Below are 71822 nucleotides of genomic sequence, written 5' to 3'. Positions count from 1 at the left end.
GATTTTCATAATGTGGCTATGTCCACATACGTACTGTGAAGAAAATATTCCCTGGAGGTAATAATAAATGTTATTATTTATTTCCATGTTTATAATTATGTTTATGTTATGTGCTATAATTGCAATGGTTCTCGAGTTTGTATATCCAAGAGGCTCGGAGAGAAACCCATATGCATGTGTGGAATAATAAATGGTAAAATAGATTATAAGTCTCGCCTCTAATACTAGATCAAGTGTTACATGATGGTTCTGTTTTCCTGATCATGGGCTTACGTTAGTATGTCAGCAACTTTGAGGACACAATATTAGAAGAACACTTGTGTTGACGATACCAAATGATTGTTGTACTATGAGATCCTTTCAACCCAAATGACATTGTAACATTAACGTTTGCATAATTCCTTACATCATGAGAGTATCAAGTTCCTGCATAGCAGCTGATGCGCTTTGGGGTTCGTCAAACATCAACCGTAACATGGTGATCATAACAACAACGTATGGGTTCATTGGAGAGATATGACAAGGGACTAGATAGTTCAAGACTGGGATTTGCTCCTCTAACAATGGAGATATATTATTAGGGCCCTCTCTCTATATAATGGTGTCCATCATCGTCAAGCCAGACACAGTCTGATTTGTTCACAGAGATGATGGCACAGGAACGAGAAAAAGAGAACAATACTGACAATGAGGGAACTGGCATGGTGGACAAGTTTCTGATTCAAGAAGATGTCGATATTTTGTAACATATCATGAAGCAAAAGCAATAGCACATGGTAACTACAGGTTCACTCGAATATCACGCGTGTGGGTATAGGGGTCAGTATGGATGTCCACAGTTCCGCTATTAATCATTGATTGGAAGGAGTTCCGATCATGTCTATACTTCACCGAACTTGTAGGGTCACATGCTTAAGGGCCATCGATCTGCTGAGTACTAGGTGGTTACGAGCTTGGGAGAAAGTCACTAGAAAAGTTTTGGAGACATTGAAAATGTTTCAGAGAGAGAACTGAGAATGTTTCTGAATAATCAGAAGAGTTTCAGAGAAAATACAAAAACCAGGAAGCCAAAAAAGTTCCTGAATGCATCCGAAAGTATTAGGAGAGTTCTGAAAAGATTTAGAGACGTCACAAAATGTTCTTGAAGGTGAAAAGAGGTCGCCACTTGGCATGGAGGGAGGCTTTGGGGAAGCCACCACCCCCTTGCAAGTGGCGACCATGGATGAGGGGCCTTGTGGGCAGCCCTGCCCCCTTTGCATGTCGCAATGGGGGGAGGGGGTTTGGGAGCAGCCCCCTTTGCATATGGCAATTTTGGAAAGGGGGGATTTTGGGGCAACCATTGGTTGAGAGGGCCGCCTTAGGGGCTGCCTCCTTCCATGCCCCCTCCACTTCTCCATCTATAAATATAGGATGAGGGCAACCATCTAAAGCACACCATATTAGGCACCACATTCGGCATGCAATGATCTGCCTCTCTCTCTCTCTCGTTTCTCCATGAAATAGTTTTTTTCTCCATAAGGATGCTCCACCCCTCCCTAGTCTCCGACAATGATTAGTTCTGGACGGCAAAGCGCTGCTGGATTGTTGACACCCTATGTGTGCAACTCGGTAGAGAGATCGTGCTTTCGATCTTTGTTCGAGGGAGAAAAATCTCGCGAAAGGGAGGTTATAAATCCTAGTTGCAGGAATCTACACCAACTCTTCTTCCGCTGCACTTTCGAGTTGGTAACTATCAGATCTAATCTTGTATGCATTTTCATAGTGGTCCTGGTCTTGTACGTAAGTTGGGTTTTTTCACTGTGTTACCCTACAGATTGTCTGCATTGCATGAGCACCCGCTCGGCGTGGATCATAGTTGCTCTTTTTTACTTTTGCTTTTTTTTGTTTTCCTCCATCTAGGCATATATCTTGTCTTGAAATACTTTCTTTTTTGCTTTGTGATACTTTGTATATGTACATTAGTGTTGGTTGTCTGCATCCTAGTCATGCAAAGGTCGGGTGTGTACGTATTGTGTTTTGTATCCTCTAGATGTTAGTCAATAAAAAGTGCCTGCTATGGAGAAAATGAACAAATGTTCATCACCCAAGAGGAAAACAGGAAACCAATAAAAATCTTGTCACGGAGAAGAAGGGCAACAAATAGTATTTGGCACAACACCAACACAACCCTAAACCACCCTATTAATTAGACATGTACTCCAAAAAAACAGGTGTTCGGCATTTTTAAAATTAGGGATTTCTATTTTCGTTCCCTGGTTCCTTAGTGCTACTCATTTCTGTCTCGTCACCTTAACATGACTCACTTTTCCCCTCCCGCCTGGCCTCTCAAATGCCCAAACGGAGTGTTTCCGTTGGGTCAAACTTATTGACTGTTACCTGGGTGGGTTTCTGACGAGTGGGCCTTGGATGAGATCCCGGTGAGTGGGCCCACCTGGACACCTTGCCACTCTTCAGTGTTGGTTTTAAGTAATTGGGTCGGCCTACTCTGTGCGGGTTTTAAGTGCGAATAGTGTCGAATACCTTTTTTGGATTTACAATCAACTTTAAAAATCATAAAATATTAATTTTAAATCCATTTCAGTTGATTCAAGTCCCTAAATTCATCTTATATTTAGTCCTATTTATAGCAAAGGTGTTGAATCTTTCGAATATCCATTTCTGACCCAGGCACATCTGCACCTTGTTAAGAAAAAAATCACAAAACAAATACAAAACAAATTCAATTTTTTGAATAGTAGATAATTTTATGCATGCAGTGTGCTCCAAATTTCAGATCATTTGTACATATGAGTAGCTCGCAGCAAAAAAGAAACATTAGGTCAAAGCGGTTGATAACCCACAAGTATAGGGGATCGTTTGTAGCCTTCTTCGATAAATAATAGTGGCGAACCCAACGAGGAGCTAAAGGTAGAACAAATATTCCCTCAAGTTCTAGCGACCACCGATACAACTCTACGCACACTTGATGTTTGCTTTACCTACAACAAGTATGAAACTATTTTGCAAGAATAAAACTACAAGTACTTTGCGAGAATAAAACTATGAATAAATTGCAAGGTAATAAAAGTAGATAGATTTTGTCAACAAGAAAGTCATTTGTCCAAGACAAATGATCACAAGTATCGGTAATCATTCTTGCAATTCTATATGAGGGAGAGGCATGAGCTAACATACTTTCTCTACTTGGATCATATGCACTTATGATTGGACCCCTAGCAAGCATCCGCAACTACTAAAGATCATTAAGGTCGTGAAACCCAACCATAGCATTAAGTATCAAGTCCTCTTTATGCCATTGATGACCCACAAGTATAGGGGATCTATCGTAGTCCTTTCGATAAGTAAGAGTGTCGAACCCAACGAGGAGCAGAAGGAAATGATAAACGGTTTTCAGCAAGGTATTCTCTGCAAGTACTGAAATAAGTGGTAACAGATAGTTTTGTGATGAGATAATTTGTAACGAGCAACAAGTAACAAAAGTAAATAAAGTGCAGCAAGGTGGCCCAATCCTTTTTGTAGCAAAGGACAAGCCTGGACAAACTCTTATATAAGGAAAAGCGCTCCTGAGGACACATGGGAATATCGTCAAGCTAGTTTTCATCACGCTCATATGATTCGCGTTCGGTACTTTGATAATTTGATATGTGGGTGGACCGGTGCTTGGGTGATGTTCTTACTTGAACAAGCATCCCACTTATGATTAACCTCTATTGCAAGCATCCGCAACTACAACAAAAGTATTAAGGTAAACCTAACCATAGCATGAAACATATGGATCCAAATCAGCCCCTTACGAAGCAACGCATAAACTAGGGTTTAAGCTTCTGTCACTCTAGCAACCCATCATCTACTTATTACTTCCCAATGCCTTCCTCTAGGCCCAAATAATGGTGAAGTGTTATGTAGTCGACGTTCACATAACACCACTAGAGGCTAGACAACATACATCTCATCAAAATATCGAACGAATACCAAATTCACATGACTACTGATAACAAGACTTCTCCCTTGTCCTTAGGAACAAACGTAACTACTCACAAAGCATATTCATGTTCATAATCAGAGGGGTAATAATATGCATAAAGGATCCGAACATATGATATTCCACCAATTAAACCAACTAGCATCAACTACAAGGAGTAATTAACACTACTAGCAACCTACTAGCACCAATCCCGGACTTGGAGACAAGAATTGGATACAAGAGATGAACTAGGGTTTTGAGATGGGTGCTGATGAAGATGTTTATGGAGATTGCCCTCTCCCGATGAGAGGAGCGTTGGTGATGACGATGGCGATGATTTCCCCCTCTGGGAGGAAAGTTTCCCCGGCAGAACAGCTCTGCCGGAGCTCTAGATTGGATCCGCCAAGGTTCCGCCTCGTGGCGGCGGAGTTTCGTCCCGAAAGGTTGCTTCTTATTTATTTTTCTCGATGAAAGACTTCATATAGGAGAAGAAGGTCATCGGAGAGCCACCAGGGGGCCCACGAGGTAGGGGCGTGCCCCCCACCCTCGTGAGCAGGGTGTGGGCCCCCTGGTCTTCATCTTTGGCGAGAATTTTTCATTATTTATTATAAGGTGTTCCGTGGAGTTTCAGGACTTTTGGAGTTGTGCAGAATAGGTCTCTAATATTTGCTCCTTTTCCAGCCCAGAATTCCAGTTGCCGGCATTCTCCCTCCTTATGTAAACCTTGTAAAATAAGAGAGAATAGCCATAAGTATTGTGACATAATGTGAAATAACAGCCCATAATGCAATAAATATCGATATAAAAGCATGATGCAAAATGGACGTATCAACTCCCCCAAGCTTAGACCTCGCTTGTCCTCAAGAGAAAGCCGATAACAATAAATATGTCCCCATGTTTAGAGGTTGAGGCGTCGATAAAAATAAAATACGGACATGACGGCATCATGATCATTCTTAGAATAGCAACTTATATAATTCTTGTCATATGATCTCTAATGCTAGAGTAATAATTCAATCACAATATCAAGTATGAATCATAAACTTCATTGGGAACTAACAAACTACAATCTCGGTCATTGGAGCAATTGCAATTTATCATAACATAGGAAAGAGTCAATGTATAAGAGCTTTTCAGCAAGTCCACATACTCAACTATCATATAATCTTTCACAATTGCTGACACTCACGCAATACTTATGGGTATTGTAACACCCACGATGCGGCTATATCTCCCACGTGTCGGGGCATGACTTAGAGGCATAACCGCATTGTTGGCAATGTCGCAAGAGGGGTAATCTTTACACATCCCATGTACTGAATAAGGAAAGAGGTACATAGTTGGCTTACAATCGCCACTTCAAACAATACATAAATATAGCATTACAATCATCCAGATACAAACAAGGTCCGACTACGGAACCAAAATAAAGACAACCCCAAATGCATAATGTCCCCGATCGCCCCAACTGGGCTCCACTACTGATCGTCTAGAAAGGAAACGTAGTATCGTCATGAGTCCTCATTGAACTCCCACTTGAGCTCAGTCGCATCTCCTGGAACGGTATCATCGGTCCCTACATCTGGTTTTGGAAGTAATCTGTGAGTCACGGGGACTCAGAAATCTCACACCCTCGCGATCAAGACTATTTAAGCTTATAGGTAGGGTAAAAGGTATGAGGTGGAGCTGCAGCAAGCACTAGCTTATATGGTGGCTAACATACGCAAATGAGAGCGAGAAGAGAAGGCAAAGCACGTTCGAGAAACTATGATCAAGAAGTGATCCTAGAACAATCTACAATCAAGCATAACACGAGACCGTGTTAACTTCCCGGACTCCGCCGAAAAGACACCATCACGGCTACACACGCTGTTGATTCATTTTAATTAAGTTAAGTTTCAAGTTTTCTACAACCGGACATTAACAAATTCCCATCTGCCCATAACCGCGGGCACGGCTTTCAAAAGTTCAAATCCCTGCAGGGGTGTCCCAACTTAGCCCATCACAAGCTCTCACAGTCAATGAAGGATAATCCTTCTCCCAGGACGGCCCGATCAGACTCGGAATCCCGGTTACAAGACATCTCGACAATGGTAAAACTAAACCAGCAAACCCACCCGAATGTGCCAACAAATCCCGATAGGAGCTACACATATCTCGTTCTCAGGGCACACCGGATTGTCCAAGGTTCCGGTAGGCTAGCCCAGAGTTGCCCCTGGTGGCCACAGGCAGCTGACAGGTTGGACCAACACTCAGAGGAGCACTGGCCCAGGGGTTTAAAATAAAGATGACCCTTGAGTCCATGGAACCCAAGGGAAAAGAGGCTAGGAGGCAAATGGTAAAACCAATGTTGGGCCTTGCTGGAGGAGTTTTATTCAAGGCGAACTGTCAAGGGGTTCCCATTATAACCCAACCGTGTAAGGAACGCAAAATCAAGGAACATAACACTAGTATGACGGAAACTAGGGTGGCAAGAGTGGAACAAAACACCAGGCATAAGGCCGAGCCTTCCACCCTTTACCAAGTGTATAGATGCATTAAAGTAGACAAGATATAATAGTTATATCCCAACAATAAACATGTTCCAACAAGGAACAAACTCCAAACTTTACCTGCAACTAGCAACACTATAAGAGGGGCTGAGCAAAGCGGTAACATAGCCAAACAACGGTTTGCTAGGACAAGGTGGGTTAGAGGTAAGGCATGATAAAGCATGTGGTAGGTATCTTAGCATAGGCATAGCAAAAGAGCGAGCATCTAGCAAGCAAAGATAGAAGTGATTTCGAGGATATGGTCATCTTGCCTGCAAAGTTCTCCGAGTTGACGTAAGCTTGATCCTCGTAAATGTTCTCAACGGGTTCCTCGATCACGTACTCGTCTCCTGGCTCTACCCAAAGCAAGAACACAAGCAAAGGGAGACACAATCAACCACGGTGCAATGCGCAAGCAACATGATGCAAAACATGGCATGATATGCGAGATGTGATATGCAATGCATATGCATGCTTCGGAAAGGAAAGATTGAACCTGGCCTCAACTTGGAAAACCAATAGTACCAATGGAAATATGAGTTGATTTCGATCGAAATCGATATAAAGATCACCGGAATCGGATGCACGGTTTGCAAATGACAAGCAAAACAATAATGGCACAAAGCTGCGATTAACAGCACGAGGCCATCTAAATGCATCAAGAACAACAAGCTACTGCACTCTAACATGACAACAAAGTGCATGGCAGTGATCCACTCAAGATGCTTGACAAAATATGAACACTGAGCTACGGCTAATTCACTCAATATCAGGTTCAAACAAGCATGGCAAAAGTGCAAAAGTTATCAGGTTACAGACTTAGTGAAAATAACAACAAGGCAGGAATTAACATCAGGAAGCAATGTTTAGAGCAAGATAACAACATGCTACAAGAACATATCATGGCAAAGCAAGACATGGCATGAAGCTACTCAAAGCATATAACAAAAGTCCCTTACTGATCATAAGCCAAAAGGGATCAGAAAATACAATGGCAACCATGTAAACATAGCAAGTTTCGTTAACAGATTCAGACTTAGCAGAAAACTGGAACATGGCAAAACAGAATTACGTAGGCATGTTTGCAAGCTCGATGCACTCACCACAAGGCATTGCATGACAAACTAAGCATACACCCAGCAAGTAGACATGATAAATAAGCTAACCGCGACAAGAACAACCTCATAGCATGGAAGGATAAACTATAACACCCTCGGCAAAATTGCTTAACATGTAAACAATCTGCCAGGAACATTTTATAGCAAAAGTAGAGCAAGATTGAGTCATGCTAGGGTACTCCATAATTGCAAGAAAAAACATGGATGGATAGAGCATAATAATATCTCAAAATAACCCTTACTGAACATGCTCAAAAGAGGCATGGATCACTCTCTAGCAACAAGATTACATGGCATAAAAATGTTATCAGGGAAAAGACTTAGAAGAATTCTAAGTCCCTGAAATCAGCAACATCACGAGAGCTACTTTGCATGCTTGTGCTAGTCACCACAATGATCACAAAAATACATGGCATACACCCCTGTAAAGATGGCATGGCATACTTCAAAACACATGTAGGGCTCAAGATTATAGGAGGCACACATTAAACATGGCAAAAATGACAAATGTCCAATATCTGTTAAGAAACTGAAACTAACATTACATAGCACTCTTGCAACAGCATTTAGGGCATCAAGATGAGCTCAAATGAACATGGTGCAATGGAATGAAATGAAGTACACATTGAGACGAACAATTTGATATGCTACACGCCCAAAACGGAGCCACGGGTGCAAAGTTATGATGCGATGAAGAAGGGCATATGTTATGAAGAAAAAGGACTTAGAGAAGAAAACAACCCCTCCGCGGAAAAAGTCAACTCCGGTGAGTCGAGGCTGGATCCGTCGTCTCCGACGATGGCGAGGCCCGAATGCAGCAGGGAAGGCCGAGGAGCGGCCGGACTCCGGCGGGGTGGCCGGATCTGGCTCCGGGAGGCGCGGTGGAGGCGGAAGCAGCTGGATCTGAGGGCGGCGGCGGCGCGGTAGGACGGCGGCGACCGGAGCTAGGCGGCGGCGTCCTTTGGGTCGGCGGCGACCAGCGCGGCGGCGAGGCGACGCCAGCAAAGGCGGCGGGACGACGCGCGGGCAACGGGGAGCGCGGGGTGCGGGCGGAGCACGCCGGGGCGGCGATGGGCCGGCGGGCTCACCGGGCCGCGGAGGCGGGTGGCGGCGGAGGTGCCACGTGTCAGTGCAGGAGTGGGCGCGCGGTGGCGGCGGACATGTCCGTCGGTGGGTTTTCGTCCGGCGGCGGAGAGGGAGCGGGGCTAGGGTTCATCCGCGAGATTTTGGAGGGGGGTCTATATTTATAGGTAGAGGGAGCTAGGAGGCTCCAAATTGAGCACGGTTTGCGGCCACGCGATCGTGATCGAACGACCAAGATGATGGAGGGGGTTTTGGTGGGTTTTAGGTCACTTTGGAGGGGTGTTGGGCTGCAACACACATGAGGCCTTTTCGGCTCCTCGGTTAACCGTTGGAGTATCAAACAAAGTCCAAATGGCACGAAACTTGACATGCGGTCTACCGGTAGTAAACCAAGGCCACTTGACAAGTCTCGGTCCAATCCGAGAACGTTTAGCACCCGCTCACGAAAAGAGGTAAAAGGGGACACCGGAGGACCTAGGAGCGCCGGAATGCAAAACGGACAACGGGGAAAATGCTCGGATGCATGAGACGAACACGTATGCAAATGCGATGCACATGATGACATGATATGAGATGCATGACAAGGACAAAAACAACACGAATACAAAACCCAACAACGAGGAAATATCATAACTTAGTGCCGGAAATGGCAAGAGTTGGAATACAAATATGGCAGGTTACATATGGGGCGTTACAGGTATGGAGTTTTAATCGGACACAGATAAAGATAGGGGCTTATAGTCTTGCCTCCCAACGTTTTACCTCGAGGGTAATGTCAACAGTAATAGTTCATGTAAACTCACATCCAATTAGCCATATATACCAGGATCTTTCCAACATATTGTGCTTGCCAAAGGATAAAGTGTAAAAAGGAAGGGTGAAAATCACCATGACTCTTGCATAAAGTAGAAGATAATGATAAAAGATAGGCCCTTCGCAGAGGGAAGCAGAGGTTGCCATGCTCTTTCATGGTTGTATGTACAAAATCTTAATGCGAAAGAACGTCACTTTATATTGCCCCTTGTGATATGAACCTTTATTATGCAGTCTGTCGCTTTTATTACTTCCACATCACAAGATCGTATAAAGCTTATTTCTCCCACACCAATCAATCATACATATTTAGAGAGCAATTTTTATTGCTTTGCACCGATGACAACTTACTTGAAGGATCTTATTCAATCCATAGGTAGATATGGTGGACTCTCATGGCAAAACTGGTTTAAGGGTATTTGGAAGCACAAGTAGTATCTCTACTTGGTGCTGAGAATTTGGCTAGCATGAGGGGGAAAGGCAAGCTCAACATGTTGGAGGATCCAAGACGATATAATTTATCTCAGATGTAAGAAAACATAACCCATTATGTTGTCTTCCTTGTCCAATGTCAACTCTTTAACATGTCATATTTTAATGAATGCTCACAATCATAAAAGATGTCCAAGATAGTATATTTATATGTGAAGACCTCTCTTTCTTTATTACTTCCTTTTAATTGCAACGATGACCAAAACTGTGTTTGTCAACCCTCAACAACTTTTATTCATCATACTCTTTCTATGTGAGCTCATTACTCTCCATAAGACTCACATGATCTCTTGGTTTCTTTTTATTTCTTTCTCTTTTCTTTTATTCACTTAGGATCGTGGCAAAATAATCAAGCCCTTGACTCAACACTAATCTTTATTATATAGCTCACGGACTCGATTACACAGAAGGATAATAAAGAAAAACTCACAACTAGATCATGCTAAGGAAAAACGGTAAAGATAAAGGTCATGGTGATACTAGATCAAAATACTAAGGAAAAACGGTAAAGAAAAACTCTACTAGATCAAAATACTACTAATAGGATCGTACTAAGGAAAAACGGTAAAGATAAAGGTCATGGTGATACGATACCGGGGCACTCCCCCAAGCTTGGCAGTTGCCAAGTGGAGTGCCCATACCCATGTGATTATGTCTCCTTTGTTGGTGAAGAAGGTGGGGCTTTTGATGACGGATAGTTGCACATCGAGTGTAGGAGGTCTTCTAACTTGCGGATAATGCCCTTGAGTGCGATAATATGCTCCTTCAACAAAATATTTTCACGTGTGAGATACTTATTTTGTATACGAGCTAACTCAATCATCTTGAAAGCTTCGATTTCTGTAGGGGTAAGAAAATTTTGATCCAGTTGAAGGGTGTCTTCTGTTGCTGGAACTTGGTCCTCCATGGTCTTCTTGATCCCTTCATCCTTGTTGATCTCCATAGGTTCTTCTCTCTTCAGCTCTATCTTCATTAGCCAAGCATCGTTGCCCTCATGGTTGGAGGAGGAGGGAGACGACATAGTGCTTGGCCTTGACAACCCTGATAGGAAACAACTCGAAACAAAGACAGGAGATTTTTGCGTGATACGGGAGTCAAAACCTTCGGGAGAATATATAGTGAATTTTTACTGACCAAAATACGTATTGTGCAAGAAAACGGAGTCCGGAAGGCATGCGAGGTGCTCATGAGGTAGGGGCGCGCCTAGGGGGTAGGGCGCGCCCTCCACCCTCGTGGGGCCCTTGTGTCCTTCCCGGACTGCTACTTAATTTTCTATTTTTCTAAATATTCCAAAACAAAGAAATATTGCCTTCAAAATTGTTTTGGAGTCGGTTTACTTACTGTACCACATACCTATTCCTTTTCGGAGTCTGAAATGTTCTGGAAAGTGTCCCTTATGTATTCCTCCGGGGTTACGGTTTCAATAATATTGGTTTCAACATTTATGGGATTACCTGAGATATAATGCTTGATTCTTTGATCGTTTACCACCTTCGGATTTGTGCCCTCGAAGTTGTTGATTTTTATGGCACCGGAATGATAGACCTCCTCGATAACATAGGGGCCTTCCCATTTAGAGAGAAGTTTCCCTGCAAAAAATCTTAAACGAGAGTTGTATAGCAATACATAATCACCTACATTAAACTCACGCTTTTGTATCCTTTTGTCATGCCATCTTTTAACCTTTTCTTTAAACAACTTGGCATTTTCATAAGCTTGGGTTCTCCATTCATCGAGTGAGCTAATATCAAATAACCTCTTTTCACCGGCAAGTTTAAAATCATAGTTGAGCTCTTTAATAGCCCAATAAGCCTTGTGTTCTAGTTCGAGAGGTAAGTGACATGCTTTTCCATAGACCATTTTATACGGAGACATACCCATAGGATTTTTATATGCAGTTCTATAGGCCCATAATGCATCATTAAGTTTCTTGGACCAATTCTTTCTAGACCTATTGACAGTCTTTTGCAAAATTAATTTGAGTTCTCTATTACTCAATTCTACTTGACCACTAGACTGTGGGTGATACGGAGATGCAATTCTATGATTGACGTCATATTTAGCAAGCATTTTTCGGAAAGCACCATGAATAAAATGTGAACCACCATCAGTCATTAAATACCTAGGGACTCCAAACCTCGGAAAAATAACTTCTTTAAGCATTTTAATAGAAGTGTTATGATCAGCACTACTAGTTGGGATAGCTTCTACCCACTTAGTAACGTAAACAGCAACTAAAATATGTGTATATCCATTAGAGGCAGGAAAAGGTCCCATATAATCAAAGACCCAAACATCAAACGGTTCAATAACAAGTGAATAATTCATAGGCATTTCTTGACATCTACTAATATTACCAATTCTTTGACATTCATCACAAGATAGGACAAACTTACGGGCATCCTTGAAGAGAGTAGGCCAATAAAAACCGGATTGCAATACCTTATGTGCAGTTCTATCTCCCGCGTGGTGTCCTCCATAAGTTTCGGAATGGCACTTGCGTAGGATCTGTTCCTGTTCATGCTCAGGTACACACCGTCTAATAACACCATCTACTCCTTCTTTATAAAGATGTGGGTCATCCCAAAAGTAATGTCTCAAATCATAGAAGAACTTTTTCTTTTGTTGGTATGTGAAGCTAGGTGGTATAAATTTAGCAACTATGTAATTAGCATAATCAGCATACGAAGGGGTACTACGAGAAGTACTTATGACATTTAATTGTTCATCAAGAAAGCTATTATCAATAGGTGGTGGGTCATCAAGAACATTCTCTAACCTAGATAAGTTGTCTGCAATGGGGTTCTCAGCTCCTTTTCTATCGACAATATGCAAATCAAATTCTTGTAGCAAGAGAACCCATCTAATAAGTCTAGGTTTAGCATCTTTCTTCTCCATAAGATATTTAATAGCGGCATGATCAGTGTGGATAGTTACTTTAGAATCAATAATATAAGGTCTGAACTTATCACAAGCAAATACAACTGCTAAAAGTTCTTTTTCAGTAGTAGCATAATTTCTTTGAGCATTGTCTAGAGTCTTACTAGCATAATGGATAACATTTAATTTCTTATCAATTCTTTGCCCTAGAACAGCACCTACAGCATAATCACTAGCATCACACATAATTTCAAAGGGTAAATTCCAATCAGGTGGCTGAACAATAGGTGCAGAGACTAATGCTTTCTTAAGTATTTCAAATGCTTCTACACAATCATCATCAAAGACAAATGATATATCTTTTTGTAATAAATTGGTCAGAGGCCGAGAAATTTTTGAGAAGTCCTTAATGAACCTTCTATAAAATCCGGCGTGACCAAGGAAACTTCTTATACCTTTGATGTCCTTGGAACATGGCATCTTTTCAATAGCATCAACCTTGGCTTTATCAACTTCAATACCTCTTTCAGAAACTTTATGCCCCGAGACCCCTGTTCAAGAATTCATCCGATTAACCAGTTAACTTGCCGATTAATCCCTACTCGTAGGGTCACCGAGTAGCCGATAAACTCAAAAATCGTCCGATTAATTGATTAAATGGCCGATTAACTTGCCAATTAGTCGATTAATCCCCTACTCACCATCCAACCGAGCAGCTACTAGTTAACGATTTCCTCAACAATGCCAAGACAATACCTTCATTAACCATAAAGTGGCACTTTTCCCAATTCAAGACAAGATTAGTTTCTTCACATCTCTGCAAACTCGATCAAGATTGCTCAAGCAATCATGAAAAGAAGATCCATAGACGGAAAAGTCGTCCATGAAAACTTCACAAATCTTTTCACAAAAGTCAGAGAATATAGCCAGCATGCATCTTTGAAAGGTAGCGGGTGCATTACATAAACCAAAAGGCATACGTCTATAAGCAAAAGTACCAAAAGGGCATGTAAAAGTAGTCTTTGATTGATCTTTAGCCGACACAGGTATTTGAGAGAAACCAGAATAACCATCTAGAAAGCAGTAATGTGTATGTTTGCATAATCTTTCTAGCATTTGATCAATAAAAGTTAAGGGGTAATGATCTTTCTTAGTAGCCTTATTTAATTTGCGGAAATCAATTACCATCCTATAACATGTAATAATTCTTTGTGGAATCAATTCATCTTTATCATTAGGAACAACAGTAATACCTCCCTTCTTAGGGACACAATGAACAGGACTTACCCACTGACTATCAGCAACGGGATAAATTATACCTGCCTCTAGAAGCTTTAGTATTTCTTTTCTTACCACTTCTTTCATTTTAGGATTCAGACATCGTTGAGGATCACGAACTGGTTTGGCATCTGCTTCCAAATTTATTTTATGTTGACATAGAGTGGGACTAATGCCCTTAAGATCATCAAGAGTATATCCAATAGCAACACGGTGCTTCTTCAGAGTTTTCAATAATCTTTCTTCTCCATGCTCTGAAAGGTTAGGACTAATAATAACAGGATATATCTTCTTTTCATCAAGATAAGCATATTTAAGATTATCAGGCAATGGTTTAAGCTCAAACACGGGATCACCCTTAGGTGGAGGAGGATCCCCTAGGATTTCAACAGGTAAATTGTGTTTCGGCATAGGTTCCTGTTTAAAGAATGCTTCATCTATTTCCCTTCTTTCATTCTTAAACATATCATTCTCATGGTCTAGCAGATATTGTTCTAAAGGATCACTAGGAGGTACGGCAATAGAAGCAAGACCAATAATTTCATCCTTACTAGACAATTCTTCTTCATGGTGTTGTTTACTAAATTTAGAGAAATTAAATTCATGAGTCATATCATCCAAGCTAATAGTAACAACATTCTTTTCGCAGTCTATCTTAGCATTAACAGTGTTCAAGAAGGGTCTACCAAATATAATGGGACAAAAGCTATCTTGTGGGGAACCAAGAACAAGAAAATCAGTAGGATATTTAGTTTTCCCACACAAGACTTCAACATCTCTAACAATTCCCATTGGTGAAATAGTATCTCTATTAGGAAGTTTAATAGTGACATCAATATCTTCTAACTCAATAGGTGCAATATCATGCATAATTTCGTTGTATAAGTCAATAGGTATTGCACTAGCACTAGCACCCATACCACATAAGCCATGATAACAATGATCTCCTATTTTAACAGAAATAACAGGCATGCCTATCACAGGTCTAGGTTTATCTGTATCACGGGGTTTAGCAATTCTAGCAGTTTCATCATAGAAATAAATAACATGCCCATCTATATTATCAGACAAGAGATCTTTAACAATAGCAATATTAGGTTCAACTTTAACTTGCTCAGGAGGTGTGTATGTTTTAATATTGCTTTTACGAACCACAGTTGAAGCTTTAGCATGATCCTTTATCCTAACAGGGAAAGGTGGTTTCTCAACATAAGAAGTAGGAACAATAGGATCATTATAAGTGATAGTCTTTTCTTCAACTTTAATAGGTGCAGCTACTTTTACTTCTATGGGAGGATGATATTTAAACCATTCTCCTTAGGGAGATCAACATAAGTAGCAAAAGATTCACAGAAAGAAGCTACTATCTCAGAATCAAGTCCATATTTAGTGCTAAACTTACGGAAAATATCGGTATCCATAAAAGATTTAACACAATCAAACTTAGGTGTCATACCTGACTCCTTACCATTGTCGAGGTCCCAATCTTTAGAGTTGCGTTTAATTATATCCAATAAATCCCATTTTAATTCAATAGTCTTCATCCTAAAAGAGTCAGCACAAGAAGTATCAAGCATGGTGCGATTGTTATCAGAAAGCCGAGCATAAAAATTTTGAATAATTGTTTCTCTTGGAAGCTCATGATTGGGGCATGAATATAACATTGATTTAAGCCTCCCCCAAGCTTGAGCGATGCTTTCTCCTTCGCGAGGCCAAAAATTATATATATAATTGCGATCACGATGAACAAGATGCATAGGGTAATACTTTTGATGAAATTCCAATTTTAATCTTCTATAATTCCATGATCTCGTATCATCACATAGCCTATACTATACCAATGCGTCTCCCTTTAAAGATAAAGGGAAGACCTTCTTCTTAGCAACATCATCGGGTATACCTGCAAGCTTAAATAATCCACAAACCTCATCCACATATATTAGGTGTTCATCAGGATGCTTTGTTCCATCTCGTGTAAAAGGATTAGCTAGCAATTTTTCTATTATACTCGAAGGATACTCATAAGGAATTTCATTTTCATATTCATTTTCAATAGGTTCAGTAGGTTGAGGAGCAACTCTTTGCTCTACTGGTCGGGGTGAAGATACCCCAAACAAGCCCCTCAGAGGATTACTTTCCATAGTAACAAGTGACAGTAAATTTCAGCACACTATATAAATTTTTCCTTACCAAATTCCACCTACCAAAGGCGCTTCACTCCCCGGTAACGGCGCCAGAAAAGAGTCTTGATGACCCACAAGTATAGGGGATCTATCATAGTCCTTTCGATAAGTAAGAGTGTCGAACCCAACGAGGAGCAGAAGGAAATGATAAACGGTTTTCAGCAAGGTATTCTCTGCAAGTACTGAAATAAGTGGTAACAGATAGTTTTGTGATGAGATAATTTGTAACGAGCAACAAGTAACAAAAGTAAATAAAGTGCAGCAAGGTGGCCCAATCCTTTTTGTAGCAAAGGACATGCATGGACAAACTCTTATATAAGGAAAAGCGCTCCCGAGGACACATGGGAATATCGTCAAGCTTGTTTTCATCACGCTCATATGATTCGTGTTCGGTGCTTTGATAATTTGATATCTGGGTGGACTGGTGCTTGGGTGTTGTTCTTACTTGAACAAGCATCCCACTTATGATTAACCTCTATTGCAAGCATCCGCAACTACAACAAAAGTATTAAGGTAAACCTAACCATAGCATGAAACATATGGATCCAAATCAGCCCCTTACGAAGCAACGCATAAACTAGGGTTTAAGCTTCTGTGACTCTAGCAACCCATCATCTACTTATTACTTCCCAATGCCTTCCTCTAGGCCCAAATAATGGTGAAGTGTTATGTAGTCGACGTTCACATAACACCACTAGAGGCTAGACAACATACATCTCATCAAAATATCGAACGAATACCAAATTCACATGACTACTAATAGCAAGACTTCTCCCTTGTCCTCAGGAACAAACGTAACTACTTACAAAGCATATTCATGTTCATAATCAGAGGGGTAATAATATGCATAAAGGATCTGAACATATGATCTTCCACCAATTAAACCAACTAGCATCAACTAGGAGTAATTAACACTACTAGCACCAATCCCAGACTTGGAGACAAGAATTGGATACAAGAGATGAACTAGGGTTTTGAGATGAGATGGTGCTGATGAAGATGTTGATGGAGATTGCCCTCTCCCGATGAGAGGAGCGTTGGTGATGACGATGGCGATGATTTCCCCCTCCGGGAGGGAAGTTTCCCCGGCAGAACGGCTCTGCTGGAGCTCTAGATTGGATCCGCCAAGGTTCCGCCTCGTGGCGACGGAGTTTCATCCCGAAAGGTTGCTTCTTATTATTTTTTTCTCGGCGAAAGACTTCATATAGGAGAAGAAGGTCATTGGAGAGCCACCAGGGGGCCCACGAGGTAGGGGGCGCGCCCTAAGGGGGGGCACCCCCCACCCTTGTGAGCAGGGTGTGGGCCCCCTGGTCTTCATCTTTGGCGAGGATTTTTCATTATTTATTATAAGGTGTTCCGTGGAGTTTCAGGACTTGTGGAGTTGTGCAGAATAGGTCTCTAATATTTGCTCCTTTTTCAGCCCAGAATTCCAGCTGCCGGCATTCTCCCTCCTTATGTAAACCTTGTAAAATAAGAGAGAATAGCCATAAGTATTGTGACATAATGTGAAATAATAGTCCATAATGCAATAAATATTGATATAAAAGCATGATGCAAAATGGGCGTATCAGCCATACGCAACAACCCACCTACTCGGGTTTAAGCTTCTGTCACTCCCACAACCCACCATAAGCGGATCATGAACGTATTGCAACACCCTACAGCGGGGGGCCCTCATGTTTGCGCGAGACGGAGGGCACCGTAGGACAGCACCATAAATAAAATATACAATCATACCAACCAAGATCACGATTAACCAACAGGACAAAACGGATCTACTCAAACATCATAGGATAGCCACATATCATTGGGAAATAATATACGGAGTTGAGCACCATGTTTAAGTATAGATTACAGCGGAGAGAAGAGGTGTTACACTGCTACACAGAGGGGGATAAAGTTGGTGTTGACGGTAGCAAGATTGTTGATGTAGATCGCTGTCACGATCCTAGCCCCGGTGGTACTCCGACGCCACCGGGAGAGAGGGGGAGAGAGCCCCCCCTCCTTATTCTTCTTCCTTGGCCTCCCCCCTAGATGGGAGGAGAGTTACCCCTCTGGTCCATGGCCTCCATGGCGGTGGAGGCGCGGGAGCCCCTCCGAGATTGGATCTCCCTCTCTGTTTCGCGTTCCCAGATCTAGCCGAAAACCGTTTCTTATATTACCGAAGATCCGTAACTCCGATTGCGCTGAGATTTTAACACGATTTCCAGATATAAGCTTCCTTGCGCCCGAAATAGAGCTCCAACCGGCATTCGAGAAGGGCACAACCCACCACCACGCGCTAGGGGCCTGGGGCGCACCCTGGTGTCTTGTGGTCACTATGGGCCTCCGTTTGCGTTGATTCCGCCTCCCAAAATTAACAAATATTCCAAAATAATTCTCCGTAAAATTTTATTACATTTGGACTTTGTTTGATATGGATATTCTGCAAAACAAAAAACATGCAAAAAAAATAGGAACTGGCACTGGGCACTGGATCAATATGTTAGTCCAAATAAATCATATAAAATGTTGCCAAAAGTGTATAAAAGTTGTATAATATTGGCATGAAACAATCAAAAATTATAGATACGACAGAGACATATCAGCAGTACACGGACAGTAAACTTTTTTACACAACCCAAATTTGTCTTTTTTGCCGAGAGCTACTCAAATGTCCAAATTATATGAAATTGGGAGCGAACATCACGCACCAAATTATCTACCATTCAAAAAAAAATTGGATGTTTTGAATTTTTCAAGTATTTGTATTGAGTTTTCTCTTCAGCGTGGATGATCCTGGGGCACCGAATCGCTGCTCTCTGAATCTCAACTATTTTGTGGTTACTACATACAATCCTACTTGAGTATCTAAAAATGAGTTTTGCCAATTGTTTGGACCAAACTATAACACACTTGTAGTACAATTTTGGATTGTTTTCTTTAAATGTCATGAAATTCATATAATCAGTGGAATATGGCAAAAAATTCAAAAATTCAAAATCTTTTGGCAATATGGACTACTTTGTGTGAAAATTAGATAAGTGAACTTTTGCATATTATTTGTGCTACTTGTTTCACACACAAAAAACCTCTTTATTGGACTTCAAACATAAAAAAATGTTTTTACAACAAAGAGTTAGAAACTCTCATGTGTAATCTTGTTTGGCATGCTAAGCCCCATGTTTGTGCTAAATATGGTCACCCTACCATAAACTATGGCATGGCTATGGTCATAAACTTGGTCATTTGGCTTGAAAGCCATGAACCTTCATAGATGGTAGTCCATTTTGCGAACATTTTTTATAACTCATTGTATTCCTAGTTTAGCATTTTTCTTGAAAAGTAGTACACATAAAAGGACTCCATGCAAAAGGATTGCATTTCTTATATCTTTTTTCATTTTCTTTCAGTTTTTGGAAAATGGGGTCAACATTGTCAGCGTGGCTATTCATATAAAGGGGTTGAATCTTTCGACTTTTTGTGACTTTTTTGTAGTTAAATTTTGAATTACTATTGGTAAATGTCCAGAAATTCATTAAGTCAATGAAATATAGCAAAAAAAACTCAAAATCTCAAAATCTTTCGGCAGTAGGCCTCCAATATGGTCCATTTCATGTGAAAATTGCAAAAGTTCAATTTTCCTTCTTGTTTGTAGTACTTGCTTCAGAAAAAAAACATTTTTGGCACTTGAAAAATGATTTATTTACTTTTATAACAAAATTTTGGAATATCCCTTTGGCAATCATGTTTGGCATGGTAAGCCCCATGTTTGTGAAAAATATCTACAAGGAAATATGACATGGATATAGCCATGAACTTGATCATTTGGCTTGAAAGTCATGAACCTTTAAAGATGATAGTCCATTTCGTGAACACTTTTTTTAAATAATCATTGTAGTTTATCATTTTTCCTGAAAATTAGTACATATAAAAAGACTCCATGGAAAAGGATTGCATTTTTGAATCTTTTTTCATTTTCTTTCACTTTTTTGAAAATGGGGTAACTTTTTTTGTGAATACTGCATATAATCCTACCTAAGTACCTTAAAATGTTTTTTTTCACTTTTTGTAACCAAACTATAACACACTTGTAGTTCAATTTTGAATTGCTTTTGGTAAATGTCCAAAAATCCATTTAATCAATGGAATATAGTAAAAAAAGGCTCAAAACTCAAAATCTTTCGATATTAGGCCTCCAACATGGTCAATTTCTTGTGAAAAATGCAAAAGTTCAATTTTCAATCTTATTTGTGGTACTTGCTTCACAAAAAAACCATTTTTGGCACTTGAAAAATGATTTATTTACTTTTATAATAAAATTTTGGAATCTCCCTTTGGCAATCTTGTTTGGCATGGTAAGCCCTATGTTTGTGCCAAATATCGTCACCTTATATGGAAATATGACATGGTTATAGCCATGAACTTGGTCATTTGGCTTGAAAGCCATGAACCTTCAAAGATGGTAGTCTATTTTGTGAACGGATTTTTTTTAATAATCATTGTATTCCTAGTTTATCATTTTCCTAGAAATTGATACACATAAAAGCATTCCATGTAAAATGATTGCAATTTTTGACTTTTTTCATTTTCTTTCACTTTTTGCAAAATGGGATCAACATTGTCAACATAGCTCTTCATAGAAAGGGGTTGAATCTTTCAACTTTTTTGTGAACACTGCATATAATCCTACCTAAGTACCTTAAAATGATTTTTCCCCACCTTTTGTAACTAAACTATAACACACTTGTAGTTCAATTTTGAATTACTTTTGGTAAATGTCCAGAAATTCTTAATCAATAGAATATAGCAAAAAAGCTCAAAATCTCAAAATCTTTCAGTAGTAGACCTCCAATATGGTCCATTTCATGTGAAAATTGCAAAAGTTCAACTTTCAATCGTATTTGTGGTACTTGCTTCTCAAAAAACAATTTTGGCACTTGAAAATGATTTATTTACTTTTATAACAAAATTTTGGAATCTCTCTTTAGCACGGTAAGACCTAAGTTTGTGCCAAATATCATCGCCTTATATGGAAATATGACATGGATATGATCCATTCCATGTGAAAATTGCAAAAGTTCAATTTTCAATCTTATTTTTAAATTGTGCGGCCAGAGTCGGGGATGAAACGATCGATTCGGTTGTTACACTACATCAAAGCACATACGACTCACCGGGATGGAAGAGGATGCTGAGGCGGTTTCAAAGGTGCTCTCAATTCATCGGTGTGGTCGGAGACAAGCGCGCGACTCTGATCAAGCCGGTGCTAGGATTCCACCGGGAGGAGAGAGAAGAGAGGGAGAGTGAGCATGCGAGCGAGGGCCAGAGAGAGAAGAGCGAGGAGGGCGTCCTTGATGCGGGAGTCTGCGGGCTGCCTCCAGCCACGTAGCCACCTCCGTCGTGCCTAGTGTCCGTCGGCATGGCTAGAGAGTTGGGGAGCTTTTTTCTTCCTATTTCCCTTTGCTCTATTGGTCCCACATGTGAGGGAGAGAGGAGGAGGAGGAGGAGGAGGAGGAGGTGACTCAGTGCCCAAGCTCAGCTGCACCCGCAATGAGCAGAAAAAATCACAAAAGATAGTAGAAAATTCAAAAAATCTGATTTTTTGCATGGAAGATAATTTGGTGCGTGAGGTGTGCTCCAAATTTCAGATCATTTGGATATGTGAGTAGCGCTCGACAAAAAAGACAAATTTGGAGTTTGTGAAAAAGTTTACTGTTCATGTATTGTTCTGACCCAGTTTGTCTTTGTGGTTGAGAGCAACTCATGTGTTCAAATGACCTGAAATTTGGAGCGCACCTCACATACCAAATTGTCTTCCATGCAAAAAATCAGATTTTTATTTTATTTTTTTTAGAATTTGTTTTGAAATTTCTCTTCATCAGGTGTAGATGAGTCTGGGCTCAAAAATGGATATTTGGATAGAGTAGTGGGTTTGTTTTTTTAGCAAGGGCATGTTGACATGTCAACATTTTAAGCAGCCCCATGCGTTAGCATTTTTAATGATTCCACTCGTCATGAACTCATCCATCTAACGGTCAACAGGCTTGACCCAACGGAAATGCTCTGTTTAGGCATCTGTGAGGTTCAAGTGGAGGGTGAAGGGAAAAGGTGAGGAAAACTAAGACGGTTGGGTAAAAGTGCGTACAACTAAGAAACCAGGGGCACAAAAACAGAAATTCCTTACAATAATCTATCTATATTAATATATAAAAAATCCAAAGGGGCAGATTCAATTAATCTCGGCCATCAAATCATGTCAATCCAACAATCTAGACTGTTTTAATGTCGAGCGCTCAACACGTTTAGCGTGCAATTAATTTCATACCAAATATAGTGTTAATCACATAATAACACACAAATAATATCCTACTTAATATCCGCATGCATTTAATATACTTCTAAATTAACGTGCATTGTACGTACACATTGACTAGTACCAATATAAAAGACCCAAATGAGCAGATCCTACTAATCTCGGCCATTAAGCTAGATCAGTCCAACGTCGTAAACTGCTCCAATGGCGAGCCCTTAACCTGTTTACCGTGTAATTAATTAATATCATATCAAATATAGGACTAATCATATATTTAACATGCAAAAAATGTCTTGTCTAATATCCGTATGCAATTAATATGCTGCCTAATATTAACGTGCATTACACGTGCGTATTTACTAGTCACAAAAAGAAACATAAAACGAGCATGATTAACATCTCTTCAATTCAACGAAAAAGTTTTCTTTTATCAAAAAAGCATCTCTCAAATTGTCAATGATAGGGAATGTAAAAGGAGAGCCTATCATTGTATTGATAGTCTTCATATTTGATTTGTTGTTGAAAGGATTGAATTGTTAATAATGTTGTAATATATTAGCAACGAGTGTAAGCAAACCTCGGTAGCAGCTAGCAGAAAATCAGCACAATCAGATGTTGCCTCACACAATGTGGAATGCGCGCTAGACACGTGGGATTTATTCCGTATTTTGCACTGTCGGGTGTAGAGGCAGTAAGGGCATATCCAACGCCATCCATCAAAACGGACACTGTAAACGTTCGCAAACAGTGCTAGCGGAGCCCACCGTCCAACCCGCTGCACCAAATAAACGTGAACACGTCATTTTCATTAATACTTAGGATTTTTTTACATCGCAAAAGTTAACCGACCCAAGTCTACTCTTTGCCGACCGTGGGCACGTCTGTCTTCCACGTCCTACTCTTCGCCGAGTCTGCCGCCTAACCGTGGACGTCCCATGTGGATGTGAGGTTGACAATCGACGTGGACGATCCAACCTCGTAGTCATTTTAGCCCGATGTGAACAACGCAGAGGTCCCGACATTGGCAGCATTCATGTCTGCCACCGCTTGTGCAGCCTCCGCGCCCGCCTTTGCCGTGACTTCCACCAAGGTGGCGTCGCGGTAAAAGGGTCTTCCACCACCCATGGTTGGTCCCGGCCATTGGTCACAAAGGTCGAAGAAGGAAGAAGGGAAAAGGTGGTGCATTGATGGAGTTCGGACGAAGGGAGATGGGGCTCTGTGGTGGTGCAGGTTTTTGCCATGGCCGGCGCTTGTTAAGTAGTGGGCGCCCGTGTTGGCAGCGCAATGGCTTCTCGTTCGCCACGCTAGCTTGAATGCGGTAGGAAGTCATCCCGTCGCCTCGTCCGGTCAAGTTCTCTTTGAACCGGCATTAACGCGGCATGGAAAGCGAGCGCACGCGGTGCAAGGGGCAGGCCGGAGCAGACGCCTCGACAGGTGCACCAGTGTGAATGTTGTGTCGTTCGGCTGGCATGGGCCAGTGACCGGTCGCGTCCATTCTGGATCGGCATAAATGTGGCGTGGGGAGCAAAGTAATGGTTGGATCGGAACAAGAGAGGGGGGGTTGTGTCGGTCGAGGGTATCAGACACCTAGGTGGCGGAGGTCCGAACACCCACAAAACTCCTTCGGCTTTGCTTCCGGTTTGCAGGAATTCGGACGTCCGGACACCCACAAAACTTCTTTGGCTTTGCTTCTGGTTTGTAAGAATTCGAACATCCGGACCGGTCTGCATTTTGATAGATGGCGTTGGACATGCCCTAATTCGGTAAAAAAAAATTGTGTAGCGTCAGAAATATACAATGCACATAAATGCCTGCAAAAATCTGTGATGCTAACTACAGCACAATCATACTCCCTCCTTTCCGGTTTAAAAGGCTCATTTGAAAAAATTCTGATTTCCATTATAGGAGTATTAGGCTCACTTTAAGTACAGTTGAGTTAAAGTGTTTTGAGTCTCATGCCACATTTAATTCATAGAGATAAAAGAGAGGGAATTAGTGGTCATGCATGCATCTTATTCTACATAAACCATGCAAGTTCAATGAGAGGAAGGGTGCTATACTTATTGTTTTGGGAATCGAATATGTGAGAAATATTTCACTGGGCAGTTTTATATCCACAAACTTGTGCCATCCACTCGCAATCTATCTTGGTTGATAAGATTTCATATTTGAGCAGAAAAGAGACATTTTGATATATAAATCTTACAGTAACCGTACACAGCTATACAGTGACGTGTTAATTGCAATTCAGCGTTCGTCTGTCATCAGTATTTACAGTACATCACAAGTGAGAGAAAACCAGTTATATATTCCCTTCATATCTGCCTCGAGCCGTAGCCTGTAACTGCACTTGGATCATCTGCCTCCCTTCACAATTCTAAACTGGTCCCGGATCTCCATCGTGCCTGAGCTTACAAACTGAAGAAAACAGAGCATCAGGTGTTGTTTTTTGTCGAGGAAACTGAGCCTCAATTGTAAACTTCGTATGTAAAACTTCCCAAGAGAAGAAAGAAAGGAAGGTGAAGCTTACCTGAACCAATACACTGGTCCTTGTGGCGTGCACCCTGGCATAACCGAACTCTGAAATCCTCGACACGCTCCAGCTCTGCGGCTGAAATATGGACGACATCAACAAGAGGTTGTCAGAGGACCATACATATCAGGTACTAATGCAAGATTATGAATTTCCAATCATTTCCGACGTCCTACAATCCACTGTTAAAATTTCGTTGTTTGAGCTCTTACAAACAGAGAGAAGTCGTCCAAGCTGAACCCTCCTGCTCCAACGATGGCATGGACTGGCGCAGTGTAGTTGCTATTATCGTAGGTGTCGATCCCATTTGCATCCTTCCTCGGCATGCCTCTGCACTTGCCATTGTACACCGCGCAGGTCCTCTCGTAGTTGTGCACATGGCCGAAGAAAACCAAATCCACCTGTTACCAAAATATGTCAAGCAAACAGCTTCTTGCATACTGAATATGATGCGTTGCAGTGTGATCTTCTTCTACCCTGTTCCTGAGCAAGAGTGGCTCCACAGAGGCAACAAAGTTCGGGTCCACGCTGGGAATTATGGGAATTATACCCACATTCGATGAGTACATTGGTCTATGCCTGCATTGGTCATCAAAATGCAAGGTGTTTACTTGCAGACACGACAGCAAGACAAGAACAAGTCACTTGGTTCAGAAAAGAAAAGGACAACTTTTTTGGTTTCGATTTTAAGAACTCACCCGATGAAGATCACCCATGGAGTCCTGGATCGATCGACCGACGACAAATCCTTCTCCATCCAGTTATACTATTCACACAAGGCGTCGACGTTGCATAGAAACGTCAGCATGCAAACAGCTGCAAAGTCTGAAATAGGAACGCACGACTGCTGTCTGCTGGTAAAAAGAACGTACTTGCTCCGACTTGTGTGACCAGGAATGCTCCGTGGACATGACGATGAAGTGGACGCTGCCTTGCTCGATGGAATACCACGGCTTGTCCTTGCCGGCAGCGGGCATGGGGAAGTAGGTCTCGTACGCGACGCCGCATTCTCCGCCGGAGTCCGGTGTCTCGTACACAGACCCAGACCCTGCATAATCCCTGGAAAAGAGAAACACGCCATTTCCTTCATCAGCTCATGGTACTGAGGATGTTGCTATCCGGCGGCCATTGCTAGCTCGAGGCTGATTGGCGGTGATGAGCGCGAGGTTGGCGTTCTGGGTTCAGAAATCAGTCACCTCTCGTGGTTGCCGATGGCGGTCATGTAGGAGACCTGAGAAGCGAGCGGCCTGATGAGGTGGAGGAAGAAGTCCCACTCCACCAGAAACCCCGTGGCGTAGCTGATGTCTCCGATGTGGAAGATGGAGTCGACCTTCCCGGTCTGCATCTCTTTGGCGACTGCTTTGGTCACAGCGATCGATCCCGGCTGCAGATCGACGTTGTGACGACGAGACGGGCATTAGCATCGGAAAGGACGATGCATCATCTCACATAGAAACGTAGTATATCCGTTCCTAAATATAAGACGTTTTCGATTTTGGTACCTGAATATAGTGTTCCACCGACGGGTCTAGTGGAGCCTTCCCCATGTCGCCATAGACCACAAAGGACGTCTCGTCCGACCCTGCAGCTGGAGGGGTTCTAAACTTGACAGTGTCACTCCAACCCACAGAATCACTGCACACACAAAATATATATTACCAATCGACTCCCGATTATCCATGAAGCATCTTAATCAGCACTGCACTGCTTTGCCTTCGATTTTACTGGATAGGAAAACAAAATAGCCCCAGACAAGCACGGTATTGTAGTAATGGTAAGAACTTCACCTTCCATAGCGATAGGCATAGGACTGAGAAGGCTGGAGGCCGGTCATGACGGCCGAATGGATGTAGCCGGGGTCGTGCCACCCGAAATCCTTGGCCGGGCTCGGCAACAGGGGCGCACCTGCACGCATACAGGCAGGGCCGAGTGGCAACTGAAGGTCAACTCTTCCTTGTACAATGTACAGTATAATCATTTCTTTTTCTTTTGAGATGTACGGAGTACAATGTACTACGTATAATCTTGGTATGATCGACAAGCATTCGACCACTCACTGCACATGTCCTTCTGCGTGAAGGTCGTGGCGACGGAGGCAGCCGCCCTGCCCCCTGCGTACTGAACCTGCTGCGGCCTCCCGTCGCCGCTCACCCACGTGATCTTCATCTGGTAGCACAAACCAGGACCATGGAAAAAATCACTGCAGATGAATAAATGCTCGGCGTCGAGGTGGGTGCTCGATCACCTACGTACGTACCGAGGTGGCGGAGGAGTCGGTGCTGGAGAGGTGGCCGTTGAGCGGCTTGGCCGGGTTGGCGAAGCGGAGGACGCCGGAGCGCTTGAGGAGGCACGGCGTCTGGAACCCGCCGGCGAAGAAGACGAACTCCACGTCCGTGCGGAAGTTGACGACGTGGAACGTCAGCGTGGCGCCGCACGTCCGGACCTGGCAGCCGCCCGACGCGTCCCGCTTCTGGCACGCCGCCTTCTTGCACCCGAGGTAGCCCGGGTCGCTCTTCACCCGCTGGGCCTGCATCCAGGTTCGTCGTGACAAGTGTGTTCTAAACGCTCTTATATATCTTTACTTTTTTTTTGAGGTAATCTTATATATCTTTACTGAGGAAGTACTTATTATCTACCACAGCCCTCTAAGCAGGGCTTGACAATTGCTCGTGGGCCAACATTCGCTTTCATTTTTCTTCAAAAAAAAGGAAAGAAAAAACGAAGGTCCGAGAGAATAACTCTTGTTCATATCTTTACGCTAGCGGCGCCCCATGCATATATGATCCGGTTTTTCTCTTTCCAAAAGGAGGTTCACGTCATGCTCTCATCCATGCAACAGCACACGCCGTGCGTTCATGTGCGCCCATACGGATATAGCCGGCGTAGCACGCTTGAGAGCTCGGCATGCTTCAAGGATGGCCACTTCCGGCGAGGCTAACGTACGCACATGACTGGACCGTGTAACGAATCATAGCACTGCCTTTGTGTAAACACAACAACCTCTTAACGGAGGGCGGGAAATTAACTTGAGCAATGGTGTACAGGATCGGAGTTGTTCACGTGACGACATGCCGTGCTAGTACGAAATATATCGAGTGCATGTACGTACGTACTGATGGCTACCGCTAAAACATGAAAGCGTACGCGAGAGGATCGATCGTCTCTGTGGCAACTACTACTAGATTCTACTGTGGCGAAGCGGTAGCTAACGGTCAGCTGGCAAGTAGTGCAGGCGAAAGGCAAAAGGTTCTCACCTTCACAGGGTAGTGGCACAGGAGAGGGAGCTTCGCCGTGTCGCCGGTCTCGAAATAGTTCACGCCGCTCAGTGGACACCCGGAAACGCTGCGCCCGCGGCATGCACAGAGACTATTGTTAGTAAATGATTCACATGCAGGTCCATCATCAAAAGGCAAAACGATCGTGAACACTACGTACGTACGTCCTTGAAAACGAATCAAATCACATTTTTTTTCCAAGCTTAGATATGCAGGAGGATAAACCAAAACATCACATCAGTTGATGTAAGTTTGAAAGAAAAAACAGCAGAGGAATGTTCCTCTCTTCTCTAGAGTTGTGCGTGCGTACCTGGAGTTTGAAGGCGTGATCATGGCGACCCAGTGCGAGCCGCGGGGCCTGAAGACGCCGCCGACGGTGACGTTGACGAACGCCTCGTCGGGCAGCGGGCCGGCGGTGGTGACATTGATGGACAGGTACGGGCTCGGGTTCAGGCACGACTCCAGCGGCCTCCGGTTGACCGTCCTGAACTCGGACTTCCCCGCGAAGCTCTCGTGCAGCATCTCCGGCGGCGGGAGCTGCGCCGAGCACGAGCCGGCCGCCGCACAGAGGCCGAGAAGCACAAGGAGGAAACCAGCACGCCCGCAAGGAGCGAAACCCATCGCCCGGAACCGCTCCGGCGCGCGCCCCCTCCCCGCGTACGTACAGTGAGTGAGTGATACGCTCTACGCGGCGCGCAAAGTGCACGGACGGAGCCTGCAGCTTATACTGGCGACGTACAATGGCGGTGGGGAATGGAGGAGGACACACCAACACGAGCGCTGTGGGGACGAGAACGAAGAGGGCGGGGGCATTGGGATATCAGCGCAGCAGCGTCGTCCCCGAAAGCGACCGGGGCGGGAGGAGGAGGAAGCTATAGCGGCACGCCTGCGCGCACGCACGCCGCGGCGGGGAGGGAACGGGCGGGGGCAGCCAAGCCGAGCGCTTTCGATTGTTTGTCCGCGATCGCCAGGCTTCCGATCGAGACCCGACCGCTGTCGCTTGGGCCGAATGGCCACCGTTATGGCGACGTCTGGCTGACAGCGAGAGCTGTGGAGCGCAGCGGACACGGGACTTTCAGGAAGCACGGTATATGCTCCTGGAGCGCGCGGGACGGTACAAATTGCCCTGATGATCTCCAAGATACTTCGGCCTTCTGGTGAGAGCATCTCTAGCAGCAGATCTCGTAAAAAGCCACGACCCGTAAAATAACCATCAAAATTCAGATCGGCGTGGAAAATTCCGCCCGAACAAACCCCGCAAACACGTCTGACCTGTAAAAATATATACGGGGCGCGGCAAAAGTTCGGCCTCGACCTTTAGATTCACGGGGTGGGAGGCTGACTCGAGCTCGCCCCTATCCGTAGTGAGGTTTGGCGCGAGGGAAATTTCCGCGCGGCCGTTCCCCCCCCCCCCTCCTCGGATGTCGTTGCCCCGCCACCGCGAGCTCCGGTCCATCTTCCCCACCGTACCTCGCCGTCATGGAAGCCTCCCAGGAGTCCCCCATCCCTGTGGAGGTCGCGCAGGCGCAATCCCCGCGGATCTCGTCGCCGGCCATGTCGCCCCCGCCGTCGCCCAAGGCCCCAACGCGCCTGCCCGCAAGCGGCAGGCAACGTTGTCGTGCAGGGTGGCAATCCGGCTGGCCCCGCCGGAAAGGCACGCGCGCCGGGCGCCGCCGACGGAGAAGTTGAGCAAGGTTTCGGGCGTGAAGCGAAAGAGGATTGCTACAAGGTCGACGCCTTCGTCCACTCCCCCCGTTCCGACGAGATGTTCCCCGGCGATGCCGCTCAATGTAACGGTGGTTCGAACAATGCCACAGCCGAGTTCGTGAACTTGTTGGACACCAACGCCGTCGACATCGATAGGGCCCCGTTCGCTGATTTCGATTACAATGAAACGGAGGGTGGCGTAGATGATCACGGTGGTGAAGATGAAGTGAAGGAATTGTGCGCCAACTATGTTTTATTGTTTGAATTTGAACTCATTTATTGGAATTGTTGTCTAATTCGCTCAATTGGGGGTTTTCAGTTTGCGGGTCCAAGTGGCGGCGCCCGAACAGACCCGTGTAGCCGACCCGTAAAAGAGCATCTACTGTGAATATCCTTTTTCCGGATCCGTTTGCGGGGTCTGACTCTGCCCTCGCCCGCGTCGGCCCAAAAAGCCGTTCTTCTGCAGACTGCAAACGCGTTTTGCGGGTCGGTGTTATGCAGGGTCTATTAGAGATGCTCTGATGCTGGGAACTTTCAGGCAGCTGGTAAAATCAAGATTAAAGTGTCACTTGGCGTGAAGGTTTTCCTTCGGTTCTTGTCAACTGTCCCGCTCACGCGTCAGCCGGGCCGCAGCAAAGACTAGGGCGTCACGCCATAGTGCAAGCCGTATGTGTATGTAAGTATGTACTATGAGGTGAAGATTCAAATGGTTCAGACGCTTTCCCGTAAAGCAAACTAATCATTGATCAGCGTGTACCGAGGCAAAGGCAATGGAAATCGGAAGTCTGGGCATGGGAAAATATTCTCTTCTTTTGCATAGAATGTCTCTTTACATCAGAGCACAGTTTCTCACTGGAATACAACAAGTTGTGAGGCCAACTCCACCGCGCGACCCTATCCTGTCTGGCCCCGTCCGTTTGGGGTAAAAGGGACAAAAAAAGCGGCCCAGCGCGCGGGAGTAAACGAATTTTTGTCCGCTTTGTGTCCGCTTTTGACCCATCTCCGGTCTAAACTTGCGCCGGTTTTGGGGTGAAACGGACAGCGCGAGGACGGGCGGGACGCGTGCGCTTGTCCTCCCCTGGCCTGCCTGTCGGTGGGAGAAACCAAAAACCCCCCGACGGTCATTTGGCGCCATTTCCCCCAAACCCTCCCACGTCCCTCCCGCCGCCCCCCCTCTCTCCCCCGTACATGGCCGACGCCCCACCGAGTTCCGGCGGCCTGGCCGTCGACCCGACCGCAAAGCTGAAGAAGGCGCCAAGGAAGCCGCGGTCGGAGTACACGCCAGAGGAGATCGCCAAGTTGGACGCGGAATCGTTGAAGAGGAGGGAACGGAGAGCGGCCGTCAAGATGAATGTCGCCGCGGCCAAGTTCGCCGCCCAGCACGAGGAGCCGGAGGCCGCGCGGCGCAAGGCCGCTGCCGACGAGAAGGAGGACCTCGTCAACAAAGCGCACGCCATCCTCATGCTTGGCATGGGCCGTCCGGCGGGGTTCCATGCAGCGGCCGTCGGCCCGGCGAGCGCAGGCTCGTCGGTCGCCCGGCCTACGCACTGCCAGTCGCCGACGTCGCGCGCCGCGCCCATGTCGCCCGGCTTTCCTCCACCCAGGCACGGCGGCCAGACCCGTTTCTCGGCGTCGCCGGACGTGGGCTTGTTCGCGCTGTCCACACCACGCCCCGCGGCCGTCATCGACCTCAACGTGATGCCTGGGTCCAGCAATGGCGGGCGGCCTTCCGTCGAGATGCAAAGAAAGCAGGCGCGTGCACCGTTCACGGGCACCATGCCGGGCCCCCGCGTGTTGTTTGACGAAATGCCAACCTCAACGCCGACGGTGGACGACCCCTTCTACAACTAGTACATGGAGGACGTGATCTTCCAGGGTGGGCATGGCCGTGCCTACGACCCCGATGAGACCCAAAGTCAGGATGGCCGCGCCCAGTACGTGCCCGATGAAGAGGCTGACGACCGTGCTGACTACGACCATGGTGATTCGTGGCATGAAGACGATGACATCTATGTCGAAGGTGAAGATGAAGATGAAGCCAATGATGTTGATATTAGTGGCACTCCATTGTTCATAGACGAGCTCACCCAAAGAGCGGAAGCACAAAAGAAGCGGAAGAGCATTCGCACCGGTTCATATACACAAGATGAGGACAAATTGATTTGCCAATGTTGGATGGAGATTAGCCAAGATCCAAAGACCGGCGCGCAACAAAAGGGCATTGTTTTTTGGACAAGAGTCCACAAAACATTCCATGAAAGGAAGATGTTTGAGCCCTACCAAATTACAAGCAACCGTGGCATCGGTTCGATTAAAAAAAGATGGTTGTTCATCCAACAAGAGTGCAACAAGTATTGTGCCGCATTTGAGAGCGTTGAAGCACGGCCCGTGAGTGGTCTCGGCGTTGGAGACATGATATGCTCTTCTCTTTCCAGCCCTTGCTACGGCCATGAGACTTCGGCCGTGTATATGTTTACATGTTCACTTGTTGTTGATCATGTGGTGTAGGCATTTCAATCTTTGGAGGCATTCAAGGCCCGGCACAATGACAAGCCATTCACTCTTACGCATTGTTGGACGATCATCAACAATTGCCCTAAGTTCAAGGATCAATACCGTGAACTTCAAAGAAAGAGAGGCAAGAAGACGGCCAAGTTCGCCGGAGGTGGGGATGGCGAGGCGTTGAAAAGGCCGAGGGGCAAGACCAACTCAAAGGTGGACGACATACGTGACACTTCATCCATGGCCTTGCATGAGACTTTGCATGGCATGATGTCACATAAGGATGTGAGGGACGAGAAGAAGCGGCAAAGCAAGGACGAGCAAATGAAGCAATACCTAGACCTCCAACGACAGAAGCTTGAGATGGAGGAGGCGGCCAAGAAGAGGAAGATAGACATGGAGCAGGCGGCCCGGCAAAGGCAGCTCGACATGGAAGAGGCCGCCCGGCAAAGGCAGCTCGACATCGAGGCCGACAACGTCAAGGCCAGGCAGAGGCAGCTCGACATCGAGGCCACCAATGCCGCCACCAAAGCGAAGGAGGTGGCCCTTGCGATCATGAGCATGGACTTGTCGAAGATGACCGACAAGACGAGGGCCTGGTTCGAGGCCAAGCAGAAGGAGATGCTCGACGTCGAAGGCCTGAACTAGGTCGTCCGATCGGCGTGGTCGTTCTTTTTGGAGGCTGGCATGGGTGCCGCCCGCCCGCTGGGCCGCTGGCAGTGTGCCGGCGAAAAAACATTCATTTTGGAGGCTGACTGTGTTGCCGGCCGCTGGCTGTGTTGCCGGCGAGGACAACTATTCATTTTGGAGGCTGGCTGTGTTGCCGGCCGCTGGCTGTGTTACCGGCGATGGTCGTGTAGGCCGCTGGCTTTGTTGCCGGCGTGATGAACTCAGGTCGTGAACTGGGGCTTGGCATTTGAAACGTCCCTTTTTTTTTAAATAGACGCGGACAGGATGGGGCAAAAGGATGCGACCGCGCGCTGGGCGCACGGCCACCGCATCCCAGGACAGGCCCGGACACGACCCCAAATCCCTACCCAAAGGGACAAAAACCGGACAAAACGGACGTCCGTTTAGGGTCGCGCGGTGGAGTTGGCCTGAAAGAGTTTTAACAGGACACACCAGGACTACCTATGTATGCTATGCACTGCAAAGGTTTCACCTGCCATGCCGTTGGGCAAGAGAACAGATGATCAACAATGCTGCCAGGACCCAACGTTGCAGAGTTTATTTGAAACACTTAGGGCTGCACATTGTTAGCAACAAACCGCCTGACAAATACTATCATAGGATCAAATGGCTTTTTCGGTCGCTGTCCCGACACCCCACTGTTAGTCTGCATTCAGTCCTCTCTGAACGGCCAAAATGGCAAGAAAGGAGCTCATGAAGCCATAAGCAGCAAGGTACTCCAAGAAATCTTTATCTCTTATCTCCAGTCCTATGGACACAATGAAGAAGATGAAAATCAGTACATGACCACAAGGATATCCAATGCTGAGTTTGGTTTGCTCATAACAGATGATCACATATTCGTGTGAATCGACTGTGTCAACCAAATAATTCTTATAATATCTCAACTCATAATCCCAATCAGACTAAATCCAAATAGCGATGATTTACTCTGATTTACCTCAACACAATATTGCAGGAGATTAGACCGGAAATTTGTATTCATTCCGCTCATTCCCACAAGGCCCAGCTGGATTTCATCAACCAACGTGTGGAACTATCCGCTGAATACATCTGTGGCAAGTCTAACAAAAAGAGTATCATCCAACAATTCAACCCAAAACTTTGCAGACGTTGAACCGAGCAAAAGATCAACTGACGGCAGGAACAATCAAGCCAGGTGGTTTGCCCGCCTTAATGGAGCTCGACCCTCTGTTGTTCCGCACATTATGTTCCTCCATCAATCTCCTAACCTTCAACACATCATCCCACCGCCCACCCATGGCATACAGGTCAGACATAAGAGTATATAATCCAGCATTTTCATCAGATATCTCCATTGCCAATACTTTCTCTAGTCCCTCCATTGCAATGTCAAAATTCTTAAGCCTCTTGCAAGCCGCTAGCAACGAAGTCCAGATGATGATATTTGGCTCCACTCTCATGGTCTTGATAACATCATAAGCATCTTCCAACTGACCTGCCTTTGCAAAGATATCAACCATGCACCCGTAGTGATGTATAGTTGGCTCAAGGTCATATTCCTCAACCATAAGTTTAAAGAACTCTCTCCCTTGCTCCACCAGTCCAGCATGCCCGCATACACTGAGCACGGCAGTGAATGTCATCTCATTCGGTCGCACTCCTTGCCGGCGCATCTCCTCAAACAGCTGGATAGCCTCGTCATAATGCAGATGCATAGCCATCCCACAAATCATTGCAGTCCAGTGCATCACATTCCTGGAGGGCACCCGCGCAAAGACACGGGAAGCATAATCGAGACGGCCAATCTTCGCATAGCAATCAATAAGCGATGTCCCAAAGTGCATACTGACTGCCTGGCGCCGCACAATATACCCGTGAATGGATCTGCAGAACGGCTGCAGCAAGCCAGCCGCCGCACAGCCTGTGAGGACGGTGACAAGCATTACATAATCTGGAGCAAGTGTGGTGGTGAATGTCATTGTGCGGAAGAAGGCAAGGCCATCAGCTACGCTCTTATTGGACAAATAGCAAGCGAGCATGGTCGACCAAGAGACGATGTCCTTGTCGGGGATGTCGTCAAAGAATAGACGTGCGGAGGCGAGGTCAGAGGAACGGCACAGGGACGAAAGCATTACGTTGACAACAAACAGGTTGGAAGTGGCAGGGGGCATTTGATCGAACAGGTGGTGGGCGACCGCAGGGGAGAGGAGTGAATAGGAACGAAGGAGCGATGAGGCGACCTGGGGGTAGGCGAGGAGGTTGGACCTGATGAGGTGCGCGTGGAAGTGGGAGAGGAGAGGGAGGGAGCCGGCGGCGGAGAGGGGCTTGAGGGCGAAGACGGCGGCGCGCCCAGCCAAGGAGGGGTCTGAGGGGGGGAGGTGGATGCGGAGGAGGGAGTACAATCGGAGGGCCGAGGAGCCGCAAGAGGCGCCGCGGAGGGCGGTGAGGAGTTCGCCGGCGGCGAGGTGGTGAGGAAGGGACATGGCGAGTAGGGGTCCGGCGTCGTGAGCGGCGCGACGCCGGCGCGGCCGCTTCGGTTTGGAATTGGGGCGGGACTGCTGGACCGTGAAACTTCCTGCTTCGGCGAGGCGTTGGCTCGGTCGAGCAAGTTGGGCTGCATCGGACCACGTAGTGAAGCAGGCTGTACTGCTGAAAGCCTGCTCGATTCTTTCATGGGCTCTTTAAGAAGATCGTCGATGGGGTGCTACTCCGTTCCCAAAATTTTTGTATTTGTCTAATACGGATGTATCAAGTAACATTTTAGTATTAAAAATATATTTGTATCTAGACAAATTGAAGATGAGAATTTTGAAACGGAAGGAGTACTATTTATCCGAAATCACTACTTGAGAAGTACTTGTCTAAAAAAAACTAGTTAAATCTCGAACCTGGGAGATTCCTCTTCGTAGATTGAAGCGATTGATCTTTGAGAACGAAGAGAAATCTCTTTTCTTTTACTCTGACGAATAATGTGATTCCAAATAACTGAAAGTTTGTAGTTTGTCAACATGATGGTACACAAGAGGCATACACACAATTGTGTATAATGGGATATCATTCTTTATTTGTCAATTTTTTTATGCTTCTAAGATAATCTATGAATGACATTCTTAAGCTTTATCTATATTCTAATTCTTATTTAGTGCATAGTATGCTTTTGCCCCCATTGATTAATTTCACGCTTCAAATATTCATTGTATGTCTTCAAGAGACAAGGTGCCTATTATAGTTGTTTCTAGTGATAGTTTTTAGAACGAAGGCTCGCAATGAGCCCTACTTTGAATTAACAAAGTCATCAACCGGTCAAGAATGAGCCCGGCTTGTTGATAGTGATAGTGAGTGCAGTACAGAGATGGTGTGATGTTGCTAAAGAGATGAATTTGAAATATGGACAAGACAATTTTTGTGACCTATGTTTGTAACAATTCTGTTGATGTTAGGGGTAGGCGACAATCTAGGATTAGTGCTTGGTGCAAGAGATTGAGGAAGTAAGGTCTTCGTCAATTTTTCTCCTCTTTTGATTGTAGACTTGACCGAATCTTCTCAAACCTTTCCTGGGCCAAATGAAGGCAACGATCTTCTTGATATTGTACAGTCTGAATTTTACTTTAAATTGCACCGATTTTACGTCAACTTCTCAGAAATACTCATTTGATATTGGAGTAGCAGGATAAAATGTATATTGTCATACCGCAAGTGGATTTTACTCCTAAATTTGCTGCATTTTTTTCTCCGTATATTGTAGTTCCACGACCATGAGCTGTAACTTGCACCTGATTATCTATGCTTCGTTCCAGCTGTAACTTGGAACTAATCATATACAGTAGTAAAAAAGGCCTCAAAATGTTCAAAAAAAGAACATGCAATGTTGGACCCTCATGGAGCGGCGCAGCGAAGCGCGCTGACGCTTAGTATAGACTACTTCCCACTATGACAAATGAACACGACAGCGGACGTTTTGTCATAATGGCACTGGGCCCTCTGTTTCAAAATTCTAAATGTAACCTGTACTGGCAAAAAGTCTTTACTTTTAAACAGAGTCACAATTGCACACAGTTTTTTTTGCTAAAGGTAACAAAAAAGACAATAATAATAATAATTAATAACACACGAGCAGCAGACTGTTTACAGAGTGACTTCACCTTGAAGAGACGACATTATTATCCTACTAGCAAACGACAGCTAGTATAGTTCACAAAGACAGACCCGTACTGCCCCATATACGGGTCTAAGAAGGCATCTAAGCCGCTACTGCCCGTACGGGTCTAAGGCGGCATCTAAGCCGCTAGCTAGTTTACGAGGACAGGCCCGTACTGCACGTACGGGCCTAAAAGGCGGCATCTAAGCCATGGTAGCAAGAGGCTACTTGCTGTACGTCCGAGCAAGACAGACACAGAAGGCAAGGATGGCAGCAATGAGGACGCCAAGAAGGCAAGCCCAGATGATGTGCAGCCACGCCTGGGCAGACAACAAAACAGGGCCAGAGATTAAGATAACGGCAAGGCCAATCAACCTGAGACCAACATCATCCAGAGCTTTCCACACAGCGAAGGGTGCCTGTGGCAAGTAGAGGGTCAAGTACCCCAGCGCCAGGTTCACCACTGCCAGGTAAGCTCCCAACATCAAGACAACTGGCAGCCTCGATGGGAAGCCGGCAGCCCAGATGGGTTTGTTATACATCCTGTAGGCCGAACCTGATGTGATGGCAATGAAAGTAGCCGGTATGCAGATAACCACCATCCACGTCAAAGCACGGCTCACCTTGAACTTCTTGTTCTGGTCCCCAATCGTCAATGTTGAAGCTGAAGACGTCCCCGACATCATCGTTACCAGCTGAATAGCATGGGGTAGGGTCTTGTACCCCTTCAGGTTGACTTTCTGACCAGTGGATGCTGATGGTGCCATGATTCCAGGCAAAAGGTGCCTTCTTTCTTGATTTGGCACAGGACAACTCTTCAAAGTATGCTGTAGTGTATCCTGAAAAAAAACACAGTTCTGACATATAGAAATATTGTATATACATGGAATCTTATTGATACAAAAACTGTAAATTATCTCTACACTTCTCTAAAAGGAGCGATCCATCACCAAACAATAATACTAGGACTGAGTATACATAATTCTACAAATTCTCTGCAGGTTCACGCCCAACCACAAAATATAAGAGAAATAGCTGGTCCTATTAAAATGAAGCCAGCTATAGTGTATCAGATAGCATTAGCTTAGCCCTCGTCAACACAGTATGGACCACATGGTTCCCGCAGAGTATCAGATTAAGCCCAAAACTGTGTGATCCAATAGATTGCAACTTGTTCTCAGTTCAAGTGGTTTTCATGAAAAGCCTGAAACCAGTACCATTCTGAACATATCAACCATGAATATAACCAAAGTAAGCTTTTAATGTGGGAGGGTCAGTCATGATCTGAACTAAACTAGACGGAACGAAATCAGGTACATACAACAGACCACGGCAGCTTACATTGTCAGAGTGGCCAGAGCATCAGCCACGGCAGCAGCAGACTCAGCCATATGCATTTCTTAATTATTAGGTGAGTTAGCCCCTTCATATACTTCAACAACATACCCACCTCCCCGGCGGCCTCCACCCAACTAAAACGTCTACAGCTCACCCCTGCGCGATTGTAGGAATTTCATAGGATTTCTGTGGGATTCCAATCCTTTACTTTTCCCTATGGTTTAACTCTGCTTCAAAGGGCAGGTGCTATCTAAATTCATATGGATTGGATTCATATGCCTCAATTCCACAGGAATTTGACCAAACACTCCAACCTCTTTTTAGGAATAAGAACAGAGCCTTTGTTTTCCAATCATCTTGCAGTTTTCCTGTGACCAGCAATCCTCTGTTTTGCACTAGCAAATCCGTGAAATTCCCGTGTTTATCGTATTCACACGTTTCTACATCCTGCGATCCAAAAAAATCCCTAAGCCCGCCTGTGCTCCATACCAGAACCCTAACCTAAACAGCAGCCACCCTCTCCGGCGACTAGAGTATCACTGCCGTTAATATAGAGCGATAGGCAAGAAAAAGACACCTTTTTTTGCCGAATCGACACCCATCGCCGAGTCGACGCGACCTGAGCGCCATCGTATCGGCGAGTTGCACAGGGAAGGAGAATGAACGAAGAGATGCGAGCGTACATCTGCTAGAAGAGGGTAGGGAGGGGGAGCATACCTTGATCTGTTGGCCTCCGCCTCGGATGGGCGCAAAGCAGACTCGCCGCGTCGACGAGAGAAGGGGGAGATCAGAGGGCGGCGGCGGCGGCGGCTATGCGGTGAAGATATGGGGCGAGTTGCGACGGGATTGGACCGGAAGGCTTTTTGACAGGCAGAAGTCTGGGATTTTTTTTTTGTAGGGGGTCTGGGATATATATTGACTGCCCCGTCTTCGATTGTGGCTTCTCCTTTTCATTATTTTCTTAGCAAGGTTGGTAGTTGGGCTGGTTCTCTGGCCCAGTAGTTTGTGTCAGGTCACCACTCCGACAACGGAAAAAAAAAACAAGGGAGCGTCTATATCGAGCTTAACCGAAAACTTCGAATTTTTTCATCGTCGAGTAGGGCAAAGCAGCCTGTTCATTTTAACCTAAACGTCAGAGTTCTTCCATATCGAGCCATCCTTGTTGATGACGCTGAGGAACAAATAGAGCGTCGGGACATTGAAATGCAAATTAGATCAAAGGGGCTGACTTTTAACAAATTTGCCTATGATCCGTGCACATATATACCATGGGGGCCATGGCAAGAGGTGCATTCGTTTGGTTATGACAAAGATGCTAATGAGGAACGCAGATTGATTGGCACTAAGCAACTGAAAAGCCATTTGCTTGACCATAACCGGGGGGAGGAGGGGAAGTGGAGTTGCTAGTTGAGGTGCATACCAAACCTTCTAAGAAATCTGCCGCCAAGAAAGCTAACAAACTTGCTAAGGAACCGACTACTAAGAAACCTAAGAAGGCACATATTGATAAGGCATCTAAAGTCCTAAAATCAGCTATGGATGATGTACTATGTAGTGCTACATCATCTGTCGTTGTGGACAATGCCAATGAAGAAGCACTTGACCTTCTTCGGTCAATAGCGAGTCAAACAAATGCTATTGGTAACAATGATATGAATTTTTCAACATGTGATGTTGTTCAACCTAATGTGCCATCAATTTTTTTTAGAACAAAGAGTAATCACATTACTCTAGTGGGGGTTACATTCAGATCTCATCATGGATCGCAGTATCTCTGGTACGTCTGCAACTAAGTATGTGTCCCCATCTATTCTAGCCTTTGATGCCATCTCATGTGCAAGAGAATTGCATAGTCTCCCCACCACACTGATTCTGTAATCAAAAAATACAGACAGGGCATCTTTGATATCGTTGATTAGGTCGTGGCATGGTGATCTGTTTGGAGCCCCTGTCGCTAGCTCACTTGCAATCACTTTGCAATCCATCTCTAAGATAATGGGTCCTCTTTATAGGCTCGCAAGTGTCTTCAGGCCAATCAGTGTTGCACTTGCTTCGGCCTCTTCCACCGATGCACACACCTTCGGGATCTTGTCGAGAGAAAAAAGTACCAAGCCTTTGTGGTCCCTCGCAACCGCGCCTGCAGTGCTCTTGCCAGAGTCAGCGATGAAGGAGGCATCTGTATTGATTTTGACCAAGCCCTGATCAGGGGCGCTCCACTGTTTGGTCTGGGGTTTAGCACAACAAGTAGGAGCACCAACAATGGGTACTACCTGTTTATCATTAAGATGTTCAGAGACATCTGCAGCATCCTTTAGCTCCTCATCGTACCTGCGCAGAAACAACACTGACTGACTGACAGATTCTTTGCCTTCTCTGCGGACCACATCGTCTCGTAGATGCCAACTTCTCCATAGTAAGAGCAAGATTCTGGCACGAGTGTCCTCCGATTCCGTACTTAGCAGTGCCTGCAACCAATCAACACCCGTGAACCAAAATTTTGTTCTCGGCTGGTAGAATCCAACTCTTCCACATTTCATGTCTCAAGGCTGTACTTCTGGTGCATGAGATGACTGCATGATATTCATCCTCCTCGCCGTTGCCACAAATACTGGAGGTTGCATCCAGTTCAAGCCATCAATTTCTAAAGTGGATGAAAGCAATGAGCAATGTGGGTCTTCGGTGGTGGTTGATACAGAACCACCAATTGGTTGGAGCCTAATTGAGATTGCTCCTCCAAATGAAGATGAAGTGGATGTTCCAATTACCAAGGAGAATATGTGTGACTTTCTTGGTATTGATGAGGATGAGACACAGGAAGCACCTCCTTCGCCACCTAGTGAGGATGTGTATCTCACCGATGAGGAGGACCAACAACTATTGAATGAGGCACCTATTCTTGTTGATGATAGGATAGCTCAGGAGGATGGAGAATGCATATGACAAAGAGAACCCTCAGATGTATGTAGGTGCCTTGTTCCCTTCAATGGAAGAGTTCAGGATGGCAATAAAACAATATGCCATTAACAATGAAATTGACATATGGGGATCTAAAACAGGTAAAAAAGATATCTTCAAAATTGTAGAGGCATCAAGTGTCCATGAAGGGTAATTGCTCGTTTAAGGGTTGATGAGAAAACAATAAAGGTACCAACTATCTTACTAATAATAACTTATATTCCTACTAAGTGCATGTACAATGGTTGATAAGACAATTTTATCTTAAATTTTGCATGTAATTTAGAGATGACAAAAAAGTATGTCTACAATGGGTTATATCTTAGCCTTATCTTCAATAACTAGTCATTCCTTAAAACATGGTAAGACAAATTACGCTAAGAGATCATCTCTTGTCTTTTCATACATAAGAGGAGACAAGCCTTTTCTTATGAGCTCTCTCTCCTCTACCTCATCATTTATCCTATATGGCACTTCTAAAATAGCATCATTGTACATGCCCTAATTAGTTTATATATATAGAGAGAGAGTAACACTATTCTGATCCTATGATTAGAATATTATTGTGATAACAGTCGGGCCTATATATAGGCGCGATCATGCGTTCCCGAGATCCACAGAAAACCAACAGCGCCGGCCCGTCCCAATTAGGGGTGGGCATAAAAACCGACGAACCGAAGACCGAACCGAAGCCGAAACCGAAAAAACCGAATTTTCTGTTTTTCTCACTGCTATAGAAAAATTCGGTTTTCACATGCATAAACCGAATTTGATTCGGTCAATTCGGTTTTACACCGATTACCGAACAAAAAACCGAAGTTACCCTCTGCTCACATCGCTCGCAGACGTACTCTGTAGCCTGTCCACGCAGTGTCTCCCGGGAGTCACGCGCCCACGATCGCAACCAGCGCACAGACGCGCTTTCCTTTCCTTTTTTCATTTTTTAATCGTTCGCTTTCCGTTGCTCCAGCACGTCTCACACATAACGTGCGTGGTGAGCCTACATGGCCGTAGTCCATGCAAGGATGGAAGACCCAACTCACGTGGGATTTTGGGTGGAGCTTGTGCATGCGCGTACGATCCTACGAACAACCGTTCAGGTCATTTGGTTCCTTTAGTCCCACCTCGCCCGACGGAGAAAATAAGGCAGATTTTTTGCCTATATAGTAGGGTACCGCTGCTGCAGTCCAAGCAGAAAAACTTGAATATGGCATTTTGGTATAAAACCGAAAACCGGACTGAATATTTGGTTAACCGAATTTTCGGTTAGCTATTTCAAGCCATCATTTTCGGTTTTTATTTTTTCACACCGAATTTAAGAAAAAACCGAATGGTAGAAACCGAGTTTTCGGTTTATACCAAATGCCCACCCCTAGTCCTGATCCCAAAATCCCTATTACGGCGTGGCTCCACCCCCAACCCACCTCCAGCCCCTCGCTTCGGCGCGCCTCGTGCCGACAACCCTCCCGGCTCCAGCGCGCCTCTCGCGGCCGCCGCCCCGGCCCTGGCGCGCCTCCTGCCACCGGGCCCCATCCCCAGCGCGCCTCTCTCCATTCCCAGATCGCCTCCCGCCACCGCCCTCCATCCCCACCACGCCCCAATCGCCGGACCTTCGCCGGCCAGCGCAGCCGGTGACCGCATCCCCTCGCTTGGCTGCACGCGATCAGGGGCGGACGTTGTAATACTAAGCCCATGGTATAAGGCCTTGCCCCCACTAAGCCCATACTCTTTGCCCCCACTCATTTTTTTTTTGGTTATTTTCCAAACAAAAGTCAGCCCATATGGCTTGGTCACGCACGAACTACCAGCGGGCTTTGCAAAACAGTGTACTAGCTTTTCCTTTCGTGAATCGCAATGGAGTCCGGACGCGACCCACCGCCTCTCTTCCGCCCAGTCGCCCAGACTAGATGCGACGGGCGCCCTGGCCAGATCGCCTTGGAGCGCTGGTAATCAATTGTCGATCCGCGTTGTACACATTGCCGTCTGGTCGGCGTGCCGTTCTTTGATCCTTCCGCCCTTGATTGATCAAGGTAAGCCCTAGACCTAGGTTCCCTTCATCTTTACAATCTTCTGTTGTAGTTCTTAAATTGATGTTCTTTTCCAACTTTCATGTTAGAAAGCAGTGAGTTTTACTTTTTTGATGATGCAACCAAGGTGCTTCTGTGATTTCATATGGATCGGCTAAAGAAAGAAAATACATGGTGGTGTGGTTTATCAAAAGGGAAACTAGGACAAAAACTAAAAGAGAAAAACGAAGAGAAAGTAAGGAAAAAACAACTATGTCGATGCCGGTCGACAAAAAACACAATTGATGAAATAAAGAGATTTTTTTCTTTTCCTTTTTGCAAAATCTACAACCGACAACACTCACGAATTTGTTGATTTGAACTAATTTTTAATATCCTATACCCCTTCATAATAAAGGGCATGACAGTGTACTAGCTTTTCCTTTCGTGAATCGCAATGGAGTCCGGACGCGACCCGCCGCCTCTCTTCCGGCCAGTCGCCCAGACGAGATGCGACGGGCGCCCTGGCCAGATCGCCTTGGAGCTCTGGTAATCAATCGTCGATCCGTGTTGTACACATTGCCGGCTGGTCGGCGTGCCGTTCTTTGAATCCTTCCGCCCTTGATTGATCAAGGTAAGCCCTAGACCTTGGTTCCCTTCATCTTTACAATCTTCTGTTATAGTTCTTAAATTGGTGTTCTTTTCCAACTTTCATGTTAGAAAGCAGTGAGTTTTACTTTTTTGACGATGCAACCAAGGTGCTTCTGCGATTTCATATAGATCGGCTAAAGAAAGAAAATACATGGTGGTGTGGTTTATCAAAAGGGAAACTAGGACAAAAACTAAAAGAGAAAAACGAAGAGAAAATAAGGAAAAAACAACTATGTCGATGCCGGTCGACAAAAAACACAATTGATGAAATGAAGAGATTTTTTTCTTTTCCTTTTTGCAAAATCTACAACTGGCAACACTCAAGAATTTATTGATTTGAACTAATTTTCAATATCCTATACCCCTTCATAATAAAGGGCATGACAGTGTACTAGTTTTCCTTTCGTGAATCGCAACGGAGTCCGGACGCGACCCGCCGCCTCTCTTCCGCCCAGTCGCCCAGACGAGATGCGACGGACGCCCTGGCCAGATCGCCTTGGAGCTCTGGTAATCAATCGTTGATCCGCGTTGTACACATTGCCGGCTGGTCGGCGTGCCGTTCTTTGAATCCTTCCGCCCTTGATTGATCAAGGTAAGCCCTAGACCTAGGTCCCTTCATCTTTACAATCTTCTGTTATAGTTCTTAAATTGGTGTTCTTTTCCAACTTTCATGTTAGAAAGCAGTGAGTTTTACTTTTTTGACGATGCAACCAAGGTGCTTCTGCGATTTCATATAGATCGGCTAAAGAAAGAAAATACATGATGGTGTGGTTTATCAAAAGGGAAACTAGGACAAAAACTAAAAGAGAAAAACGAAGAGAAAGTAAGGAAAAAACAACTATGTCGATGCCGGTCGACAAAAAACACAATTGATGAAATGAAGAGATTTTTTTCTTTTCCTTTTTGCAAAATCTACAACTGGCAACACTTACGAATTTGTTGATTTGAACTAATTTTCAATATCCTATACCCCTTCATAATAAAAGGCATGATGGTATTTTTGAAGAACTTGAAAAAAGAGCTAGGTCAGGTCGCACGAGGAATCGAGCTCCTGACCACGTCTCCCAAATTTCACAACTTACCAGTCCACTACACTGCCCTTTGGTGATAAAAGTAGCACAAGATTTATAAGAACATACTACGCCGGTGCGCAAAACTAGTCCATCGGCCCATCAATCTGGACCACCCAAGAAAAAATTATGTGTTTTATTCACACTTTTCAAGACTCGATTATCAACTGTAGGCTTTCTGCTTGTGGAGATATTCTAAAATGCCAAAACGCTATATATATGAACGCAACTAAAAAGAACACCTAAAATACTTTTTATGCATGCAACCTGCCTGGCATAGACGACAAATTGATCTAGTAGGACGTTTTCTGTAACAAGATAGGGCCATCTTAGATTTTGACACAGGGACCTCGATTTTAATGGACATCCCCAATCTCCAAGGAGGAAAAACATTCGCGAAATTGAAAAATGTTCATCGATTTTAAAAAAAGTTCACGAATTTGACAAAAAAAGTTCACAAAATCGAAAAGTTCATTGATTTGAAAACAAGTTCATGAATCTGAAAATATGTTCAGAAATTAAATACTTTATTCGTAAGAGGCCGCTCGACCGGGCCGTTTCCCAGGGCCTCGTACGTTCCAATTCAAGGCACAATGCCAAGCTGTTTTGGTTTTCAAATCTTTCTACATTTTATGGAGTTTTCTCGGCCAAAAAAGAGCGATAAATGGCCGAACGTGTAGCAACTTGCATAATATGTCGGAAATCATTCAGACCTGACATGGATGTCTACCATGAACATGCCGACCTGTTTGCAAAAGTTGGGGTGATTTGAAGGATGTCCAAACATATACCATGACGAAGGGTGTTCAGGTAGGCGAGAAGGCTTCGTGTGAGAGTATGTTGTTTTTCGACATCCTTAAAATGACCCCAAATTATTCATGACCCTGTATGAGCAATTCAAGGGAACATGCCAAGTTGTTTTGGTTTTCGATAAATTTTGTATTTTTCAAAGTTTTCTTGGTAAAAAAAAAGACCGATAAATGGATAGGCGTGTCAGAACTTGCATACGGTGTCAGAAAAATTTCAAACCTGGTAAGGATAACTACCATGGTCATGCCACCTGCTTGAAAAAGTTGGGGCTATTTCAAGAATGTCTAAAACTAGACCATGTTCAATGGAGCGTGTTCAAGATGGCCAGAAGGCTCCACCTAAGGGTACGTTGTTTCTTGACATAATTAAAATAGTCTCAATTTTTTTCCACCGACTTCTATGATCAAATCAAGGCACCTTGCCAATTTGTTTGAGCTTTTGACAATTGTTACATTTTTTGGAGTTTTCTCGATGAAAACTCGCCGATAAATGGCTAGACGCGACACACCTTGCATATTGTGTTGAAAATTCATTCAAACCTTGCACGGATGCCTACCATGGGCATGCCCACTACTAAAAAAAGTTGAGGACATTTCATGCATGCCAGAAATAGATCACATTCAACAGAGGGTGTTCGGGTAGGTGAGAAGGGTTCGTTTGAGAGCTTGTATTTTTGGCATCCATCAAATGACCCCATTTTTTCCATGATCTTATATTTCCTATTTTTTTTTATTTTTTCTTTTTATTTCCTGTCCTATTTTATTTTTTCTGTTTCTTTTTTCCTTTTTCATCTTCTTTGACTTTTTTTTGTTTATTGTTTCTATTTCTCAAATTCAAAATTTTCAAAATTCAAATTGTGTTTGTATTTTTTCTGATTTTTAAAAAAGTTTATATACAATTTTTAATTTCTATTTTACGAAAAAAGGGAAAATAAAAACGAAAGAAAAGCAAAGAGTTAAGGTGCTGCAGTTTTTTCTTAGCGTTATTTATCTCGTTCAAAAAGAGAAAAGAAGGTCAGTTGGCACGCAAGGTTAGTTATCTCAGATGGTTGTGCGATTAGACATTGTTGCTGAAGACTCGGGATCGAATTCCGGTCGGACGTCCAGTTTTTTGAAGTTTAATACTAAAAATGAAACTAAACAAGCGCTCCTCATTTCTGATTAGATTTTAACATGTTTTCTCTTTACAAATTGCATGCTATAATTTGTGTTCAAAACTAAAAAAGGGCATATTGAGGGGGTGTTTGTTTCAGAAGTCCTAGGACTTTTTCTAGTCGGGGACTAAAAAGTTCCTGAACCGAACACCCCCTGATATTTCTCAATTTACTGGGTCTTCAGTAATTAGTTTAAAACTTATCGTAATTATCTGTGATGAAATTGTATTATATAGAAATATATGATGTTTTTTTTATTAGGCGCTATATGTATGCTTGTGTAGTTGTGTCGCTAATTTTTATAAATGATTTAGCCATTATTTTTGTTAGGCGCTATATGTATGTTGTGTAGTTGTGTCGCTAGTTTCAATAAATGATTTAGCCATTAGTTCTCACACATACCTCTGCAAAAAGAGTCATATGCATCTTTGCCCCCTCTCAGTTTTCATCCTGGCTCCGCCCCTGCACGCGATGGGGATCCCCCATCTCCCAGCAAACCTTGCAGCTGCACGCCACCTCCCTCGTCCTAAGGTGCCGCTCGTTCGATCCACTCCACTGATGTGCACGTCCCGACGCCGCCGGCGAGAGCCACTACCCCCTGTGCTCCTCTTTTCTCCAAGTTCGTGCAACTCTGATTCTCTTCGTGTTCTATTGCAGGTTGGGCGCGATGTGAACTGCGAACGGATCAGTGATTGGACTAGCAGCAGTTAACTGTACCAACACGGGCTGACAACAACTCGCACGCGTTCGTCTCCGTCGACGGCGGTCAGCACCTCTAACACATGACAGACCCGCTCCCCTAGCTCCTGTTGCTTCCATGACAACTGCTCATGCGCACCTCCAACGCATGACCAGCTGTCCCCTGGTTCTTCTTTTGTTCATGGAGTTGGAGCGTGCTGCAACTAACTTTCATTTCTGAAACTCAAATCCCTCCAGTTCAGTCCATGTATTGTTCTTGTAGGCAGATTTGAACAATCTAAAACTGGAAAAAAGAATGCGTCAGTATAGCTACTAAACAGAAAATGGTCTAGTGTATGTTGCTTTTGTGGTTTTTTGTGTGCTCGTATTTGCATAATTTACCTCAAATGAAAATTCAGTTACTTGTGTACCTATGTGGATAACGCGGGAACAAATTTCCTGTCCACCATCTGTTTTTGCTAAAATGAGTTTTTTTTGTTTTACTTTATATGTGAAGAAAATTAACGGCAGCAAATTTCTCTTGAAAATAAGTTCAAATAAAAAGATGGTAGAAGGTCACATATGTGTACCAGGAAAAAGTTTGCGCAAAAATGCAGAAGGCTTTACTATCCAGGAGTTTGTGTAACTGCTCCGTTTTTTGTGGCTGCTGCAGGCGGCAACACCTGCCGTCGTCATCCCCACTTAGCCCATGTCATGAAGCTTCGCCCCCTGCTACTGCTACACGAAGTGATTGCTTGCTCGTCTGTAATTTGGCACGAAGTTGAACAGCTTTAGCTAGAGTTCAGATAACCGAATGGCAGAGGTTGCTGTAGAACTAGAGTAGCATACTTCAGAGTTCACAGTGCAGATAACTAAATGTTCATACAGTCAAACCTGTTGGCCCCGAGATTATATGAAGATATTCAGAATCAGAAGTTCAAAAGGAGAGTTCGATGAAAGTCAAAATCATGAAAGAGCTTATGAAGTATAATTACTACTGTAATAAGACAAGTGTATTTCGTATGTGCGTGTGAAGTGTGATGTCTCCTGTGTATGTATGCTCACTGTGTGGGTGCTTGTGCCTTCGCATGTGTGTTGCCAGCTCACATGTGTGCACTCTGGGTTTTTTCTTTTCTTGAGAATTCGTGTTGTGTGTGTGTGTGTGCGCGCGCGCGCGTGTGTTAATCAAAACATTTGATGCTAAGGCAAAATAAAAGAGTGTTATGAATTAATTGTTGTGTCCTTATACATGTTCACAAAAAGGTTGTTTGCCTATCTTAAAAAACTTACAACTTTTATATTTGTCCATCTCTTGGTGAATTAAACAAGATAGACGCTCACTTTTCAAAATTTAGAAACTTGCTCACTAAATAAATAGAACTATGTTTTGAAAAACAACAAAAAAAATAGTTTGTGCAAGTTTCGGATTTTCTCGATTTGTGCGTCGAGAAAATCCGAAACTTGCACAAACTATTTTTTTGTTGTTTTTCAAAACATAGTTCTATTTATTTAGTACTAAAAGATTAGGAAGTTTAGAAAACACAAATGAAAATGTTCAAAACCCAAACATGGGGTGGTTCGCCATAAAAAAATTAGGGGCATTCCTGACATGAAAGTTTTTCAATAAAAAGAGCAATTCGAAATTTATGAAAAATCAGATTATTTTCATACTAAATCAAAAAAACAAGAAGTTCAAATTAAAAAAACCGATTAGTTCAAAATTGATAAAATAAATGAATTATCCCCATTTCTAAAAAAAACGAGAGGTTAAAATTAAAATAACGGATCGGTTCAATGATTAATAAAAACTCAGATTTGTAACCGCTACTAAAGAAAAAAAACAAGATGTACAAAATAAAAAGCAAAGCAATGAAAAATTCATATAAAAAGGATTTTCAACGTTTATAAAAAAACCTAGAAATTAAAATTGAAATAACAAAATCGGTTCGATATTTACTAGAAAAACTTGTATTTTTCCCGGTACTAAATAAAAAACACAAGAAGTTCAAATAAAAACCCAGAACGGTCGAATAATTAGTAAAAAAAGGTTTTTCCCAATTTCTAAAAAAAATAGAAGTTTAAATTTTCAAAATTGATCATTTCAAAAATTATAAAAATAAATTGGATTTCCCCGTTTCTAGAAAAAACTAGAGGTTCAAATTCAAAAGACGAAGAAGTCCAATGTTTATTACAAACCCAAGAAGGCCAAACTAAAAAATGAAGCATTTGAACACAAATTTATAAAAAGGGATTTTCTCCGCTTAAAAAACTGTCAAAAAATGTTGTTCTTTGTGTTTAAAAATAATTCTCTCAATCCATTACAAATTTGAAACAAAATGCTCAAAAACCTTCCAAGGGTAGATACTATTCTTATTCTAAAATAAACGGCTAAAACAAATTAATGTATGTTGTTCGAAAAGAAAAGTTTAACCGTATAAGAAAAAAGTTGCGTTTTCTCAACAGTTTTCTAGTGGTATATCATTTGTGCAACTCCGACGAAACGCGTGAGGAATTATGAACAAAAATACGTGACAGAAGTTCAAAGTAAAAACAGCGAGCAGTTCAAGTGCAACACGGGATGCATTTCAGATGAGAATAAAAGAATAAAAAACTAAAAGCCTAAAAGATTTGTTTCAATAAGTTAACGTCCTCCTCCCTGCACGGTTCAAAATTTATATTGTGAGACGTCCGACCTTCAATTACATATTTTAAATAAAGGCAAAAAATGATGTTGTTTTTGCCATTTTTTAAACTGCTCTCAAACGGTAACGAATTTGTAATGATTCTCCAGATGAAAAGGTTGCTCCTATTCATAAGCTTTCCAACGGTTTATTATATACTACATTCCGATGATCGGTTTAAAAGTTTCATGGATACAGTTAAAAACACTCCGATGGCGGTAGTGCGTGAGAATCAGGAGGGAAAGAGAAGGCTAGATCGAGGAGTCGGGGAAGGCTGCACATAGGAGGTGGAAGACAAAGCTGGGAGGTAGTGGTGGTGGTGCAGGAGGAGGAGGAGGGGAACATCAGATAGTGGGATGAGAAAAGGAGGGGAAAACCTAAAATTGAAAATAGGAACATTTTGAAAATTTGAAATCATGAACTTCTTTGATTTTCAAACTTTTTTTTAAATGAAGGTAACAACTTTTCAATTTTTTTGGAATTTCTGAACCAAAATTGGAAACACGAACATTTTTCAAAAATTAAACGAATTCTAAAAAGTGTGAACATTTTATAAATTTCTGAATATTTGTTGAAAAAGAAAAATAAACTTGCAAAATAAAAAAATTAAAATAAATTAAAACAGAATCATAAAAAGAATGGAATGAAATATCTATCGTCCGCTTAACAAGCGGTGAAAAAAAAAATCAAAACCGACCGAAAACACAAAAACCAGTGAAGAACCTGCAGTGAACCAAAGTAAAAAACCGGGTACACGTGTGAGGCCCAAGAGAGCCATCATTCACAACGGCAAATGCACGGGAGGGCTCCTAGCTTATCCACTTTATATATAGTATAGTATATACTAGCGAAGCCCGCGCGGCGGCACGCCGTGCCCGTTGAGACGTAGGTATTGTATGTACTGAAATATTCTGTATGCATGCTATTTTCATCAAGTGGTGATTAAAGAGAAAAAGCTTGCATTCATAACTATTTTACACACGGCATACATCTAAGATGGAAAAGAGACGGTACCACATTCCGGAGAAGATCTCTTTATTGTCAGTGGACACGATAGACAGTACTATGTGTATATATACATTATCTTATTTCATGCGATAAAAAATAAGACTTCTATGAGCATGAGTTTGTAGTAAAAAAAAGCAAGACATGCACAAAAACAATTTGCAAATGATACATTTATTATCAGCATGAGTGCTTCATCTTGCCAGATGGAAATTATACATTGTCCTCTTTTTTTTTCAAACAAGACCAGACACATTACATTCATTCGTAGCTTATATCATTCTTGTGGAGTCTTCCGCCAGATTGGTACCTCCAATGAAATGAGGCAAAGCATTTGCAAATTGTTCCATGCGGCCTACAAGTGCTTAGCGACACTGCATGCAACAACGATTTTGAACAAATAAAAGAGGCATCACTATGATATGCATTTGATTCAGAACTGATCAATCGACTGCGAGTTAAAAGTAGAAGTAAAAATTTTCATTCAAGCACAATTTTTCCCTCATTGCCCTCCCGTATATTTTACTCTTTTGTGATGTTACATAATGATGTTCCTAGGCATGTTTCATGTAAGTTTTCATATGGGAAGTTTCATTTATTAAAATAATAGATCAAATAATGCCATGTTGATTGCTATCGAGAATGAAAGAAAAATATGTCAAAGAGGAATGCCAAAAAAAGTTGTACGGGTCCATATGATTAAAAAATGCATAAAAGGAATGATTTGATTTAGAAGTGTGCCTGTAAAGTGAAAATTAACATGTAAGCTATCGAACACAAATAAGGGAAAGTATAAGTGCTAAAATGTAAAATGACCTAAGAGATAAGGTTTTCCAGTCCTGCTCTCTCTGCTTCTGTGCGGCACACGAATAACTCCATTCAGACAGCGTTGGGCCGAGCACCGCCGTGTGTCGCCGCCCCCACGCCCGGCTACCGCATGCAGCAGCCACACCGCAGGTCGCCGCTCACGGCAACTACGCCCACACACGCAGCAGCCACCGTCGCCCCGCGAGCTTCGCCTGGCCGCGCACTGCCGCAACCACACGTGAGCTTTTCTGACACCCACCGCCCACGGTCGACCTGCGAACCACACACGCACCGTCGCGAAGTGTTGATTGATCCCCTCCATGGCCTCGTGCTCGCCGTCACAGCCCGTCGCCCTGGGACGGAGAGGGGCAAGATCCGTGGAGCTGCGCATGGGGTCAGCATATCGTCCTCCTGCTCCTCAATTCTGGTCGGGTATCGTTTGGTCCGTGCGGCAGAGATGGTGAATTCCTCCTTGGGTGCCCCAGGTTCGGTTCCTTTGCTTCGCTTGCTATTTCTGGTTGTCGTGTGTTTGTTCTGCCTGAATTGAGCTTCTCTGTAGAGTAATGAGTTCCTGGATTGATGGTAAGGAAGTAGAAACATGTACTTGAATACTTGACTTGTTTCTTAGTAAGAATAGTGGTCAAATTCGGGATTGTTCGCTGAAAAAATATAACTTTTTATTAATATTGTTGTCTAGGTTGATGGATTGGTGCATTTGTTGTGCCTGACAGAGAATTTCTAATTTTGATAATTTGGCCGATACATTATCTTCTCCTTTTGGATGTTTGTGAATTCCGACATGTCCAATGGGAAAACAAATGCTCAGTTTAGTGACTTCACCTCAAATTCGGTTTTACCTGTTGAATGAGCAGGTTGTGATTTATCTTCAATTTCTCACAGTGGCCACTTACCTGCTGTAAAACTCTTGTTTCCTTTGTGCAGGGTGGTGCGGCCTTATATTTCAAGAAATAAAATCTTATGGTTACATGCTATCAGTTAAGGTGAATCCGTGAAAGGCCGCTTGAATTGTATGCCTCGCTCAGGTAATGATTCCTTTGTGCAGAGAGCTCTTCTTGATGGCCCCATAAGTAGTAATTAATTTGCTACTCAGAAAAGGCAGTGGCTATTTGTGTTATGGGACACTGATTGCTTCTTGTGTTAAAATGACGATATGGCTTTATTTATGTGAAATAATCATCCATGTATTTAAAGGTCATCCAAGTACATATTTAGAACCTGTTAGGGCCCTTGTGTGTACGCGCTTCTCTAGTATGACCAGGTATTAGTTGACAAATGAATATACATCAAAGAACGTATGACCAGGTATTAGTTGACAAATGAATATACATCAAAGAGCGCCACTTTACTTGCAGTGCTTCGAGCCTTGTAGGCCTCGACATAAGTCCCTTGGCCAAGCTTCACTGTGATGCCTAACAAACTATTTCACAAACATCTTTGTTAAATGATAAAAGCAACAGTGCAAGTAAATAAAGTCATTTTCCCATGTATAAACTGACTTCTTCCAACTGTCCAAAAATGGAGTACTAATACACAGAGAAGGTGTATAATTGTTAAAGCCACTTTACAAATTATTTTGGGAACAGATTAAACATAACAGACAATATACACCGGTTGAATGGGTATTATACATGTCAGGAATTACCAACAGTACTTCTTCTTCTTCTCTCAAAGCTGTCAAGAAAATACAGCCAAATAGAAAGTTAGAAGGATTTTGAGCTCTAAACTCCAGGTATCAATCCACTTGACTGTCTACCGATCTCCGGCCAATTAATTTATGAATCAACGGATTTATCGATAAGGGAGTAATTATCTGTAAGATAGGACTTGTTTGCATTCATTTCATAGATAACAAATCTGTAAAGAGAAGTTAGGAGGCAGCATACATATCTGAATATTCACACTTCATATACAGCCACAATATATCGTTGATTCAGAGGTAGGACAGAAGACCGCCCGGCCAGATCTCCATATAGCTGCAAAAAGGTTGAATAATTTGTGAACTCCGTCAGACAGTAATATTAAAAATTCCTTGTTTTATTGATATATTCACATCTAGAGGAAGGAGATACATGTCAACGGGGGAGGAAAAGCAACCATCAATTGTGCTAAAGTTACCTCTCCAAAGTGGCCTCAGTCCAAAGACACTCTCTGTAGTAAAATTTAGAACACAAAACTGATGAATGCTCTGTGAAGTAAAATCTAAAACACATAAAATGGCACGGGAGGTGTGGAGCCCGTCCATCTTATTTAGATGATCTCCAAAAGAGTAGTGTTTTCGTCCTCTTGTGGAGATTTAAAATGCAATTACCCTAAAAAGTGAAGTTAACTGGTGGGTGAACACGTGCATTAGTAGATCCAACTCATTAGTTTTGAAAAATAAACCAATTCCCTTTTATGATAATTTTATACTTCATATTTGTTTAGACATTGTCAATTCAATTTTTGGTATGCAATAGAGCTAAAAAAGGAACTGTTTGTACATCATACATATATGCATGATATTATAAACCATTGCGAGATTTCTTTTGTTATTGAAATGCTCCCTATTGTGAATTTAATAGCAGTTTAGGATAAAGTAGTGGATCCCTAGCTGATGGTGAAAAAACACACCCTATTCCTATTGAGCTGCCTAGAAAGAAGCAGCCCCAAACACACATCATAGACACGTAATGTAGGGCACACTTCATAAGTCAAAACCAGTATTATACGCGTGCTAATACATTAAGTGCTAGAACAAATCACATCACATGTCACCAAAAGCAAAACCTATTCATCCAAGGACCTTTTCTATTGATCTTGGAAGCGTCTCCCTGCTTGCGGAGATATGCATGATGGAGAGTGGAAGGTTTCTTTTTAAGAAGTTATAGAGAGAGCAGTGACCCTCACCTAGCTAGCACACACACACGGACTAACTGTACATACCCACCACACAGCAGCAGCATACTACTGCTCCTGCGCATGCAGATGGCGCAACAACAGGCTGCGTGAGCACACACGCAGGCAGCAAGGTGCATAGACAAGAGAGGGATGAGCACACAACCTTGGTGCGCTTGCCATCGAGGTGTTCACCCGGGGGCGGAGAGAATCTCCTCGCGTCGCCTTCAGCGCTAACCTACCCGAGGCAACAGTTTCCCTGAGCAAAGACGTGGACCAGAGACTTCAAGGTGCCAACGGCAGGCGCGAGGTCGCAGCAGTCGTGACCTCGAAGTGGCGGCAGGTTGGGAGGGCCACCGCTGCTCCACCGGAGGAAGCCTCGGTCATGTGGCAATGGAGATCCACATGAGCAGTAGCGGTAACCTCCATGTGGTGGTGATGGCGATTCAGGTCCTCCCTAATACGTGCTCAAAATAAAAATACTTCAAAAATAATGGACTCAATTATGCTTCTGGTTTAAAAATTAGAGCTGTCAAAGTTTGGGTTAAAATGGATATAAATTGATTTAACTGGAATTTCCTGGATCGGCCACGTCGAAGGCGTAAAGCAGAAATACGGTTTCACTTACGTACCCCTTCGGTAGTGGCTGACTCGCTGACAAATTGGGCTAGAACGGTCAGGTTTTAACAGAGGGGGAGGGGAAAAATAGTACTGGTGAGCTCTCCGGTGATGGACGGCGGCGAGGAAGAAGCGGAGGTGCTCGGTGAGCTGATGGATGGAGGGATACTACGACGGCGAGTCGACGGGTACCCGTAACTTGGCGATAGGTGGACGGACGCCGATGGGAGCGTCGTCTCTAGAGACGGCGAGTGGCAACGCTGGATGGATTCGTGGATACCTGCACGGAATCAAGTAATTGAGCATGAAATCGGCTCCATAAGGAAGTGAGGATCTGAGGTATGCAGAGGTTCTTCGGGGACTTCACCGGAGGTGGCTGGCGGCGATGGTGCCCGAGCGGCGGAGCACCTCGCCAATGTCGGGGAAGGACGCCCTCCTAGCCACCCTTCTGTGGAATAAGGATCGATTGGATGGTGGAGGAGGCGAGTGGTCATGCAAACCGAGCGCGGGCGACAACTTTTATGGCCGGGAGGAGGTGTTGTGCATCGGTGCCGCCATGGATGCGCTGGTCGAGCAAGGACGATGCGCTGGCTGGCGTGGAGCGGCGTTGACACGGCGGAGGCGGTCATGGGAGATAAGAAATCAGGCTAGATGTCAAGTGGGGAAGAAGACAGAACTGACCACAATCGCGCACTGCGCTGTCAGTGCGGCGGCCGTTATTGTCGTCGTCTGGCGACGAAGCGGACGACGGTGCGAGGTGGCCTGAGGAGGGAGTCGGCCGTGTGTTTGCGATGGCGGCACGAGGGGACATGCCTCAGTGGCTCGAGCTGGCCTGGGCGACGCGACGGGCGCGCAGAGCGCCAGTTTGACATGCCATTGAGATGATCACCACATGAACTCGTCCTCGGGGACACGTCGACATGCCAAACATTGTCTAGTGTATCGATCTGACACCAAGTAGTCGACCTGGTGCACTTAAATGCAAAGGATAGACCTGTGATGAGCTGGATGCACCCATGAGCCGAAGCCGTACACTATTTTTATCGTCGGTCTTATATGTTCATCATCATCAATAAACATGCTAGGCAATAGCCGGTGGGCACTTCCTAACCAAACTATGTCGCTGTATTCCGCCGCTATCTTAATCACTATGTAATGAGACGCTCACCGACGGGCCGCACCAAGTCACCCCTATTGGAAGTTTGGAACTTGTTTCCCATGATACTCCCCACTTTTAAGAGATGGTATCTTGCCTTTGTCGAGCATTCGCTACTCGCCAGGCAGCTGCTGCTACAATTCAATCTGCTGAATCTACATAGCCAATCACCACAGATAGGGGTGAACATCTTATATCAACAATCCAACAGATAGGGGTGAACATCTTATATCAAGTGGTCGATCTTGCCAATCATTCGGTGCTATATCCACCGGTACAACAAAAAGCCAAGAGACCTCACCTAACCTTGTTAGTACTCTAATACACCAAAAGAATGCAGTCATGTGCTTCAGATAAAATCACCACCCAGAGTATATCAATGGTCAATATCAGTCATCACATGCCACATTTGTTTACAGCCAATCGTATACAAGAAACAATTTGCAGCAGCAACTACATAAGCAGACTGCAAAGTGTAGATCCAATCACTTCAAAAATTGCTAACTACAGACACTATCCCAAAATTACTGTTAATTCACATTAGTTTTAGAGCTGTGCTACATGGACGACATTGTCTGCACGATTGTTGGATGATGCTACGCATCTAGCCATGCATGAGTAGAAGCAAGTGACTCACATCCGTCAGACCAAGTGTCGTCTGTCATCTGCAACTGCGCATGTGGACAGGGTGGGGGGCTCAGATATTTAGTGGGTTTGAACACCATCTTCGACCTGACGCTTGCGCTGTGTACGAGGCAGGCACCAGCTACCACCAGGAGCTACAATTGCTGGCGCATTCCTCATTGGTTTTTTGTCAGCTAGGTTGATTCTACAGCAAAGAAAAGGTCACGTTTAGATTTGTCAGTAATATGGCAATATAATGTGTACAGCATATGTTCTACAAACGAACAAGCAATGAGAAGTCCACGTGGGTGCATACAGTAATCCTAATGAAGAGAACCCTATGGAATGACATGTTAGTCTAAAGTGTGACCCTTTCAGTTCAGTCAAATTGCCGTCAACGGATGACAAATATGTACCCTATGGAATAAAGAGCCCATTTAAAAAACAAAATGAGACAAAAAGACATGTACCCTTTTTTAGTTCAATCATTTGACTTCTTTACTTCTCCATTGGACCTGTGAGATGAGCTTCGCTCTGAGGGCTTCTTCTTAATAAAAGGAAAAGAAAGGGATCAGCATGTTAATCATGCATAGTGGTATATAAAATGACTGGTGGTACACTTACAGATCTTGGGGTGAAGGATACAGTTTGAGAAACTTTGTGTTCAGGAGTAACAAGTTTTGGCCTGAGGATGTGGCAAAGATAAGGTCAGAATCATCTGCCAAATATGAAAGCAATATAAAATATGACAGCAATATAATACCCAGATCATACATGTTATCTTTCATCAGGTTATCTCCAACAGCGTCGTAAAAGGTATCTGTGTCAGTAGCATCCTTAAAGGAGCAAAAGAAATCAGCATTTTAAACTCACAGACCAATTAGAAGAGTTCAATATGTTAAATGAAGCTTTCAACACTCACAAAATTTCTAGAATCTTCGAAGTCGTCATCTGTATCATTCTCAACTTTCACCCCTTCGGGAATACCAATCCAAACTTCAAGAACAACTTCAGGTCATAAAACTATAGAGCAGAAAAAAAAATTTAATCCAAAGGAACAGGAAAGCCCTTACTCTCTCCAGATGGTGGCTGTCCCTCACCATCAGCTTCTTCCCTGTTCACAGTGTCATCAGCAACATCATCTCCATGTAGATCATCATCTTCCTGCAGATTGTTGCCATGAACTCCTTGTGGATTGGCATCATCCTCATCATCATCACCATCATCATCATCATCATTGTCATCACCATCATCCTTATCGTTATCATCATCATCCTCATCATCATCACTATCATCATCATCATCATCTTCTTCTTCAGCTCTGTGTGGATTGTTGACATTGGCATTGTTGCCACCAGCACCTTGAGGATTGTTGCCATTGGCATCATCATCATCATCAGCTCCTTCTGGGTTGTTAACATTGGCATTGTTGCCACCAGCACCTTGCGGATTGTTGACATTGGCATTGTCGCCACCAGATCCTTGTAGATTGTTGACATTGGCATTGTTGCCACCAGCACCTTGAGGATTGTTGCCATTAGCATCATCATCATCATCCTCAGCCCCTTCTGGGTTGTTGACATTGACATTGTTGCCACCAGCACCTTGCGGATTGTTGACATTGGCATTGTCGCCACCAGCTCCTTGCAGATTATTGCCATTGGCATTGTCGCCACCATTGTTGCCATTCCCAGGAGCATGATCTAAATAATGACAATAGATCACATCACCACTAGTATCAACAACAATTTGAGAAATGTGAAGTTGGCAAAGAGATTATTACCATTGGGAGCTCGAAAGAAGTTGTCATCAACAAGTTTTTTTATCAGAATCATGACTTCCACGAAGCCGAGCACAAACCCCATCAGTGACGAATACTGCACGAAATAAGATTCTTTCAAATTTTATCTCATCTAGTCTTAAATGCAAATCTGCCATATTACTAAAGCAATATAACAGAATGGTGAAGATTGAACAATTTAAGACTAGAAAGTTGATGATAATTCATCAGCAGCAAGGGTGCATCTTGATTTGCATTACGCATCAACTTCGGGCTACTACTCTTAGAACTTTGAGCAAAATGCAGAAGAATAGTAATGTCCAACCAATCAAGTTAAGGCTAAAATAAAAATACCGTATCTCAAAATTACACACAAAATGCAAAAGGCAAGGCAATTACTCTTCCAATTGTCTAAATGTGTGAGGAAAGTGCAAACAAAAAACTGTATCTCAACCGAAATGTCAAATGTATCTCAACCGAAAAATAGAGAAATACTTTCTGCAGTTCGATAGCAGTAGCAGTACACACTACATTATGAAAGAAAGGTTTACACCTTTATTTTTATGGAGCAAAATGATAATAGTTAAATTACTTCTACGTTTATGTACAGATGATATTAGCATTACATACAGGACAACTAATAAGAACAGAACACAATGTTTATGTCTTAGATGGGTAGATGACAGATTGTTCATGCCTTAATAGGTAGATGACAGATTCAGTTAGATGATATTTGCATTAGATACAGGACAACTAATAACAACAGAACACAATGTTTATGTACCAGCGACCCAAATTTATTCATGGTCAAGAATTCGGAAAAAAGAAGTCAGAATGATAAAAAACACGAGATAAGTGAGAACGGCATGAATTAAACAGGGAGCTACTTACTACAACAAATTGCTGATCTGGGTGGTTTTTGGCAATGACATAAAAGGTCGCTCCATTTAAGGCGGTGCTGAGGACAACATTTATACAATAAATCACATAATGGAGCAGCCCTGCTATGAGCTGAAAAAAGGAAACGAAGAGAACTGTCATTAAGTTACTCCTGCTGTGTAGTTGCTGCAATGTAACTAGATCAGAAATATACAAATATACGTACACGAATGTCACAGATTAAACATGCATGTGACCATACAAGGGAACATAGCGCAAGCAAGCCAAGCATCTCCCAGCTCTCAGGAATATCAGGATGAAATCGTATCGCATAGAAAATATAACCCAGTGATAAAGTGACAAGGCTACTCAGCATTATTGCCTTCATCAATAAAAAACATGTCAGGAAAATTAGGTGCAAAATGTGTGTAAACTCAAACAAAGTTGCATAGGTATATACCATTTTAAAGCTGTTGATAAATCCATAGACGATCATCAGGTATATGAAGTTGGAAGCTAGGACGATCGGATATGCGAGCACGAGCTCCATGCAGTCCTCCTTATCCATCACGACCGTGGTAAAGAAGAGCCAGATCATACTGTTGAGAACTGCAGCCCACATGGAAGATGTACTCACCACCCTGAGAGTTCTCTCCATAGATTTGGTACAAAACCAGACAACAAGAGGCAAAAATAGAAGGATCACAGATCCTCCAGCTGCTGCTGAAAGTACAGCGTTCTCCAGGACCTGATTTGATTGAGAAATTAATATGGACATAATACACATACAAGGTATGGTATGTTGGCTAGCAATGGAACACCAACAGATGAAGCAATCATAATAATACTACAAATTGAAAAATACAAAGCAATTGGTACTGATCACCTCAAAGGTGAGCTACAACCTTATCCTGCATAAATACGAGCTACCTAATCCCTAATTAATCAGGTTACCTTGATAATTTTATATAGGTCGTGTGCATAACGGGATCCAAACAAATTCACACAGCAATTTCTCACGAATTCCCCAATCCTAGGCAGTGCATACACATTGTAGGTTAATCCCCCAAACCGAGAAAAACTAGTGGAAATTTAGTCCCCGTCCAACCCCAACCCCAACCCCTACCCCAACCGTCCAAACCCAACCCCAACCCCAACCCCAACCGTCAAAACCCAACCCCAACCCCAACCCGCCCCTCATGCATAGCCCAAACGATCCTCGCACCCCACCCGCACCCGCACCCCACCCCCACCCGCACCCCACCCCCAATGCGCTCTAACCTCGTCATGAAATTCAGGAAGAAAGGCCAAATCGCGGTCGAGAACAAGGACGGGGTTATCGAGAGACGGTACCGGGTGCTGGTGATGCGACGGGCCATGCGGCTGGTCTCCAGACCAGAACAACCGCAGAAGCGGAAGCATGATCTCCATGGCCGCGGCGGTGGCAGCCGCGGCGGCGGGGTCAGAAGGGTGGGAAATATGGAGCGCCTGCCGCCTGGAGGCGAGAGCCGCGAGGCCAAGCACAAATGAGCCCCGAGTAGGCACCGGTCTCTCTTGCATAAACCATAAACCCAGCCCCCCAGCTGATTTCAAAATAAAAAACAAAAATAGGAAACGAAACCAGCTCGGGACATCCTAGTCCCGCATCCACCTTGGGATTTTGCTCCCTTCTCACTGACTACTGGGCCCCACAACTTGTGGGCCACGGCTGTCAGTCACTGTGGTTGCGAAGGTGCCCGGTTGCCTTCTTCTGCGGCGCGTGGCACCGCCTGTGATTTTCATTGCCGCCGAGGGCATTCGTGGTATTTCGCAATTTGGCCCCTGCGTGGCGTGCTGTGTTGGTTGCTTGGTTCCGCGTAAGGCCAACTCCACCGCGCGACCCCAAACGGACGTCCGGATGGCCCGAATCTGTCCCTTTGGGGCGCCAATGGGTACGCCCGTGTCCGGCTGTGTCCATCGGGTCGTGCGTGCGCCCACCGCGCGACCGCACCCCAAATCGTGTCCGGGGTAAGCGGGATTAAAAATAATAAATTAAATAACTAAAAAAGTAAATAAACGCATTTTAAAAAAAACATAAAACATATATATGGGTTGGCCACAAAACGGCCCAGTTTCAACGGCCACTTAAAAGGCCCAGATTCACAATTAACATAATAAGAAAATAAAAAAAAAACTCCTCCCGCGCGCTCCTGCCGCGCCCGTCGATGCCGTGGCCGTCGCCGTCTTCACTGGCCGCCGGTGTCGTCGTCGTCGCTGACGAGGTCGACGTAGTCCGGCGGCGTCTAGAGGTGGGCCGGAGGTGCGTGGTGGACGGGGGCCGGGTGGACGGCCGGAGGTGCCTGCACCACCTCCTCCCGTGGCGAGGCCTCCCGCTCCGGTGACCGCGGCGGAGTGGGGCACCAGTGCACGCCCACGCCGGCGGTCATCTCCGGAGCAGTGCAGGACCAGCCCCACTCCTGACCCAGCAGCTGCTGGAACGCGGCCGGCGGGTCGTCCCTCCTCTCCTCCTCGACGGGGAAGGCGACGTCCCCGGCGGCAGAGAGGGCCATGGCCTCCTCCAGGCCGTCCCACTGCCGCTCGTCGTGCGTGTACATGGAGTCATCCATGACACGCTGCAGGAGACGGGCCTCCTCCTCGTCTGTCATGCGAGGAGGTGGAGGGGGCGACGGAGACGACGACGGTGTGGGCGTGACGCCGCGGACCCGCCTACGCCCGCGCTCCTGGGCGCGCTCCCGTGGCCGCCGCGGCCCCGTCGAGGTGCCGGCGAAGAAGGAGGCGCGCCTGGTGTCGTGCTCGTCACGAAACCAGGTGTCCCACAGCGGGGAGTCGGGGGCGTATCAGGCGTCATAGAAAAGGTCGTCGGGGAGGAGGCGGCGGCGCTCGATCTCCTCGGCGCGCGCACGGCCGCTCTTCGGGATCGGCGGGATGGGGACCCGGTCGGCGGAGAGGTGCCAGTCATTGGGGAGATGGGCGTCGCTCCAGGGGACCGGCGTCCTCGTCTCCCAATAACGGCGGCAGACCGACGCCCGGACGTAATGTCGGTCGCGCTCGCCGGCGGACGTGGGCGCGATGGAGAAGGCGGGCGGCGCCGGGGCCCGGCGTGGTAGCGATGGCGAGGCAGGCTCCTCCTTCACCGAGCCGTGGTGGCGTCCCTACGAGGAGCCGGCCTCGCGGTCGTGCCTGCCTTTGCGGCCGTAGTTCCAGAGGCCCATGGCTGCGGGCGGCCGGCCGACGAGGTCTAGGCTAGGGTTTTGGGACGTGGTCGCCGCTGTCGGTTTCGAGGAGGCCGCGGGGTGGCGTGGGGCAGTGTGGACGACGACCCGTCCACACTTCCCACTTCAAGAAGGACGGCGACCGCTCGACGTGCGGATGACAGGTGAGGCCGCCCGCTCGTGCGCATTGATGTGGGCGGGTGGGAGGTAGGTGGCCGCCTGTCACGCCGCCCCGACGCGGACGAGCGCGCGTTCGTTTGGTGTCCGCCGCGACCCAAACCCGGCGCAAGTTTGCGCTCGAAATGGATCGGCCCGGACACAAAACGAACAAGATGGGTTCGGGCCGTCACGCGCTGGGCCGCCTCCTTTGTCCGTTTTACCCCAAACGAACGGGACCGGACAGGATAGGGTCGCGCGATAGAGTTGGCCTAAGGGTCCCAATCGGTGAGAGGCGTAGGTTATGGTGAAATTCTTTTACTCTTTGAAGCGGATTGATCTTTGAGAACGAAGAGAAATCTCTAGTTGAGAAGGACAACCTGGGTGTTTTTTTTCTTTTTTCGTAGATTTATTTATTCAAAATGTTTTATCTCTCCATCAAATCTCGAATCGCTTTCATCGTTGGATTCCTTACGTCGAGATCTTTAAAACTAGATCCTATATTAATAAGTTTTGACAATTTTTTTTTTTTAAAAAGAACGAAAATATTGAAACGGAAGCACGGGTTTTTTTCCTTTCCGAAAAAGGCACGACCGTGACTCTCGCGAAAGCACTCCCGTATCTCTCGCGGAAGCAAAACCGTGACTCTCACGAAAGGAAGAAAAAACAGAAAACGCGTTTTTTTCCGTTTCCGAGAGGCACAACTGTGACTCTCACTAAAGCACAACCGTGCCTCTCACGGAAGCAAAACCTTGACTCTCGTGAAAGAAAAAAAAACAGAAAATGTGTATTTTTATCGTTTCCCAGAGGCACGGCTGTGACTCTCGCGAAAGCACACCCGTGCCTCTCGCGGAAGCAAAACCGTGACTCTCGCGAAAAAAAATAGAAAATATGTTTTTTTCGTTTACGAGAGGCACGACCGTAACTCTCGCTAAAGCACAACCGTGCCTCCCGCGGAAGCAAAGCCATGACTCTCGTGAAAGAAAAAATAATAGAAAACGCGTTTTTTTTTTGTTTCCCAGAGGCACTGCCGTAACTCTGCGAAAGCACCCGTGCCCTCGCGGAAGCAAAACCGTGACTCTCGCAAAAGGAAAAAAACAGAAAACTTGTTTTTTTTCGTTTCCGAGAGGCACGGCCATGACTCTCGCGAAAGCAAAACCGTGCCTCTCGCGGAAGCAAAACCGTGACTCTCACCAAAGAGAAAAAAAGAAAACATGTGTTTTCGCGCAATTTTTTTTTAAAAAATTATCGAAAGGCTAAGGAAGACCGGTGAAAAATCAAAACGTTGAAAAAAACCGTTTAAAAAGCCGAAAACGCGTGCGAAAAAATAAAAACAAAACATGTGACGAATGGCTGAGAGCGTGCCAAGTGGCGCTGATCGTTGCGAGGCTCCCGAAGGAGCGCTCGTTAACTAGTTGCTCTCTTATTTAGCGAAATTCTCTTGTTACTCAATTTTTTTTAGCGAAATTCTCTTGTTACTCAATTTTTTTAGCGAAATTCTCTTTACCACCAAAAAATATATTTAGTACAATTCTCTTCAAAAAAATACCCCCTTCGTCTTAAAATTCTTGTCTTAGATTTTTCAAAATACGAATGTATTTAGTTACGTTTTAGTATTAGATACATTCATACCTAGACAAATTTAAGACAAGAATTTTAAGACGGAAGGAATAGCAAAATTCTACCACTTAAAAAATAGCGAAATTCTACTACCGCTAAAAAAGCAAAATTCTGCTCTTTTTTTTTACTATTTTGCGAAATCTCCAAGATGATGTAAAATAGGGACAGACTATTTGCACTTTTACTTTTGAAGAATCTGCTGCAAACTATGAAGTACATAATCTAGCCAAGTTTTCGCTTACTCTAGTTCAGGGACGCCACATGTGGTTTGGCCAACGCCATGACATGAATTGTATCCCACATTTCATGATTTTCGATCAATAAAACTTGGATTTACCCCTCAAAGAAAAAATTAGTGAATTCAACAAAGATGATGTATAATAGGGACTGACTAGCTAGCGGGTACCCCTGCATCGGCCTCCCAGTGTGTGGCGCGGGGCACAGAACACACGGGCTGATGCTGCATGGTGCGTCCAACCATCATCATGTGTCGCATGTAGGGCGCATTCATGGGAGCACTTTTTTTTTCTGCATGCATTTTTTGGGAGGGGGTTCCTTGGGTTTTTTTTACTTTTTGGATTTGGCTTGTTTGTTTGTGTCTAAAATAGGATTTTGTTTGGTATATTCTAGGTCTTTTAAAAAGAATCATTTTTTCTCGTGCGAAGCACACACTATGGAAAAAAATGATTTTATACCTATTTTTTTTCTGGTTTTGCAGGTGGAGTTACCCTCGGTTTAGGTGTTCCCTCTATTTAGTGCTTAAGACGCCAAAGATGCCTCTGAAGCGCCCACTAGTCCTCAAACCATGAAAGTTTCGCTTGCTGCTAGTCTGCTCGATCGGCTCATTTCATTCTTTTGAATGGTGAAACCAATAATTTTTTAAGATTTTAAAAAAATATTTTGGATATGTATAAATGTTCACAAATTTAAAAAATATTCATGCATTTCCAGAAATATGAACTGTTTAAAAAAGTTCACAATTTTTTAATAAATATTCATGAATTTAAGAATATAAGAATTTTTTAAAATATTCACGGTATTAATGTAATCAAGGTTCTGAAAAATATTAGTGTTTTTTTTAATATATGAACATAAAAGTATTCATGAATTTCAATTAATATTCGTGCATTTGAAAAATATTCTCAAACTAAAATATGAAAAAAGAAAAAGGGGAAATAATAGGGAAAAAGGAAAAGGCATCTGTAAACCGGTAGATTAAAAACATAGAAAAGGAAGGAAAAAAGACGAAGGAACATTTGAATGTTCCCAAGACCAGAAAAACATGAACTGTTAGCTCGTTATTGTTGGGGAACGTTGCAGAAAACAAAATTTTCCTACGGTTTCACCAAGATCCATCTATGAGTTCATCTAGCAACGAGTATTCAGATTGCATCTACATATCTTTGTAGACCGTGAGCGGAAGCGTTCAAAGAACGGGGATGAGGTAGTCGTACACGACGTGATCCAAATCACCGATGACCAAGCGCCGAACGGACGACACCTCCGCGTTCAACACACGTACGGAGCGGATGACGTCTCCTCCTTCTTGATCCAGCAAGGGGGGAGGAGAGGTTGATGAAGATCCAGCAGCACGACGGCATGGTGGTGGATGCAGGGCGTCACAGTAGCAGGGCTTCGCCGTGTACTACGAGGAAGAGAGGTGTAGCAGGGGAGAGGGAGGCGCCAGGGATGCAGGGTTGCGGCTGCCCCCTCCCCCCTCCCTTTATATAGTCCCCTAGGGGGGGCGCCGGCCCCTTGGAGATTGATCTCCCAAGGGGGGGCGGCGGCCAAGGGCTGGAGTGGCCCCCAAGCCAAGGTGGGGCGTCCCCCACCCCTAGGGTTTCAACCCTAGGCGCATGGGGTGGGCCTAGGGGGGCGCACCAGCCCACTATGGGCTGGTTCCCCTCCCCACTTTGGCCCATGGGGCCCTCCGGGATGGGTGGCCCCACCCGGTGTACCCCCGGGACCCTTCCGGTGGTCCCGGTACAATACCGGTGACCCCGAAACTTGTCCCGATGGCCGAAACAGCACTTCCTATATATAATTCTTCACCTCCGGACTATTCCGAAACTCCTCGTGACGTCCGGGATCTCATCCGGGACTCCGAACAACATTCGGGTTACTGCATATACTTATCTTCACAACCCTAGCGTCATTGAACCTTAAGTGTGTAGACCCTACGGGTTCGGGAGACAAGCAGACATGACCGAGACGACTCTCCGGTCAATAACCAACAGCGGGATCTGGATACCCATGTTGGCTCCCACATGCTCCACGATGATCTCATCGGATGAACCACGATGTCGAGGATTCAAGCAACCCCGTATGCAATTCCCTTTGTCAATCGGTATGTTACTTGCCCCAGATTCGATCGTCGGTATCCCAATACCTTGTTCAATCTCGTTACAGGCAAGTCACTTTACTCGTACCGTAATGCATGATCCCGTGACCAGACACTTGGTCACTTTGAGCTCATTATGATGATGCATTACCGAGTGGGCCCAGTGATACCTCTCCGTCATACGGAGTGACAAATCCCAGTCTTGATCCGTGTCAACCCAACAGACACTTTCGGAGATACCCGTAGTATACCTTTATAGTCACCCAGTTACGTTGTGACGTTTGGTATACCCAAAGCACTCCTACGGTATCCGGGAGTTACACGATCTCATGGTCTAAGGAAAGGATACTTGACATTGGAAAACTCTAGCAAACGAACTAAACGATCTTGTGCTATGTTTAGGATTGGGTCTTGTCCATCACATCATTCTCCTAATGATGTGATCCCGTTATCAATGACATCCAATGTCCATAGTCAGGAAACCATGACTATCTGTTGATCAACGAGCTAGTCAACTAGAGGCTTACTAGGTGCATGTTGGTGTCTGTTATTCACACATGTATTACGATTTCCGGATAATACACTTATAGCATGAATAAAGACAATTATCATGAACAAGGAAATATAATAATAATGCTTTTATTATTGCCTCTAGGGCATATTTCCAACAGTCTCCCACTTGCACTAGAGTCAATAATCTAGTTACATTGTGATGAATCGAACACCCATGGAATTCTGGTGTTGATCATGTTTTGCTCTAGGGAGAGGTTTAGTCAACGGATCTGCTACATTCAGGTCCGTATGTACTTTACAAATATCTATGTCTCCATCTTGAACATTTTCACGAATGGAGTTGAAGCGACGCTTGATGTGCCTTGTCTTCTTGTGAAACCTGGGCTCCTTGGCAAGTGCAATAGCTCCAGTGTTATCACAGAAGAGTTTGATTGGCCCCGACGCATTGGGTATGACTCCTAGGTCGGTGATGAACTCCTTCACCCATATTGCTTCATGTGCTGCCTCCGAGGCTACCATGTACTCCGCTTCACATGTAGATCCCGCCACGACGCTCTGCTTGCAACTGCACCAGCTTACTGCCCCACCATTCAAAATATACACGTATCCGGTTTGTGACTTAGAGTCATCCAGATCTGTGTCGAAGCTAGCGTCGACGTAACCCTTTACGGCGAGCTCTTCGTCACCTCCATAAACAAGAAACATTTCCTTAGTCCTTTTCAGGTACTTCAGGATATTCTTGACCGCTGTCCAGTGTTCCTTGCCGGGATTACTTTGGTACCTTCCTACCAAACTTACGGCAAGGTTTACATCAGGTCTGGTACACAGCATGGCATACATAATAGAACCTATGGCTGAGGCATAGGGGATGACACTCATCTCTTCTATATCTTCTGCCGTGGTCGGACATTGAGCAGAGCTCAATTTCACACCTTGTAACACAGGCAAGAACCCCTTCTTAGACTGATCCATATTGAACTTCTTCAATATCTTATCAAGGTATGTGCTTTGTGAAAGACCTATGAGGCGTCTTGATCTATCTCTATAGATCTTGATGCCTAATATATAAGCAGCTTCTCCAAGGTCCTTCATTGAAAAACTCTTATTCAAGTAGGCCTTGATGCTGTCCAAGAGTTCTATATCATTTCCCATCAAAAGTATGTCATCTACATATAATATGAGAAATGCTACAGAGCTCCCACTCACTTTCTTGTAAACGCAGGCTTCTCCATAAGTCTGCGTAAACCCAAACGCTTTGATCATCTCATCAAAGCGAATGTTCCAACTCCGAGATGCTTGCACCAGCCCATAAATCGAGCGTTGGAGCTTGCACACCTTGTCAGCATTCTTAGGATCGACAAAACCTTCCGGCTGCATCATATACAATTCTTCCTTAAGGAAACCATTAAGGAATGCCGTTTTGACGTCCATTCGCCATATCTCATAATCGTAGAATGCGGCAATTGCTAACATGATTCGGACAGACTTTAGCTTCGCTACCGGTGAGAAAGTCTCATCGTAGTCAACCCCTTGAACTTGTCGATAACCCTTAGCGACAAGCCGAGCTTTATAGATGGTCACATTACCATCCGCGTCTGTCTTCTTCTTAAAGATCCATTTATTTTCTATGGCTCGCCGATCATCGGGCAAGTCAGTCAAAGTCCATACTTCGTTTTCATACATGGATCCTATCTCGGATTTCATGGCTTCTAGCCATTTGTCGGAATCTGGGCCCGCCATCGCTTCTTCATAGTTCGAAGGTTCACCGTTGTCTAACAACATGATTTCTAAGACGGGGTTGCCGTACCACTCTGGTGCGGAACGTGTCCTTGTGGACCTTCGAATTTCAGTAGGAGCTTGATCAGAAGTATCTTGATCATTATCATTAACTTCCTCTCTAGTCGGTGCAGGCACCTCAGGAACATTTTCTTGAGTTGCGCCATTTTCCGGTTCAAGAGGTAATACTTCATCAAGTTCTACTTTCCTCCCACTTACTTCTTTCGAGAGAAACTCTTTCTCTAGAAAGGATCCATTCTTGGCAACAAAGATCTTGCCTTCGGATCTGAGGTAGAAGGTATACCCAATAGTTTCTTTAGGGTATCCTATGAAGACGCATTTTTCCGACTTGGGTTCGAGCTTTTCAGGTTGAAGTTTCTTGACATAAGCATCGCATCCCCAAACTTTTAGAAACGATAGCTTAGGTTTCTTCCCAAACCATAATTCATACGGTGTCGTCTCAACGGATTTTGACGGAGTCCTATTTAAAGTGAATGCGGCAGTCTCTAAAGCATAGCCCCAAAAAGATAGCGGTAAATCGGTAAGAAACATCATAGATCGCAGCATATCTAATAGAGTGCGATTACGACGTTCGGACACACCATTACGCTGAGGTGTTCCAGGCGGCGTGAGTTGTGAAACTATTCCACATTTTCTTAAGTGTGTGCCAAATTCGTGACTCAAGTATTCTCCTCCACGATCTGATCGTAGAAACTTGATTTTCCTATCACGTTGATTCTCAACCTCACTCTGAAATTCCTTGAACTTTTCAAAGGTTTCAGACTTGTGTTTCATTAAGTAGATATACCCATATCTACTCAAGTCATCAGTGAGGGTGAGAACATAACGATAGCCACCGCGAGCCTCAACACTCATTGGACCGCACACATCAGTATGTATGATTTCCAATAAGTTGGTTGCTCTCTCCATTGTTCCTGAGAACGGAGTCTTGGTCATTTTACCCATGAGGCATGGTTCGCACGTGTCAAGTGATTCATAATCAAGAGACTCTAAAAGTCCATCTGCATGGAGCTTCTTCATGCGTTTGACACCTATGTGACCAAGGCGGCAGTGCCACAAGTATGTGGTACTATCATTATCAACCTTACATCTTTTGGTATTCACACTATGAACATGTGTAGCATTACGCTCGAGATTCATTAAGAATAAACCATTCACCATAGGAGCATGACCATAAAACATATCTCTCATATAAATAGAACAACCATTATTCTCGGATTTAAATGAGTAGCCATCTCGAATTAAACGAGATCCTGATACAATGTTCATGCTCAAAACTGGCACTAAATAAAAATTATTGAGGTTTAAAACTAATCCCGTAGGTAAATGAAGAGGCAGCGTGCCGACGGCGATCACATCGACCTTGGAACCATTCCCGACGCGCATCATCACCTCGTCCTTCGCCAGTCTCCGCTTATTCCGCAGCTCCTGCTTTGAGTTACAAATGTGAGCAACTGCACCGGTATCAAATACCCAAGAGCTACTACGAGTACTGGTAAGGTACACATCAATTACATGTATATCACATATACCTTTCGTTTTGCCGGCCTTCTTGTCTGCTAAGTACTTGGGGCAGTTCCGCTTCCAGTGACCACTTCCCTTACAATAAAAGCACTCAGTCTCGGGTTTGG

At 44.4% G+C, this 71822-nt stretch overlaps 4 protein-coding genes and 1 long non-coding RNA gene across 5 annotated transcripts; 2 read left to right on the top strand and 3 right to left on the bottom strand.

Annotated features, from left to right (window-relative positions):
- Positions 1 to 24773: 24773 nt before the first annotated feature.
- On the bottom strand, positions 24774 to 29436 carry LOC125548727 (nucleotide pyrophosphatase/phosphodiesterase-like). Its single transcript, XM_048712274.1, has 13 exons — positions 28756 to 29436; positions 28425 to 28512; positions 27428 to 27697; positions 27228 to 27336; positions 26958 to 27075; positions 26673 to 26805; positions 26367 to 26554; positions 26043 to 26229; positions 25869 to 25936; positions 25647 to 25749; positions 25383 to 25571; positions 25168 to 25248; positions 24774 to 25055 (listed from the first exon to the last, which is right to left on the bottom strand). Exons 1-13 carry the CDS (start codon positions 29064 to 29066, stop codon positions 24993 to 24995), a joined length of 1908 nt encoding a protein of 635 aa, XP_048568231.1. The 5' UTR covers positions 29067 to 29436; the 3' UTR covers positions 24774 to 24992.
- Positions 29437 to 33869: 4433 nt separating this feature from the next.
- Positions 33870 to 35935, bottom strand: LOC125545051 (pentatricopeptide repeat-containing protein At5g15300-like). Its single transcript, XM_048708900.1, has 2 exons — positions 34285 to 35935; positions 33870 to 34092 (listed from the first exon to the last, which is right to left on the bottom strand). The coding sequence occupies exon 1, from the start codon at positions 35789 to 35791 to the stop codon at positions 34475 to 34477; it is 1317 nt and encodes a 438-aa protein (XP_048564857.1). The 5' UTR covers positions 35792 to 35935; the 3' UTR covers positions 33870 to 34092; positions 34285 to 34474.
- A 1450-nt stretch (positions 35936 to 37385) lies between these two features.
- On the bottom strand, positions 37386 to 39678 carry LOC125545050. Its single transcript, XM_048708899.1, has 2 exons — positions 39502 to 39678; positions 37386 to 38285 (listed from the first exon to the last, which is right to left on the bottom strand). The coding sequence occupies exon 2, from the start codon at positions 38211 to 38213 to the stop codon at positions 37671 to 37673; it is 543 nt and encodes a 180-aa protein (XP_048564856.1). The 5' UTR covers positions 38214 to 38285; positions 39502 to 39678; the 3' UTR covers positions 37386 to 37670.
- A 7928-nt stretch (positions 39679 to 47606) lies between these two features.
- Positions 47607 to 49055, top strand: LOC125548726. The gene is made up of 2 exons (XR_007301153.1): positions 47607 to 47960; positions 48087 to 49055. It is a non-coding gene; the product is annotated as an uncharacterized LOC125548726 (long non-coding RNA).
- A 3580-nt stretch (positions 49056 to 52635) lies between these two features.
- On the top strand, positions 52636 to 53816 carry LOC125545049. The gene is made up of 2 exons (XM_048708898.1): positions 52636 to 53085; positions 53543 to 53816. The coding sequence occupies exons 1-2, from the start codon at positions 52731 to 52733 to the stop codon at positions 53611 to 53613; spliced, it is 426 nt and encodes a 141-aa protein (XP_048564855.1). The 5' UTR covers positions 52636 to 52730; the 3' UTR covers positions 53614 to 53816.
- The last annotated feature ends 18006 nt before the right edge of the window (positions 53817 to 71822 follow it).

This window comes from Triticum urartu, chromosome 3 (assembly GCF_003073215.2).
Source record: "Triticum urartu cultivar G1812 chromosome 3, Tu2.1, whole genome shotgun sequence".
NCBI lineage: Eukaryota > Viridiplantae > Streptophyta > Magnoliopsida > Poales > Poaceae > Triticum > Triticum urartu.
Note: the sequence above shows the minus strand (reverse complement) of the source record. Positions and strands in the feature narration are given on the sequence as shown.

Coding starts and splice junctions, on each gene's coding strand:
- LOC125548727 (XM_048712274.1), bottom strand. CDS start 29,066: ATGGGTTTCGCTCCTTGCGGGCGTGCTGGTTTCCTCCTTGTGCTTCTC. Junction 27,698..28,424: donor TGTGCCACTACCCTGTGAAG/GTGAGAACCTTT, acceptor ACCTGGATGCAG/GCCCAGCGGGTGAAGAGCGA. Junction 27,337..27,427: donor CCGACTCCTCCGCCACCTCG/GTACGTACGTAG, acceptor TTGTGCTACCAG/ATGAAGATCACGTGGGTGAG.
- LOC125545051 (XM_048708900.1), bottom strand. CDS start 35,791: ATGTCCCTTCCTCACCACCTCGCCGCCGGCGAACTCCTCACCGCCCTC.
- LOC125545050 (XM_048708899.1), bottom strand. CDS start 38,213: ATGGCACCATCAGCATCCACTGGTCAGAAAGTCAACCTGAAGGGGTAC.
- LOC125545049 (XM_048708898.1), top strand. CDS start 52,731: ATGCAGCAGCCACACCGCAGGTCGCCGCTCACGGCAACTACGCCCACA. Junction 53,086..53,542: donor TTCCTCCTTGGGTGCCCCAG/GTTCGGTTCCTT, acceptor TCCTTTGTGCAG/GGTGGTGCGGCCTTATATTT.